Raw genomic sequence first — 72,089 nt, 5'->3', positions numbered from 1 at the left:
ATTTTGTTGTGTTAGTTCGAAGGTGTCATACGGGCGGCAGCTATGGATTTCTTTTAGTAAGCTTTAGCATTCGAGGTGAGTCTCCTCACTGTTTCTATAGGTCAAAGGCACAAATGCCGACCTGTTTGGTTTATGTTTTGTAGGAAGACCTAGGGGTTAGCCATTGGCATTATGTATGAAAGACCAGGAGTTAGCTCCTCATATATTGTATGCAAGACCAGGGTCTAAGCCTTGCAGTTACTTCGTTTAGTAGTGTAGATTGTATGCTAGTTGTCTTTATGATGCTTTCATGGAAGACCTAGAGGTGGCTCCTGGAACTTGTCTGTAAGACCCAGGATGGTGGCCCCGGTCCTGGCAAGGAAGACCACGAGGTGGCTCATGGCATAATGGCAAGACTAAGTGCGGCACATAGCACCTTTAAGGATTATGATATATGAATGTTATGTATGGTTCGGGATTTTGTATGACATGTGTGGATCAGTTGTTATGTATGGTATGTGGTATTTTGGGAATTCACTAAGCTTTGTGCTTACGGTTTTCAGTTTTGTTTCAGGTACTCCAGTTTTCAAATGATAGAGCTCGGGACGATCGCAACACATACACCCGTGTTTTCCGTAATATGTGATCTTTAGGATTGAACTTTGATAGTTGTATTACTTGAAATGATTTTCAATGTTTTGAAAAAAGTTACAATAGTATTTTGATTATAATAAAAATAAAATTTTTACCCCGTGTTTTTGGGACGTTACAGTCAATGCCTAAGATTTGAATAGCACCTCTTTGTTGTAAAGACTCTCTTAAGACTTCGTAGAAAAGGATTTCTCTAGACGCTTTAAATTCAGCAAGCTACTTCTACGCTTCACCCTAGGCTGAAGTTGTTATAGAAACTTTGCCTTCACCATTTAGGTTAGACTCCTGTAATGACCCGAATTATGAAGACATGTGCGGAATTGTAAAGATCTTGTAACATCCCAAAATTCAAGCCCAAAAATTTCATTTTTGATTAATTAATTCATAAAACATTCATTAGAAAGTATTGTATAAACACGACCTCTCAACACCAAGTATCATATTTGAAACCCAGAACCATGAACAATTGTCATATCAGAGTACAATCCCAGAAAACACCATGCGGAAAAATCATATGTGTGTGTGATGCCATGCTACGCCGCCGACTCCTTCCCCTTAGACGAAGAGGTACCTGAAACCGAAAACTGAAACCGTAAGCACAAAGCTTAGTGAGTTCCCCCATCAAACCACATACCATACAATACCATCAGTATCTTACAACCGGTAATCATCATCGGTATCTTTCAACCGGTAATCATCATCGGTATCATTCAACCGGTAACCGTCATCGGTATCTTTCAACCGGTAACTGGGGACTATTCCACCCCTTACCACTAGCATACAATAGCAAGATAAAAACACACATTCAGACATGTCCGGGTACTGACCTGCCCCTTGGTCCTAAGGACCACTATCGGGGATACTATCCCTATCAAGTAACATATCATGTAGATATAACTCATAACCAAATGCATACCAGACCAAGATAAATTATCACAAAGACAATTATCTCCTAAATACTCCTCAATGGTGGGCCGACATTGTGGCCTTAGACCCACCCCTACTGGAAGGTAATTCGCCTCGTATCTGCTGAACTGTGCGGGAATCCTCTGACTGCTACCACTGCTGCTCCGGAAATCCACCGGCTAAAATTCTCACAAAACACTTAGTCAGAAACTGACATCTACCCTTAGGGTAAAATGACCATTTTTATCCCTTGACCAAATCAAAGTCAAAGTCAAAGTCAACTTCCAGTTTACCCTACTCGCCGAGTTGACTCGTCAACTCACCGAGTCCCTATCCTTCCATCAGACCTCATACGCGTCTCTACTCATCGAGTTAGGCAATGACTCGACGAGTTTTCCTTCTAAATGAACACCGACTGAATCCACATCCGACTCGCCGAGTTGTATGAACAACTCGTCGAGTTCATCATCAACTAATACTCATGTCCTGACTTGACTCACCGAGTTGTATGAACAACTCGTCGAGTTACTCTTCATCCTATGAACACGTTCTGTCCTCAACTCGCCAAGTTGATGAACAACTCGTCGAGTTCCATGAAGATTGTCTTGGACTCGCCGAGTCCGTTCATGCACTCGCCGAGTACCATGAATTCCCATAACACTTTGCTTAGTCCAGAACGTTGGGTCACTCCCCAGGACTCCTAAAACCCTTCCACACTAAACTGGTCCTTATGACCCTCACTGATATGGGACCAAAACCCTTGGACTCGCCGAGTCCAGGAATGGACTCGCCGTGTCTATCACATTCCTTACTAAGAACTTCGATTTCTGATGTACAACACTTAACCAAATGATAGATCCAGGCCCCCAAACTCGATCTAGCACGTAAAGTTACAAACTTTACGTGCATGCATGGGACATTAGAGCTTAAAAGGCCCTAAAATGGTTCTTTTGTTGCATGGGGCCTCCCTTGGTGCAAAAAGCAACCTAGATCTCACTTGTGGCTCATAAAATGACATGATACAGAAGGCCAAACCCCCAACCATGTTTGCAAACATGGTTGGCCACCAAAAATGGCTTATAAAAGCCCTAAATCACCCCAAAGAGGGATCTAACAAAAGAATGAGCAAGGTTCAGACTTTATAACTTCCAAAGACTGCAAATGATGAACCAAACTCGAATCCTTCAGTCCCTTCTTGATCCTTCTATGCTCTTCCTTCTTCCTTGAGATCAAAACTCACAAAAATCACTCAAAAAGCCTTAGATCTTCACAAAAACGGCTAGGGTTTGCTATGAGGAGTGTTTGGGAGCATAAAGGGGGAAAGGAGGCTGCATAAGGTCGTTTAAATAGGGTGCAAACCCCTGGATTAGGGTTTTTGCCCAAACATCGGCTACTCGCCATGTTCGGGACTCGACTCGCCGAGTCCGCAACTTAATCCCCGCGCCTCATCCCGCTTCTACTCGGCGAGTCAGTCCTTCGACTTGCCAAGTCTAAGGCCAAAAATACATGAAGATTTAATAACAGAATACATACCAAGAAGCAGGTGCTACAAATCTCCCCCACTTATTTTAGACTTCGTCCTCGAAGTCTGCCGCTCGATCCTGAAACAGCTCGGGGTAGTGCTCCATCATCTCACTAACCGGTTCCCAAGTCCACTCCGACCCCTTCCAGTGCTGCCACTGCACCTTCACGAGTTCTACTCTTTTGTTCCTCAGATCCTTCGACTTCCGGTCAAGGATCGCCACAGGCCGCTCGATGTAATTCAGGTTGCCATCAACCTGAATGTCCTCCAAGGGTACCACCGTCGTATCGTCCCTTAGGCAATTCCGCAACTGAGAGACGTGGAAAGTGCTGTGGATCTGACTGAGCTCGGCTGGCAGATCCATTCGGTACGCCACCTTGCCCACCCGGGCTACAACCCTGAACGGTCCGATATACCTTGGGCCTAACTTCCCCGCTTCCTGAGTCGGATGACGCCCTTCCATGGTGACACCTTCAGGAGAACCATATCCCCGACGTGTTGAATCTTCTTTGTCATCTTGAGCACTACTTCGGTGCTCCCCATGAATCTCTGGCCAACATCGCCCCAACATATCGGGGTCCTGCACCTCCTCTCATACAACACCTCGAAGGGAGGACGGTCGATACTCGCATGATGGTTGTTATTATACGAGAACTCCGCCAACGGGAGGTAGGTATCCCAACTACCTCCAAAATCTAAAACGCATGCCCACAGCATATCCTCCAGAGTCTGGATGGTCCGCTCGCTCTGGCCATCCGTCTGCGGATGAAAAGCGGTGCTAAAATGCAGACGAGTACCCAGCTCGTCATGAAACCTCTTCCAAAACCTGGAAGTAAACCGCACGTCTCTGTCTGAAATCACCGAAACTGGCACTCCGTACCGCGCCACCACCTCCCTGATATAGACATCGGCCAATTTCTCGGCCGAGATGCTCTCCTGTATCGGGATAAAGTGGGCGCTCTAGGTCAATCGATCCACGATGACCCATATCGAATCCACCCCTCGCGTAGTCCTGGGAAGTTTCGTGATAAAATCCATCGTAATATCCTCCCATTTCCACAGCGGGATATCCAACAGCTGCATCTTTCCGTGTGGTCTCTGATGCTCGGCCTTGACCTTCCTGCAGTTCAAGCACCGCTCCACGTACCATGCCACATCCCGCTTCATGCAGGGCCACCAATAGTCCAGACAAAGATCCCTATACATCTTCGTCGCCCCGGGATGAATGGAGAATCGGGATTTGTGTGCCTCGTCCATCAGGACCTAGCGCACTCCTCCATGATAAGGGACCCACACCCTACGGTGAAGAGTCAATAAACCCCGGCTATCATAGTCGAAAGAGGAAACCTGCCCCACAATCCGCTCACTCTTCCGATGTTCCTCTTTCATGGCCTCCTGCTGAGCCTCCCAGATCCGCTCCAGAAGCGGAGTCATCACTATCATCCTTTGACAGATATCCCTGATCGACGTTGCCTTGCGGCTAAGCGCATCGGCCACGACATTGGCCTTCCCCGGATGGTAGAGGATCTCACAATCATAATCCTTCACCACATCAAGCCACCGACGCTGCCTCATATTTAGATTTGGTTGGTCCATGAGATACCTCAAACTCTTGTGGTCCGTGTAAATCGTACAACGAACCCCACAGAGGTAATGACGCCAAATCAATCTTGGAGAACCAAGATGCTCCCTGAAGCTGGTCAAAGAGATCATCAATCCTCGGGAGTGGGTAGCGGTTCTTCACCGTTTCCTTGTAGCTCCCGATAATCTATACACATCCGATGCGACCCGCCCTTCTTCCTCACAAACAGAATCGGGGCTCCCCAAGGTGAACTGCTCGGTCTAATGAGATCCTTGTCTAACTGCTCCTGCAACTATGTAGACAACTCCTGCATCTCAGAGGAGCCAACCGATACGGTGCCTTGGCTATCGGAGCCGCACCAGGAACTAGGTCGATCCTGAATTCCACCCGTCGTTCTAGGAGGTATCGCAGGAAACTCCTCGGGGAATACGTCCACAAACTCCCGTACCACAGGTACATCGTCCACCGTCGCCCTACCCGTTTCCCAGGTATCCATAACATACGTGACATAACCTGCGCAACCCTGCTGGAGGTAGCGCCTAGCTCTCGCTGTTGAACATAAAGCTGGTCCTCGTTGTGGCCTCTCGCCCTGGATCACCAGCTCTCCCCCACTTGGGGTCCTGACCCGCACCAACTACTGCGCACAGTCGATCACTGCCCCATTAGGGCTGAGCCAATCCATGCCTATAATCACCTTGTTCCCACGCAATGGAATGGGAACCAAGTCTACCAAGTAGCGCTCCTCAAATAACCTCAGCACACAATCTCGAAATACCGTCGATGCCCGCACCAAACGGTCGTCTGCAATCTCTACCTCTAGAGGGCAATCCAACATGCCTGAAGACTCGGAAAATCTCTTGCTAAGAGCAAGAGACACAAATGATTGGGTAGCGCCCGAGTCAAACAACACCAGAACAGGGATGCCGTTCACATGGAACGATCCTAAACAGAGCACATATCAATAACACAATCACAACAAAAGAAGATCAGAGGGAAAGAATCATACCCGTCACCACATCGGGTGCAGCGCGTGCCTCCTCGGCTCTCAGCTGAAATGCTCGGCTCCGCACCACTGGAACCTCTGTCTTGACCTTCCGGCCATCTATAACCCGCGCCATCGCTAAGACCGGCGCTGCCGTTGGCACTGCTGCTGACGCTGCTGTCAATCTCGGGCAGTTGGCCCTTTTGTGGCCCCTTGGATTGCAATGGAAGCAAATCAAGTCTGTCATCTGTACCGCAGGGGAGGGGGGCAGTACAATCCCTGTCAAAATGCCCCACCTTTCCACACTTATACAGGCCATCCTACTGCTGACTAAATAGCCCTAGCATATAGCTAATACAATAGGTATATAAGGCATCCCCTTAGACCCTTAGCCCTAACTAGCATGCGATTATCAGAATCATATATCAGGCACACAAGGCATCTTCCTAGATCCTTAGTCCTATTCTAGCATGCAATTCTGAATCAAGTCATATTGTAACGACCCGTCCCCGGTATGATGTTTCCATAGTATTTAATTAGAAGTTTGCAAGAGGGACTCGGCGAGTTCATAGCCTGACTCGCCGAGTAGGGACGGGATTTCGAGCACGTGTTAGTCGGCGACTCGGCGAGTCCATATTCGGGACTCGGCGAGTCCGCCTGCCTGGAAGAAACCCTAAATCCCTGGGTTGCTCACTATTTAATCCACCTTATAGCCCCCAATCTCGCCTCCTTCACCCTCAGAAAGCTGTGAGAAAACCCTAATCCATCCTTGAGTGATCTAAGTGTTCTTGTGTTAATTTTTGAAGGCTTGAAGAAGGAGAAGAAGAAAGGAGCAAGGAGAAGAGGTGTAGAGCAAAGATCCAAGGGCAAATCAGAGTTCTTTGAGGTATTCTTCGGATTCCCTCCTGTTTTATGCTTTTAACCTTCATTAGAACTCTTCTAGATCTAGTTTGATGCTTCTCTCAAGCCTTATGATTGTATGGATGCCCTATTATGTCGAGATATCCTTAGATCTGTTCATTTAGGAGTTGTAGAGCCCAGATCTATTGCCTTTTTGAAGTTACCTTGCATGAAAACCCTAGATCTAGCCTTTATTATGCTTTTTGAGCCATTTTAGCTTCGAGGATGCTTATGGGCACGTAAAGATAGAATCTTTACGTGCTAATCGAGTTAAGGGAGTTCAGATCTATTAGTTTTATACACTGGATTCAAGCAGAATCGAGTTTTGAGTTGTTGCATGCAAGCGGCTCGGCGAGTCGAGTCGCGAGTTCCCGTTTTTCCCCTTTTGAGTGATGACGAGTGGAAGCCTGTGAGTAGTAGAGTGGGCTCAGTGAGTCGGAGAGCAGACTCAGTAATGGAGGGACCCGGCGAGTTGTTCATACAACTCGGCGAGTCCAAGGCAATCTTCTTAAGCTCAAGAACAACTCATCGAGTTGTTCATATGACTCGGCGAGTCGGATGAAGATTGTCTGAGTTCTTGGATCGAGAGAGTACTCGTCGAGTCGATGCCATACTCGATGAGTAGCCACGAGTGGGGTTGTGAAATGAGATTAGAGACTCGGCGAGTTGGCGGCCCAACTCGGCGAGTCATGTCAACTGTGGGTTGACTTTGACCGGGAGAGTTGACTTTGACCAAGGGTAAAAGAGTCATTTTACCCCAGTGCAATGTTTAGTATTTGATTGAGTGTGTTTATGGCCTTGTAGCCGGGGAGATACCGGAGCAGCAGCAGTTAGCTTCCAGAGCCATTCACACAGCAGCCAGTTCACGAGGTGAGTTTCCTTCCAGTAGTAACGGGTCTAAGGCCACAATGCCGGCCCGTTTAGCTAGCAGTCAGCTTCGGACCTCGGTCCGATGTAGTAGTTAGTATGTTTGATGCCTTCGTGGTTCAGACAGAGTTATGTGTTTATGCTAGATGATATGTTTATGCTATGTTCAGTCAGCTTCGGACTTCGATCCGATGTAGGGGACAAGGTCCCAGTCAGCTTCGGACTTCGGTCCGATGTCAGCTTTGGACTCCGGTCCGATGTAGGGGACATAGGTCCCAGTCAGCTTCGGACTTCGGCCCGATGTCTCAGTCAGCTTCGGACTTCGGTCCGATGTCCTAGTCAGCTTCGGACTCGGTTCGATGTAGGGGACAAAGGTCCCAGTCAGCTTCGGACTTCGGTCCGATGTTTCAGCCAGCTTCGGACTTCGGTCCGATGTAGGGGGCAAGGCCCCGGTTAGCCGGACTTTGGTCCGATGCAGTGGGCAAGGCCCAGTATGTGCTTTATATGTTATTGTGTGGTATGTGGTAGTTTGGGGGAGCTCACTAAGCTTCGTGCTTACAGTTTCAGTTTTGGTTTCAGGTACTTCCGCAAGCAAAGGGAAGGGCTCGGGATGATGGCATCGCACACACCACAGCCACAGTTTTTATCCTGGGAGTTGATCAGTTATCTTATTTATGATTTGATACAGTCATGACACCATTTTCTCATTTGTATTTTAGTATGGTTTTGAGATTTGCAACGCATGGATTTATTATGATATACTCCGTTTTATGATTTTGGTTATATTAAAAATGAAATTTTCGGGTCGTATTTTTGGGTCGTTTCAAGTTGGTATCAGAGCCCTGGTTTGAGGGATTCGGATACACCTCCGGGTGCATCTGAACTCAAACTAAGGGAAAGATAAAAAGATTTTCAAAAAGAAAAATGTTTTCGAAGGAGATTTTGAAAAGCACTTAGAAAGAAAAGAATTTTTTTAAACAAGATAAGGGTGTGGTGCATGCGATCAGCCGAGCTCAAGTAAGTACTCCCAAATTACCAATACAAGTTTTATTATTATGATTAATTGTTCCAGCTTCAGTAGAATAGCATGCTAGTATAGGACTAAGGATCTAGGAGGATGCCTTATGTGCCTGCTTTATGTGTTACAGCTTTATGAGAATTGCATGCTAGTATTGAGTAGACAACAGTAGGATAGCCTGTTTAGGTTATGCCTGGTAGCACGAGCTTAGCATTGTATGCTAGAGTAGCTTCTCGTTATGAGAATAGTTTTGCCTGAGTATGTTTCCCTTATCCGAATGTTGCTTGCTTTGTGCTTTGTGGGACTCTGAGTGGTGGGGGTTAGCCATTAGGTGAATACGCCACATCACATGTGATCAGGGTTGAATAATCTCAGAGTGCTGGATTTGGCCCTATTGCGCAGCTCTTGTCTGAGTCCAACCGTTGTAGGGACGAGTCTTTTACTCGAAGGATTATCCGAGCCTCATTGCATGTGATGGTATTAAGGTGGTGGCTAATCAGCATTACAAGGAGGCCTTCGGCAGCTGAGGACTGGTATGAGTGGAGTCAGTGATTTCCCTAGGGCAAGCCTAGGATGAGAGTAGCAGAGATCAATAGTAGTAGAAGTGACTTGGTGGAGTCAAGGCGGTTCTTGAGGAAAGTACGGATAGATGTGGAAGGTAGTATGGGCCCGTACTACTGAAAGCAGAGGATCCGTACTCGAATCAAGGAAGGCCGAGACAAGACCAGGAAGCTAGTAGTAGTATCAATGATCCCTTGAGATATTTCAGTTTTCTGATATTGCTATGATGTGTTTCAGTATGGTGGTTTTGCGTCCGAGGACAGCAGCCGGCAGTGGAGGTGCCGGGGAGGGATCAGGATCAGGCTCGGGGAACGAGCACATGGATGACCAGACCAGAGAGTTTCTTTCTTCAGAGATTACTCGTATCATTTTAGAGCAGACTCCTGTGATCTTCGGTTCGATCAAGGAGGGTATCCTAGAGCTGATGGATGAGAGATTGGGCACCTTCCGTGCCGAGGTGGCGGCCATGATGGGGTCGCGCACACTTACTTTCAGGGAGTTCAGGGCATGTGGAGCTCCAGACTATCATGGGGCGCGGGACCCCAAAGCGAGTACTAGATGGTTGGCGGATGTGGCCAATGCATTCCGCACTAGCAGGTGTCCTGAGGGGGACAAGGTCAGATTGGCGTCCTGTCTTCTGAAGGACAGGGCACAGGATTGGTGGGAGGAAGTTGGACATACTATGGGAGATGATGCAGCATTGGATGCCATGACCTGGGCTGATTTCTCTACCAGGTTCAGGGCTGATTTTGCACCAGTTATTGAGGTGCAGCAGTTAGCCAGAGAGTTTCAGGACCTCACCCAGACTACGGAGACCGTGGCGGAGATCACCGCCAAGTTCAGGGAGAGGGCTCTTCTTGTTCCTCAGTATGCAGCTAATGAGGAGATGAAGAAGGCCCGTTATCATGAGATGTTGCGGAGCGATATCCACCAGTTTGTGAGCCGGTCCAGCTGTAAAACGCTGGACGACATGATTGCTAGGGCTCGAGAGAGGGAGATTGATCTCGAGATGGAGAAGAAGAGGAAATCGGAGGCGGTTTCGGGTTCAGGCAGTTCGGGCAAAAAGCCCAAGGTTTCTGATCACAGATCCAGGAGTCAGCAGAGCCACGGTCGATGTGGCAGGTGTGGGAAGATGTACGATGGGGTGTGCAAGGCAGGGAGTTCCGGCTGTTTCAAGTGCGGTCGGACTGGGCATTTGAGCAGGGATTGTACGGCCCCTGCTACTGCTGTTGCAGCATCAGATCTGATTTGCTTTCAGTGCAATCAAAGGGGACATAAAAAGTCCCAGTGTCCGAGTTTAGCTGCAGTAGGGAAGGTGGTTGCACCTGCCCTTGCTACCTTGAGGATTACAGATGGCCGGCAGGGCCGAGCTGAGGCGCCAGTGGTGAAGAGTAGAGCGTTTCAGATGACAGCAGAGGAGGCGCGAGCGACTCCTGATGTGGTGACGGGTATGTATCTTCCCTTCATCTCTTTATTTTATTGATTGATTATTGCTTATGATTGTATGTTTTATATAGGGTCGTTCTCTGTGAACGACATTTCTGCTATGGTATTATTCGATTCGGGGGCTACCCGATCATTCGTATCGCTTGCGCTTAGCAAGAGATTTAGCAGAGCTCCAGGGGAGCTGGATTGTCCATTAGAGGTTGAGATAGCAAATGACAGGACCATGAGGGTCGGCAGAGTGCATAGAGGGTGTTCTCTTCAGTTGTTTGATGAGCAGTTTTCAGTGGACCTGGTTCCTATTCCCCTGTGAGGGAATAAGGTTATTGTGGGCATGGATTGGCTAAGCCCCAATGGGGCGGTGATTGATTGTGAGCTTCAGCTAGTGAGGGTTCGCACTCCCAGTGGGGGAGAGTTAGTGATTCAGGGCGAGAGGCCACAGCGCGGACCGACCTTTTGTTCTGCCGCAAGGTCGAGGCGCTATTTTCAGCAGGGTTGCGCTAGTTATGTAGCTTATGTCTTGGATGCCCGGAAGAAGGGCAAGACGACAGTTGATGATGTTCCGATAGTGCGAGACTTCCCGGATGTATTTCCCGAGGATTTACCGGGGATACCTCCTGAGAGGCAGGTTGAGTTTGGGATCGACCTGATTCTTGGTGCGGCTCCGATAGCCAAGGCACCATATCGCCTAGCTCCCCCTGAGATGCAGGAGTAGTCTACGCAGCTGCAGGAGCTGCTAGACAAGGGTTTCATCCGGCCGAGCAGTTCGCCTTGGGGGGCGCCTATCCTGTTTGTGAGGAAGAAGGATGGGTCGCATCGTATGTGTATAGATTACCGGGAGTTGAATAAGGTGATGGTGAAGAACCGTTACCCACTTCCGAGGATAGATGATTTGTTTGACCAGGTTCAGGGAGCGTCTTGGTTTTCCAAGATCGATCTACGCTCCAGGTATCATCAGATGCGGGTTAGGGATGAGGATGTGCAGAAGACTGCTTTCAGGACCAGGTATGGTCATTATGAGTTTGTGGTGATGCCATTTGGGCTCACCAATGCCCCAGCCGCGTTCATGGATCTCATGAACTGCGTGTGCAGGCCGATGCTGGATCGGTCAGTGATAGTATTCATAGATGATATCTTGGTATATTCCAAGACGCAGGAGCAACACGAGGACCACCTGAGGGAGGTGTTGGAAGTTTTGAGGAGGGAGAGACTTTTCGCAAAGTTCTCCAAGTGTGAGTTCTGGTTGCGCGAGGTGCAGTTCCTTGGTCACCTCGTCAACCAGAAGGGTATTTTGGTGGATCCGGCCAAGATAGAGGCCGTGATGCAGTGGGAGGTCCCGAAGTCTCCATCTGAGATTCAGAGCTTCCTAGGGTTGGCAGGGTATTACCGGAGATTCATTCAGGATTTCTCCAAGATTGCAGTGTCGCTCACCCGACTGACCAAGAAGTCGGTGGTATTTCATTGGGGGCCTGAGCAGCAGGCAGCGTTCGAGACCCTCAGACAGAGGTTGTGCGAGGCTCCGATCCTTACCTTTCCAGAGGGAGTAGAGGACTTCGTAGTCTACTGTGATGCCTCAATCACAGGTATGGGAGCAATGTTGATGCAACGAGGCCATGTGATAGCTTACGCCTCGAGACAGTTGAAGCCTCACGAGGCTAACTATCCTACCCATGATTTAGAGTTGGGCGCGGTTGTGTTTGCCCTCAAGATTTAGAGGCATTATCTTTATGGGGTCCGTTGTACTGTCTACACGGATCACAAGAGTTTGAGGTACCTTATGGATCAGCCGAGTCTGAACATGAGGCAGAGGAGGTAGTTAGATGTGCTGAAGGATTATGATTGTGATATCCTTTACCATCCAGGGAAGGCCAACGTGGTGGCCGACGCCCTAAGCCGCAAAGTGTCGGCAGCCCCTATCACAGATTTGTGTTTGAGAATGACAGTGATTACTCCGTTGTTGGAACGGATTAGGGAGGCTCAGGTCGAGGGCCTTAAGGAGGAGAGGCAGAAGTGTGAGAGGATAGTGGGTCGAGCATCTTCATTTGATTATGACAGTCGGGGATTGCTGACACTTCATGGGAGAGTGTGGGTACCGTACTGGGGAGGAGTACGGCAGGTGTTGATGGATGAGGCTCATAAGTCTCGATTTTCTATCCACCCAGGGGCGACGAAGATGTATAGAGATCTTCGACCCGATTATTGGTGGCCCTGCATGAAGCGGGATGTCGCTTGGTATGTTGAGAGGTGCCTGACCTGCAGGAAGGTCAAGGCGGAGCACCAGAGGCCTCACGGCAAGATGCAGCCATTAGACATTCCCGTGTGGAAATGGGAGGACATCGCCATGGATTTTGTCACCAAGCTTCCCAGGACCGCACGAGGAGTGGATTCGATATGGGTAGTAGTGGATCGGTTGACGAAGAGTGCTCATTTTATCCCGATCCAGGATTGTATATCGGCAGAAAAGTTAGCCGATAGCTATGTGCGCGAGATCGTGGCACGTCATGGAGTGTCGGTATCGGTGGTGTCAGACCGAGATGTCCGTTTTACATCCAGATTCTGGAAGCGGTTTCACGACGAGATGGGTACTCGTCTTCATTTCAGCACCGCTTTCCACCCTCAGACGGACGGGCAGAGTGAGAGGACGATTCAGACTCTCGAGGACATGCTCAGGGCATGTGTTCTAGACTTCGGTGGCAGTTGGGATACGTACCTTCCATTAGCGGAATTTTCGTATAACAACAGTTATCATGCGAGCATTGATCCCTTTGAGATGCTTTATGGGAGGAAGTGCAGGACCCCGATTTGTTGGGGTGAGGTAGGTCAGCGAGTCATTGGAAGCACAGAGGTGGTGCTCAAGACGACCGAGTTGATCCAGCAGGTTCGTAGTAGACTGCAGACTGCGCAGAGTCGGCAGAAGAGTTACGCCGATAGGAGGCATTCAGACTTGGAGTTCCGGGTGGGTGATATGGTCCTTCTGAAGGTCTCACCTTGGAAGGTTGTTATCAGGTTCCGGAAGAGGGGCAAGTTGGGTCCCAGGTTTATTGGTCCTTTCAGGGTTTTGGCCCGGGTGGGTCGGGTTGCTTATCGGTTGGATCTTCCTGAGGAGCTTAGTCAGATCCACAAAACTTTCCATGTATCTCAGTTGAGGACGTGTTTGGTGGATGAGTCAGCAGTCGTTCCCCTAAAGGATATTCAGGTTGATAGTAGCCTGAATTATATTGAGAGACCGGACGCGATTCTGGACCGGAAGACAAAGACCTTGAGGAACAAGGAAATTCAGTTAGTGAAAGTGCAGTGGTAGCACCGGAAGGGGTCTGAGTGGACGTGGGAGGCTGAGGAGGAGATGAGAGAGCACTACCCGGAGATATTTGCAGATTCAGCCGTAGCAGACTTCGAGGACGAAGTCTGAGCCAAGTGGGGGAGAATTGTAACGACCCGTCCCCGGTATGATGTTTCCATAGTATTTAATTAGAAGTTTGCAAGAGGGACTCGGCAAGTTCATAGCCTGACTCGCCGAGTAGGGACGGGATTTCGAGCACGTGTTAGTCGGCGACTCGGCGAGTCCATATTCGGGATTCGGCGAGTCCGCCTGCCTGGAAGAAACCCTAAATCCCCGGGTTGCTCACTATTTAATCCACCTTATAGCCCCTAATCTCGCCTCCTTCACCCTCAGAAAGCTGTGAGAAAACCCTAATCCATCCTTGAGTGATCTAAGTGTTCTTGTGTTAATTTTTGAAGGCTTGAAGAAGGAGAAGAAGAAAGGAGCAAGGAGAAGAGGTGTAGAGCAAAGATCCAAGGGCAAATCAGAGTTCTTTGAGGTATTCTTCGGATTCCCTCCTGTTTTATGATTTTAACCTCCATTAGAACTCTTCTAGATCTAGTTTGATGCTTCTCTCAAGCCTTATGATTGTATGGATGCCCTATTATGTCGAGATATCCTTAGATCTGTTCATTTAGGAGTTGTAGAGCCCAGATCTATTGCCTTTTTGAAGTTACCTTGCATGAAAACCCTAGATCTAGCCTTTATTATGCTTTTTGAGCCATTTTAGCTTCATGGATGCTTATGGGCACGTAAAGATAGAATCTTTACATGCTAATCGAGTTAAGGGAGTTCAGATCTATTAGTTTTATACACTGGATTCAAGTGCATGCAAGCGGCTCGGCGAGTCGAGTCGCGAGTCCCTGTTTTTCCCCTTTTGAGTGATGACGAGTGGAAGCCTGTGAGTAGTAGAGTGGGCTTAGTGAGTCGGAGAGCAGACTCAGTAATGGAGGGACTCGGCGAGTTGTTCATACAACTCGGCGAGTCCAAGGCAATCTTCTTAAGCTCAAGAACAACTCGTCGAGTTGTTCATATGACTCGGCGAGTCGGATGAAGATTGTCTGACTTCTTGGATCGAGAGAGTACTCGTCGAGTCGATGCCATACTCGATGAGTAGCCACGAGTGGGGTTGTGAAATGAGATTAGAGACTCGGCGAGTTGGCGGCCCAACTCGGCGAGTCATGTCAACTGTGGGTTGACTTTGACCGGGAGAGTTGACTTTGACCAAGGGTAAAAGAGTCATTTTACCCCAATGCAGTGTTTAGTATTTGATTGAGTGTGTTTATGGCCTTGTAGCCGGGGAGATACCGGAGCAGCAGCAGTTAGCTTCCAGAGCCATTCACACAGCAGCCAGTTCACGAGGTGAGTTTCCTTCCAGTAGTAATGGGTCTAAGGCCACAATGCCGGCCCGTTTAGCTAGCAGTCAGCTTCGGACCTCGGTCCGATGTAGTAGTTAGTATGTTTGATGCCTTCGTGGTTCAGACAGGGTTATGTGTTTATGCTAGATGATATGTTTATGCTATGTTCAGTCAGCTTCGGACTTCGATCCGATGTAGGGGACAAGGTCCCAGTCAGCTTCGGACTTCGGTCCGATGTCAGCTTTGGACTCCGGTCCGATGTAGGGGACGTAGGTCCCAGTCAGCTTCGGACTTCGGCCCGATGTCTCAGTCAGCTTCGGACTTCGGTCTGATGTCCTAGTCAGCTTCGGACTCGGTTCGATGTAGGGGACGAAGGTCCCAGTCAGCTTCGGACTTCGGTCCGATGTTTCAGCCAGCTTCGGACTTCGGTCCGATGTAGGGGGCAAGGCCCCGGTTAGCCGGACTTTGGTCCGATGCAGTGGGCAAGGCCCAGTATGTGCTTTATATGTTATTGTGTGGTATGTGGTAGTTTGGGGGAGCTCACTAAGCTTCGTGCTTACAGTTTCAGTTTTGGTTTCAGGTACTTCCGCAAGCAAAGGGAAGGGCTCGGGATGATGGCATCGCACACACCACAGCCACAGTTTTTATCCTGGGAGTTGATCAGTTATCTTATTTATGATTTGATACAGTCATGACACCGTTTTCTCATTTGTATTTTAGTATGGTTTTGAGATTTGCAACACATGGATTTATTATGATATACTCCGTTTTATGATTTTGGTTATATTAAAAATGAAATTTTCGGGTCGTATTTTTGGGTCGTTTCACATATAGTATAGCATAACATGTATGGGTATCTTGGGGAAAACTTACTTGAGCCCGGTCGGTCGCATGCATCACACACCTTGTCTTTCGTAAAATCCTTTCGCTTAGATTCTTAGAAAACCATTTTATTGTAAAAATCTTTTAGCCCCTTAGTTTGAGTCCAGACACCCCCAAGGGCGTGTCCGAATCCCTCAAACCAGGACTCTGATACCAACTTGTAACATCCCAAAATTCAAGCCCAAAAATTTCATTTTTGATTAATTAATTCATAAAACATTCATTAGAAAGTATTGTATAAACACGATGTCTCAACACCAAGTATCATATTTGAAACCCACAACCATGAACAATTGTCATATCAGAGTACAATCCCAGAAAACCCCATGCGGAAAAATCATATGTGTGTGTGATGCCATGCTACACCGCTGGCTCCTTCCCCTTAGACGAAGAGGTACCTGAAACCGAAAACTGAAACCGTAAGCACAAAGCTTAGTGAGTTCCCCCATCATACCACATACCATACAATACCATCGGTATCTTTCAACCGGTAATCGTCATCGGTATCTTTCAACCGGTAATCATCATCGGTATCATTCAACCGGTAACCGTCATCGGTATCTTTCAACCGGTAACTGGGGACTATTCCACCCCTTACCACTAGCATACGATAGCGAGATAAAAACACACATTCAGACATGTCCGGGTACTGACTTGCCCCTTGGTCCTAAGGACCACTATTGGGGAAACTATCCCTATCATGTAACATATCTTGCAGATATAACTCATAACCAAACGCATACCAGACCAAGATAAATTATCACAAAGACAATTATCTCCTAAATACTCCTCAATGGTGGGCCGGCATTGTGGCCTTAGACCCACCCCTACTGGAAGGTAACTCACCTCGTATCTGCTGAACTGTGCGGGAATCCTCTGACTACTGCCACTGCTACTCCGGAAATCCACCGGCTAAAATTCCCACAAAACACTTAGTCAGAAACTGACATCTACCCTTAGGGTAAAATGACCATTTTTACCCCTTGACCAAATCAAAGTCAAAGTCAAAGTCAACTTCCAGTTGATCTTACTCGCCGAGTTGATTCGTCAACTCGCGGAGTCCCTATCCTTCTATCAAACCTCATACCCGTCTCTACTTGTCGAGTTAGGCGATGAATCGACGAGTTTTCCTTCTAAATGAACACCGACTGAATCCACATTCGACTCGCCGAGTTGTATGAACAACTCGTCGAGTTCATCATCAACTAATACTCATGTCCTGACTTGACTCGCCGAGTTGTATGAACAACTCGTCGAGTTACTCTTCATCCTATGAACACGTTCTGTCCTCGACTCGCCGAGTTAATGAACAACTCACCGAGTTCCATGAAGATTGTCTTGGACTCACTGAGTCCGTTCATGCACTCGCCGAGTACCATGAATTCCCATAACACTTTGCTTAGTCCAGAACGTTGGGTCACTCCCCAGGACTCCTAAAACCCTTCCACACTAAACTGGTCCTTATGACCCTCACTGATATGGGACCAAAACTCTTGGACTCGCCGAGTCCAGGAATGGACTCGCCGTGTCTATCACATTCCTTACTAAGAACTTCGATTTCTGATGTACAACACTTAACCAAATGATAGATCCAGGCCCCCAAACTCGATCTAGCACGTAAAGTTACAAACTTTGCGTGCATGCACGGGACATTAGAGCTTAAAAGGCTATAAAATGGCTCTTTTGTTGCATGGGGCCTCCCTTGGTGCAAAAAGCAACCTAGATCTGACTTGTGGCTCATAAAATGACCTGATACAGAAGCCCAAACCCCCAACCATGTTTGCAAATATGGTTGGCCACCAAAAATGGCTTATAAAAGCCCTAAATCACCCCAAAGAGGGATCTAACAAAATAATGAGCAAGGTTCAGACTTTATACCTTCCAAAGACTGCAAATTATGACCCAAACTCGAATCCTTCAGTCACCTCTTGATCCTTCTATGCTCTTCCTTCTTCCTTGAGATCAAAACTCATAAGAATCACTCAAAAAGCCTTAGATCTTCACAAAAACGGATAGGGTTTGCTATGAGGAGTGTTTGGGAGCATAAAGGGGGAAAGGAGGCTGCATAAGGTCGTTTAAATAGGGTGCAAACCCCTGGATTAGGGTTTTTGCCCAAACAGCGGCTACTCGCCGAGTCCGGGACTCGACTCACCGAGTCCGCAACTTAATCCCCGCGCCTCATCCCGCTTCTACTCGGCGAGTCAGTCCTTCGACTCGCCGAGTCCAAGGCCAAAAATGCAAAAATACATGAAGATTTAATAACAGAATACATACCAAGAACCAGGTGCTACAGATCTAGTGAATCAATCAATCATCAAGAACACCAAGAGTAAATAAACATATTTAAGCTCCATTAGAATAGTAAGAGTACAAGTGGGCATTGTTATTTCTCTCACTAAACTAAACTCTCCAAAATGGGTCTTACATAAAATGGGAGTCACTCACTTCCTATTTATAGGAAAGGCTAAACTCAGTACATCACAAGAGGGTAAGCCACATCCAAGGAGAACTTTGCACCCTAACATTCTCCCCTCAAATTTAGGATTGAATGTCCCGACTTCAATTTCCAAACGAGCTCGCGCGATTAAGACTAACTCCTCCTCGAAGTAACACTGGTCTTCAAATCCACAAAATGAATACCCGAAATGCTTTGAATATTCATTTCTACATTCTCCCCCTTTTTATAATCAACAAATGATTATAAAACCCACAAAGGATGAGAAGAGATCGAGGAATAAACTTGACGAAAATCCCCCTCGATGTGTGACAAAAATACAACCACCAAAATATTGCACGAAAAACAATCACGAAAAGTCGAGAAAATTTTCCAAATTTTGTGAAAAATTTTGACTTTTGAGTGAGAGTTGCAAGAAATTCGAAAATTGGGTATAAACTGTCAATTTCACAAATTCTACAGCCCGTTGTGCCAATTTAGCTTCAAATGTGAAACTTTACCCCCAAATCCAAAACTAGGCATAAAGTGACAATTCGCATAAGCTTCAAGGACCATATTCGAAAAAATTTCCCATGTCATATAATTTTATCCCAATATCGAAACTGGGTAATTTCTACCAACTTTCTTAAACTGCAGGGATTCGAAATGAAAATTTTGCATTCTTCACAGAAAAGTATCCTCATATCAAAAGTGGGTAGAATTTGCCAATTCGTTGAAAGTGTGAGGACTCGAATCGAAATACTTGTTCTTCCCCAATTCGCTTGCAGATACGAACGAAGAATGCCATTATGAGTCGAATTCGACGTCTACTCCAAACAACACCCCAATACGTGATTCACATTCTTCCTACAAACAAACCCATCGAACTCCAAGCAATACTAGTTCGACTTAACTTCCTATTCGATTTCGATTTCCAAGCAATACGCGATTTGTATTCTTCTTACAAACAAACACATCGAACTCCAAGCAATACTAGTTCGACTTAATACATCGAAATGGTATCAAAGCCGAATCAAATGCTCATAATTCACTACAATTGGTATCAGAGCGGGTGTTCTTGAAGTTTTCAAGAATTCGATCCATGATGACAACATGATTTGGTGAACCTTAAATGGGTGTAAGTTATTCATCTTTGAGAGAGTTTTTGTTCTAGAAATTGAACTTATTCCTTGATTTGATTCAAAATTTGATTTTCCCTCTCTAGAATACTTGTTATTTTCACTTTCTCTCTCTAGAAGTTGGTTCATATTCACTTTCTCTCTCTAGAGAATTCTTTCAAAATACTTTCTCTCTAGAAATATCCAAGTTCTTGTGATCATGGTGCATTTAGCTTATGATTCTTGGATCGTGATGATTAAAGATGTCAAATACAAAGTCAATGAGAAACAATTTTATGGGTTATTGTTGAAAGGCAGGTTGATTACATGGGAAAATTTGATTTCTTATGGAGACAAGAAAGATGATCATGGAAAATTGATATTTCAACCTCTTTCGAAGATTGGAAGTTTGATTGAAATTACCATGAATATGTTATCTTGGTGTGAAACTCAAAAGGAAGGAAAAGAAAGAGAATTATTCAAAAAGGAATATGTTTCTCTTTTTGAAGACCCAGATGATCTTCATGTTCTTAAATTTGTTGAAGTTCAAGAAATGGGAATTCAATGTGATTACCATGAAGATGTGAAAGTTTTTTGTTCAATTGGAGTTCAAACCGATGAATGCTTGAGTTCTTGTGATTCGTATCAAGGCATGGAGCCATATAGAAAGCCTTCAATCCAAGAAGTTCAAGTGTATCAAACTCCAAAAGATTTGATTCAAAGTTGCAAAGTTGAAGTTGTCAAGAATGATGTTGTTCTTATATTAAAAACTTCAGGATCCAAAAAGAAGAAAATGAAGAAAAGAAGAAGAAGATCAAAAGCAAGAACAACTGGGTTTCTAAACAAAAATCTTCAAAAGTTATCTTGAAGCCGAAATCAATGAAGCAAATTTGGGTTCCAAAGCAACAATCATCAAGTGTTGCAATGAATTCGAATTCCAAACCCAAGGTTGTTGAAGATTCTCAAAATCATCATGAAGATGAAATTAGATCTTTGAAAAATGAGAAGAACGGATTGTACAACATGCATTGGGTGGTATAATGTGAAGATTGAAGATTTTCTTGTTCCAAAAAAAGAACTAAGATCTTCAATAATCGATTCGAGTATTGCAAATGGAAAAAGAGTTATCAAGAAGGTTTCTCAAATTCTCAAATGGATTCTGAAAAATTCTTATTGAGATCGAAGATGAATGATTAAGATTTTTCTCGAAATTCGAATTCAATCATTTTTTTAATTTGTGCTTTTTGTTTTTGACGATTTGATCGTTTTGACTCATTGAATCAAAATTGTTTCAATCCCTTTGATGATCCAATAAAATTTTTTAAAGATCAAGCTCAAAATTTTATTGTTGATAACTGTTCATCGATACATACATTTTTTAGCCAAATCTCGATTTCTTACTATTCATTTGATCCAAAATAAAGCCCAATAAAAATCAATTCTCGTTACTGTTCATCTAATTTGGAGCCCAACCCATTTTTTTTTCTTTTACTGGTCGTCTACTCGATACACGTTCACAAGCACATTTAATTTTTTATTCATCGATTCGAATGAGTTCATGATCGAAATTAGTGAAGTGAAATTGATGTCCGTTCGATTTTAACTAGTTTTGAATCGAATCAAAATAAAATCGATGGAAATTGTTTGATAATTGATTGTGATACAGAAGTCGTACTTGGTTTGAGTCGATATTGCTGATTTTTTAAGTCGAACTCGATTTTGACTAATGTTCTTGATTCATGTTCGAACTCAATTTCAACCGTTGTTCTTGTTCAAATTCAACTATTGTTGTGATACATCAACTTGTTGTGGGCACTGGCAATCAAGTTGTGCTTGATGAAGAAGGAATCATCATCTCTAACAAGGAAACAAAGGAGATTCTTCTTAAGTCGAAAAAAAATGAGAACTTTGCACCCTAACATTCTCCCCCTCAAAGTTAGGATTGGATGTCCCGACTTCAATTTCCAAACGAGCTTGCACGATCAAGACCAACTCCCCCTCGAAGTAACACTGGTCTTCAAATCCGCAAAATGAATACCCGAGAAGCTTCAAATACCCTTTTCTACAACTCCTTATCTCAACGATGGGATAAGACTAGATCGGGGGTTGGGCTGGAGTGGCCAAGACCATAGGTGGAGTGGGTGAATCGAGCTTTGGGATAAGGCGGCCACTAGGAAAACTTGGGTTCTTCACGTCCCATCAGGCCTTCAGTATGCAGACATCATCATGAAGGGATTACCATCATCATTTTTCATAGATTTTTGATCCAGTTTGAGTGTTCGTCTGAGAGAAGTTATCTCGGTCCGACTGTGGGGGCGTATTAGGCTACTTTTAGCCCATCATATTGCTTATTGTTGTATAACCGGCTTGAATAGGCCCAATATTTTGTGTATTTATGTACGTTGTATTATTGATGAAATGATATAGAAAATATGTTACCCTAATACGGATTAGTTTATATTTGATGATTTCAAAGAGAGAACGTAACTACAATATATATATATATGAGGAAAAAAAGGATATAATTATCTAAAAATATATATGGAGCCTAAGATTATCTCTCCAAAAGAGCCATTGTGGAGAGAATGGGGAGTCCAACATATATAGTCACTTATATTATTGTCATACCGATGTGGGATACACTAACACTCCCCCTCAGAGTTGGAGGCTCGATGAGGGTAAACTAGGATGTGTTGAGTCATGGGGGTACAGGATGTCGGCTCTAACACCATGAAAGTATATGTGGAGACCAAGATTGGCTCTCCAAAAAATGTATAGAGAAAGGGGATTTCAACATATATAGCCACTTATATTACCATGTTGTACCGATGTGAGATACACTAACACTGTCATTAGAAATGTTCTCAGTAAGCTCCTTTTTTACGTGACAATCACAATACGATCCACATTGACGTTTTTCACAATGTATGAAACATATTGACATTAATAGTCACTTCGTTCATCAACATGTGTTTGCTAAGACCTTTGTCCACCATGAATAGAGGCTCATGTCTTCACTAATAGGCATCCACAAAGTTGTGTCAAGTTTTGATTTCCAAACTCAATTTGGTTCGTTTAGTGACTAGTGATTTCAAATTCATAATGGTTCAAAGAAATTAGGATTACTCAATAGTTTTCATTAAGAAGTTGAATCAAACACATTGAATACTTACAAATTCAAAGGTTATCAATAGCCTATAGATAGTATAAATATCTCTTTTGTCATTTTATCATTTTGGGATGGTGTTAGTGTATCCTACATGGATACGACATGGTATTATAAATTGCTACATATATTGGAATTCCCTTTCTCTCAACAATGGCTATTTTGGAGAGACAATCTTGATGGGGAATGTTAGTGTATCCCACATCGGTATGACACAGGAATATTAGTGGCTATATAAGTTGGAATCCCCCTTTTCTCCAATATCGGTGTGGGATACACTAACATGTAGTTTATTGTTAAGTTTTTTACTATTTTAATAACCTTCAACATAGTTCTTCTACATTGGAGCTGATAACTTTTATTGAAATATATAACTGTAAGTTCATTCTTGGTGTACGATGATGAATACAAATGTTGAAGACTTTGAGATAAATAAGATGTTTGCTTATTGAGATATGTCAAATATTTCAGCGTCTTATATGAAAAAAGAAAGGTTGATGCTATTGTTCTTAAAGGATGGGCGAAAGAAGCTCAAGGTTGTTTAGAGTGGAAAGAATATACGGGAACAATGACACATATATAGCAAAGTTAAGATTCAATTAGAAGAGTTGGTAGATATTATAATAAATCATATGTATAAATTAAATGGCAATGACACATTTTTTTTTTATTTTGATAAGTTTTACTATTAAAAGTTATGAGAGAGAAAAGGAAAAAAGCCATGCACACGATCTTCATCTTTCCCTCTTCTCGCAAAGATAAGTTGTTTTGCTTCCAATTAAATTTGTACTTATGTAGTATTTATACTTATCTTGCTTCCAATTTTGTATTTATGACGTATTTGTTTTCTTTCATCTGATCTTGTTTAAGGGCATCTCCAAGACTCTCCAACCCAATTTTATTTATTTATTTATTCGTTTTTTTGAAGAACTTTATCTTTCGTGTAAAAAAAGTTAACCATCTTCAACCCATTGACATATAATCCTATTATATTTTTGGGAAATGGACTTAATAATGTAATTAACTTTTCAGTTTGTTCACGCCTAGGTAATTATCTTTTTTTTTTTTTGTATACATCTAGGTAACAAACTTTTTGGAAGTGTTCACATATGACCATTATGACCGGCTGTAGCAGATTATATCTGGTCATAACCTGTCATAATGGTCATATGTGAACACTTCTAAAAAGTTCGTTACCTAGATGTGTACAAAAAAATATAGTTACCCAGATGTGAACACACCGAAAATATAAGAGTAAATTACACGAATGGTCCATGTAGTTTGGGTAATTTGTGCGTTTGGTTCCCGACTTATTTTTTTAACTTGGATGATCCCTACCGTTTATTTTTGTTGTGTGTTTGATCCTTGTCTTACCTCAAAAGACTATTGTGCCATTTTTTAATTTATTTTTTAATTAATTTTCTTATTTATGTATTTATTTTTTATATATTTTAAAAAATTAATAGACCCTACGTATTTGTATCTCTTTACGCTAAACCAGAAACTACATTCGAGAAATTTAAGCTTGACCAACCAGTCACCATTCTATTTGTCATCCTCCTCAACTTCTCTTTCCTTTCTATCTTTAATGATATCAACGTCTTCATTATCCCTTCTTTTTTCGGTCCTTCAACTCCGACAAAACAACACCATCACCCTTCTATTGGGTTGTGGTGGTGGAAAATTCAACGAAGAGACAGTGGGTTGTGGGTTCGTTCGTCAAAGTTGAAGGATTGAAAAAATAAGGGATGATGAAGACGTCAATATCACTAAAGATGGAAACGAAATAAAAATTGAGGATGATGAGAGATGAGATGGTGAGTAGTGGGACCCAACTTAAATTTCTCAAATGTGGTTTCAGGTTTAGGATGAGGAGATGTAGATATGTGAGGTCTATTGATTTTTTTAATATATAAAAAATAAATACATAAATAAGAAAAAAAAATTAAAAATTAAAAATTAAAAATTGCAAAATAGTCTTTTGAGGTAGGACAGGGACCAAATGCACAACAAAAATAAATAGTATGGATCATCCAAGCTAAAAAAATAAGTTATGGACCGAACACACAAATTACCCAAACTACAGAGACCATACGTGTATTTTACTCTTACATTTTCGGTGTGTTCACATCTAGGTAACTATCTTTTTTGTACACATCTAGGTAACGAACTTTTTAGAAGTGTTCACATATGACCATTATGACTGGTTATCACCGGATGTAACATGCTACAGCCGGTCATAATGGTCATATGTGAACACTTCTAAAAAGTTTGTTACCTAGATGTGTACAAAAAAAAGATAGTTACACAGATGTGAACAAACTGAAAAGTTAATTATCTTATTAAGTCCATTTCCCTATATTTTTACATTCCAAAGGTAAGTGATTCGTATATAATATTTTTTTTCCGTACACAACAAATTATGCTTTACAAGATTGTATTGTATAACATTTTAAAACATGAATTGTTGTGTATGAAAAAATATTATTATGTACGGATCAGCTCCTCATTCGAAAACATATTAGGAAAAAGAAGGTGTGGGAAAAAGCACCAATTATATCCATTAATGTTGCACAGTTACTCTAAATATTTGTACTTTAATATTTTATTTATTTAGCTTTTAGTTCGAAGTAATTTTTGAAAAATATGACATTTAAAACAACAAATTGTATGGGAATGTTTCTCAAAACTCATAGGTAATTTTTTATTTGTAAATAACAAACCACTCATTTCATCGTTTCAAAAATCATTAAAGTGTCAAAAGTGGTTCCAAATAACATCAGAGTATCATAAATTAAAAGTACGGAATCTCCAGTGGATGTAATGCAATGGACCCTTCCATTTGCAACAAGATGTACCCGAAACATTTAAACTTATCACCGTAAGCACGAAACTAAGTGAGTTCCTCAAAATATCACATACCATACAGATAACGACATATTTCAGCCAACAGGCCCTGCCCGACAGTTTATTTCAACCAACAACCTACTTCAGCCATATGAATGTTATGATCCAGCCATAGTCTTACAATCACTTCCGTTGCTAAACCCCCCGTTTCAGTCTTTCCTGACATGATCTGTTGCTGAGTTGTCTGATTCAGGAGCGAGTCTTTAGAATCGGGCGAGTGAATCTCACGACATGACTACATATATGGTCACGATGTGAGACGCGATGTTTGATTTTTGGGCCTTGTTGGGCCATTAGTTTTGGACTTTGGGCCATTGATAGACTTTGGGGCCTTTTTGTATTTGGGCCCCTATGGGACTTTTAAGTATGGATTGATTTTTACTTTGATCATTGACCAAGTTTGACCTAAGGGTACTTTAGGTAATTTGAGTGGTATTTGAAATCGGTCATTGTTTGGTGTTTAGGTAACCAGTTGAGCTGCCATTCGGAACTTTGTTCTGCCAGATATCTTTTCAGACTGAGAGGTGAGTTTCCCTCACTGTACTTGTGGGTCGAAGTCACCAATTTCGGCTCACTAGGTTATGTATACTGGTTATAGGATAGTATTATGCTAGTATATGATTGATTAGTACAGTTGCATGATTATCTGTATTTGTTGGTTCTGTGTTTATGTTTATCTGTTACTTATGTTGACATTTTGTGGTTGGATTGAGGCGGTCATGCTTTGTGTTGAAGTCCAAGACACCTGGGGTAGTGCGGATAGGTTGTAGGCCATGTGAGGTGGTCCAATCATGCCGAAGGCCCGTAGAGTAGTCCAGATAGGTTATAGGTCCTACGAGGCGGTCTAGTCATGTCGAAGGCTCGTAGAGCGGTCTAGATAGGTTGTAGGCCCTACGAGGCAGTCCAGTCATGCTGAAGGCTCATATTTGCATGCTTTTTTTGTTATGTAGTATGTTGGTACTTTAGGGGAACCTACTAAGCTTTGGCTTATAGTTTTAGTTTATTGTTTCAGGTACTTCAGAGGATCGTAGGAAACCGAAGGCCTAATCGTGCACATCCTCCTATTTTTCATGATATTGACTTTTGGGACATTCTGACATGACTTTTACTTTTGAAACAATGGTCTTTTGTAAACAATGATGCTTAATGGTTGTTTTTGAAAAGTTTTAAATTTTTATGATTTTTGGAGTGTTTCACTTGTGGAAAAGTTTTAATGGGGCTAAGGATCCCATCGTTAGCCGCCGTTGGATCGCTGACATGGAGAATGCTCAATGAACGAGCCAAGCCCTTCCTTTGAAACCAGAAGTACCTGAAAACATTTTAAACATAAATTTCAAGCATAATGCTTAGTGAGTTTCCCAAAATACCCCATCCATACATACATAACAGTCAAAATATAATTGGGTTATTTCACCTCCCTTCGGTCTCTTGCAACCGTTACTGGGTCTATTTCACCCCCCTTCGGTCTCTTTCAACCGGTATTGGGTCTATTTCACCCCCTTCGGTCTCTTTCAACCGGTAGTGGGTCTATTTTACCCCATTCGGTCTCTTTCAACCGGTATCGGGTCAATTTCACCCCTACAGCTAAGCATATAATCATATTAGCAAGAGTATAAAGACAACAAGCATACACAGGCATAACAATAAGTGTCACAAAGACAATTATCATCCTACAAACATAATCCAGTGGGATGGCATTGGTGCCTTCGACCCACGCATACAGTGAAGGAACTCACCTCGCAGACGAAACACAACTAACATCACCCACAATCGAAGAATGGTTCTAACACCTCTTATCAATCCGTATAAGGTAAACCCTTACTCTACCTTCTAAAACTAACAATTGGTTAAAATTCAACCAAGCCAAAAGTCAACCCTCTAGTTCATCAGTCAAATCCATCATTAGATCATCTCTACGTCGTGGCTAGCCCATGGCCACATCGTTGCTAACAAACAAAGCCCCAATCCAAGTTTCAAACACCTTCCACGTCGTGGATAGACCATCGTCACATCGTGCCTATCTGACAAAGTCACGAAAACCAGACAGATAGATCATGGGTAATGCAATCGCCACACCATGGCACCATCCTGCCACATCGTGGTCGCTGCCTTTGGGACAGTTTAACCAATAAATCCTTAATCGTTTGAATCACTCATCCAAACCTTCTAGAAGCCATTCATACACCTAAAATATCCTAAAAATCGTTCCTTTTTAGACATGCATGACCTATGAAAGTATCGGGCTTAAGTTAGGTCAAGAATATGAAAAAGAGGTCAAAACCTCAAGCATGGAAACAAGACCTTACCAATTCATAGATCCAGAATATATGTTGACCAAAGGACCAAAGTGAGCTATAAAGTTGCAAACTTTATCTTTTTCAACCATCCAAAACTTAACTATATACCAAAATATAACAAATAACCTTGATCTATATGGCAAAACATCGTCAAGATGATAACTTGAGAGCTCACAAATGATCCGGATGATGCACACAAGGAGCGGAGATGAGTAGCCTGCTTGATCTATGTACAAAAGCTCCTTCTTCTTCCTTCCAAGGCCACAAAAACACACCAAATGATTCAAGAGCTTCAAAAAGGGCTAGGGTTTAGGTTTCTGGGTGTTGGAGGTTGTTAAGAGGTGAGACCCTAGCTACTACTTCCTTTAAATATGGTGCAAAATCCAGAATTTAGGGTTTAGACCTCCAAACGACTGTTATGATGTGGTCACAAGAATGTCACGTCATGGTGGCTTAAATGAAGTTTATGATCAATTTGCCTTTCCACATCGTGGTGGTTCCTCCACCACATCGTGGCAACCCACAAAACTCACAATTCAGCAAATAAAATATATCTTAAGAATATGGGTGTTACAGTCAAAGTGGTACGTTGTATGGGATACGCATGGCGTACTCCCAGGAAATCCACTTGGGCTATTTTTGGGCCCTAGGTCATTAGGGGTTTTGGGCCTTGTATTTTGGGTCATGCATGACAAGGGAAAATGGTCTTTTTCCCTTGGTATAATGAAGATGATCTGGACCTTTGACATTGGGTTAAATCCCTAATTATTAATTATGGTTGTCTTTGGGTTATGATTAGTGTGAGGAGTCATGATGATAACAACAACTCGAGTGTGCAATTCAGTTATCTTCAATTAGAGGTGAGTCTTCTCATTGTTCTTATGGGTCGAAGGCACCAATGTCGGCCCACCAAATTGTTTATCTGGAATGTTAACTGTTATATGACTCTTACATGTTTGTATGATTGGATTGAAATATACCCGATGGTGGGGCTCATTATTGTAGGATTAAGTTGAAATACACCCCAGGGTTGGGCCTACGAGTATTTTATGGGTTGAAAGAAACCCTAGGGCTACCCCCATGATTATATATTGGGTTGGAATATACCCCTGGGCTAGACTCAGTTGTATATTTGGTATGTAGTACTTTGGAAAACTCACTAATCTTTATGCTTATAGTTTATGTTTATGGTTTTAGGTACTTCTGGTACGGAAAGGAAGGGCCCGACATGATAACACAACATCCCCCCCCCCCCCCCTTCATGATTTTCCACACTATTTGGACATTTGTACTCTGATGCTTTTGATGTTGTATTTTGTGATCGACTTGGAGACATTTGATGAATCAAAACTAACAGTTTAAAACCCAAAATTTATCTGTGATTTTTGGATCGTTATACTCTCTCTCTCTCTCTCTCTCTATATATATATATATATATATATATATATATATATATATATATATATATATATATATATATATGTGTATGTGTGTGTGTGTGTGTGTGGACAAGGTCACATTGATCGAACCACGTTAAATATTGTGTTCAGTTTTGATTTAAGTTTTTCAGAAGTTTTATTTCGTAAGTTTCACCAAAGTTTGTTTGACATTTGTCTGAAGTGCTTAACTTGTTTTGTTGTTATCCCAACAAATTAGTGAAAATGTATGAGCCGATGAGTTTCTACGACCTCGAAGGAATTCTAAATTGATATAAACTTTTAAAGAAGAATTTGAGACTAGAAGTGAGTAAGTTGTTGAAGTTGAATATGGACTTTGTATCATAGAATTATAGGGAGAAGACGAGAAACCACATATTACATGTTTTAAATTTTGGTATTAAGCCTTGATTCAGTTGTTGAAGACTCAAAACATATTCTATTTTGATCTTGTAATCTACTTATTTTGCTACGACACATATTTGATTTTCTAAAAATAAATCGTTTTACAATTTACGCCATCATGGTCTTACTGGTCCATAGGACCGACTGACTGGCGCCAACCGACTTTGTAACATTGTGTAATATTAACAATTATTATACTTTTGGGTGAAATACTCATTGGTTTTATATCTATACGGTTATAAGGTTTAAGTTGGTCACGTTTTCCATAGCTAATTTCTATTTATAGATATATTTGTATTGGAAATTGGTGTGTTTGATAGCATTCCACACGCCAAGGGAAGCATGAATCTTGTGTCATCGTAATCATTTAAAGAAACAAATACCATGGATTCTATTTCTCGACCATAGTATCCATAGCTACTTTATGTATATCAATGATACCCTTAAACCACATTTATTGAGCTACTTACTTATCATTCAAACATTACAATTCTTGTGAGAAGCCTAGCAACCTTCATATAAAACCCCTTACCTCTCTCACTTCACAGCTTGGTATTCCATCATGGCAGAGCCTAACGCTGGCGGCAGTTCATCGGACAGCCGCCAGAAAGCCACCAGAAAGCGGACCGGAAGACCATTCAAATCAGCACCACCACACCAAACTCCCGCCGCCACTCCTTGTGGAGCCTGCAAGTTCTTGAGAAGAAAGTGCATCCCAGGGTGCATCTTTGCACCCCACTTCACCACAGACCAGGGTGCCGCCTTGTTTGCCGCCGTGCACAAGGTGTTTGGAGCCAGCAACGTGTCAAAGCTCCTGATGCACCTCCCGGTGCACCGGCGACCTCACGCGGTTGCAACCATCTCATATGAAGCTCAAGCCAGGTTGTTTGACCCTGTTTATGGTTGTATTTCAACGGTTATTGGTTTGCAATTACAAGTAGCCGCTTTGCAGACCGAGTTAGCCATGGTTCAGAACCAGCTCATAAACAATAGAGTTTCGGTTGCAACTGCGATCCAAGGCTCACTTCAACAGCCAACCCCGGTGCACCACCTTGTGGGGTATACAAATGGTTCATCTGCTTCGAATAATAACGTGCTTAACATGAACAACTTTGATCCTTTTGTGTTTGCCGATGAAATGCTTTAGTTGTTGTTTCGTTATGAGGGAATGGAATCACATATAGTATGTAGTTTGCTATAATCCTTAATTTTATTCATTCTACTATCCGATTATATACGAACGCTACCCAAATTATTACCAATACAATGTTTGAAACCAAATAATGTTGTTTTGCCTTTTGTTGAACAAGTGTAATAAAGTATCGATGAAATAAATAATTAAACATAGTGGATTAAATTTAAATTTTGGATTTGTAATTTGTGTTATTATGATTTGTGATTATATATGTTTTATTGTTCAAAAAGTGGTTACAAGACCAATGCCCAACTCTTCTGCTAACTCATCCCATACGGGCAGAAGTATCAAAACAACTAGAAATATGGCCACTGTCACCACCGTTCTCCTCCATGTCCCCACCTCCGTTACATCATTCAGGCAAGGTTTTTCCGGCGACCTCTGTCAAAATATTCCAAAATTAACCTCATATTAAATATATTTAATATTACCAATATTTAAACGCCTTGAAAATAACATGAACTTATTATTATACCTGGCAAATTAGTACATATAATCCCCATGGAAGCGATAAGGGTCCACCAAGCTACAGATTCAAAAAAAAAAAAAAAAAACTTATTTAATTTTTGTATTAATAAAAAGGGTTAATTACATCAAAGACCCTAAACTTTATTTTATTTTTCCCGATTTGGCCCTTACATTTTTCAATTTTTTCGGATTACACCTCAACTTTATTTATTTATTTTTCTAAAAAAGCCGTTAAGTGTTTGTGTAAAACCCGGAAGATTACTAGTAAACCTGCTAAAAGGACCAAAATGGAAAAATGTAAGGGCTCTTTTAGAAAAAAAAAATCAATATATAGGGTGTTTTATGTAATTAAACCTAACAAAAAAAATATGAATTATGAAAGAATTGGATAAATATAATATATACCACTCCAAACCCGAGTAATGAGTAAGTTGTTAAACCGAATCCAACAAGTGCTTCTTTCCCAAAAGCACCCTGTATTAGATGCATTATAGTAAAATATAGTATTAGTAAATTTAAAGGTTATAAATGTAAATAAACAAAAGAAATGGATACCTGAACCATTCTTCCGCCATCAAGGCATCCAACTGGAAGCAAATTCAAAGCGGAAGTAGTCAAACCACACCTGAAAAGAATCCACAATATTTCATATTTTTTATATTAAAAAAAAAAATTTTAAAAAATAAACATCAAAGAGTACATTACCAGCCAGCAATTACAAGTGGATGGATTGACACTGTGGCCCCATGCATCGCACTGCATAATAGATATAACAATAAATTATGAAGTAAAATTATAATTCCGTTCCTTTGTGATTCCATTCCGTTGAACTAAACATGACAACGGAATGGAATCATCCAATGATGTTGAAAGAGAAAAAACATACGCATAACCTAATGTGGCTCTACTTATAAGCCCAAGAAGCAAAGAGCCTTGAAAAAGCATGCTAGGAACTTGAACCATATCAGCTGCAGCATCTGGTTTTAATGAAAGCAAAAGCCCAACACCAAACATTGAAAGTGATAATGCAGCACCTGCAAATGGGCCCGCTAAAGATATGTCCACTTTCGTCTTTTTATCAGGGAGTATCGATTTAAACTAAAAAAAAATTACATTGTTTTATTAATGCCTCAATATAAGAAAATGAATATAGACGTTGAAACCCTTATACCTGAGTGATTGCTCCAAAGCTTCCAAGGGTGATATTTGGAATGAAAAATGGAATGCTTAATTTCACTTTCTTTGGGAATGCTGCAAGAAAATGTCCAACTTCCTGTATGTAAAGGTTAAAGAATCATTGTTAAGGGTATGTTTGGGAATGCAGCAAGAAAAAGGGTAAGATAAAAGAAGTTTGAAAAATGGATTTTTCTTACATGAAATAACTGAACACCCAAAACACCATATGCAAGTGGCAAAGCGGCTTCCACAAAAGGGTAAAGAAGTTGCATATCTGGTGGCTCAATGGCATCTGGATCTGTAAAGTACTTAACCACTTCAGGAGGAAGTCGATTTATCTGTTCAACAACATAATATTATTATGATTATTATTATCAATTAACAATTAACAATTTGATTTAGTAATTATTACGAAATATTGGTATTTTGATACCTGAGAGGCGATTCCTAGCTCAACAGAAGAACCAATGGTGAGAACAAACAGCAAGAGAGCAATAACATATTGCCAAAGGGTTGTGGGCCCGGGTTCCGAGACTTCTTTTCTTAGCATACCAAAGCTAACGCGGGGCCCACCGCGTGGGTCGGGGTCTTCTGAGTTGGGTTCTTCTACCATGAATAGGTTGTATTTATCTCCCATGATTTCGGATAATTGAGTTTGGAGTTTGGTGAAAACTTCTTCTCTATTGCCCCTAAGATTTCCAAGAAAGAGAATACCTTCACCTAAGTCTCCAAATGGCTCCTCTTTTGTTACCCAAAAGGTTGAATACCCAAAAAGTGTGTCCTTTATGAGCTTTACATCAGAAGGATCGACTTTTTCGGGTCCAAGAAGTTCCATCAGCTTAAAAGAGTCGACTTGAAAGTTGGTATATGATGATGAAATTGGAGAAATTGTTGGTGGCTACAAAAGAAGATGATGATGATGCATCAAAATTCAAAATCTATAGAGCAGATTTTATATTCCCATATTGTTGAAATTCACTCTTTCAGAAAAGAATCACACTCACATCTTTTCAATCAAAGAACAATTAATAAGAAAAGGAGTGATTTTTACAATAGTGTGGGCAAATTGACAAGTGTAAATGCGAAAAATAACTAATTCATCCAGCACCTGCTGTTATTTTTCCATTTTTAGCAGAGGAAGAATGGTCCTTTACAATAGTTTGAAAAAATTAATCACTCAACAAGGAATTAAGCTGAAGCATAAACAAAACTATGTGGTAGTGAAATGAATGTCAATCAGAGAAACTCACCCTGGACGAAATAGATGTAGGCGGAGGAGGCACGGGCTTCTTATCGGAATCAGCCTCACCACCGACAGTAGTCTCCTCCGGCGAAATCGTTGCCAAATTTGAATCCTTAGACATATCGTCGTCATCTCCTCCATTGCCACTGTTGCCATTATTATTATCACGACCACTAGCTGAGCACTCAAATCCTCCAATAAACCTCTTGTTATCACTATCTAAACCTATAATTCGCCGCCTCTTTTTCGATAATAGCTCTCTACTAGACAAAATATAGCTGTTCTTGATGGTCCCATCATTCCTCCTGTTGTAAAGTCGATATCGCTCCGCTAAATCGATACGATTAGGTCTTAAACGGAACCCTAAATTCAGTGTGCTCGTAAAACTACAGCTCGTGAGTGTACTCATTAGGAACTGAATCAATTCAATACCGCTTCTAAAGCAAAAAAAAATGAAATTAAACACTTTACCCTGATGCAATATGATTTCGTATGACTTATAAGATATGGGTATGAACACTACGAACCAAAATCATATAGAATTGGTGAAATTCTGAGAGAGGGAAGAAGAGGTAATAGTACCATTTTTTGGCAACGGGAAGAAGAAGCAAAGGGATAAATCTTTATTTGGGGAATTTTCGAATAAAGATTCTTTATCTGAAACGATGGGCAGAAATTGGTGATAATTTTTAGATTGAACAAAAAAAGGTCTCGCGCTCCCGGCAAACGAAAGTTTTATGTTTTTCCTCAAAACTTTTTATCTTTAAATTTATTTTGTATTTGATTTTTATCTTTAAATACAATGCTTTAAACCAATATAGTAAAGATCGAGATCTTTTCCTTTTTATACGTAATGCAATCCTATGTTTGGCTGAACGGATTAAGGTAGTACTACAACGATGGTGGTGGCGTTCTCCGAGAGTTTTGATTGCAAAAGAAAGGTCAATCGTACTCCATGAGGATGTATGTTATCGTTGCTAACTGGGCTTGGTTGTATTTATAATGAGAGTGAACATTTATCATTCATTCGATGTATGATGTTAGACTTATATTAGAAAAATGATGGAATGAAATATCCAGTTGTTTGTTGTTTGTCTTTTTTTTAGAACAGTTGTTCTTTTGACAAAAGAGATTGTGGGTTATTTTGATGCTTTTTATACTGCACGACTGAGCAAACAGTGTTATTGTTTTTTATGTTTGACACAACTACTTAGGAGTCTAGCCAAGCAAAGATATTTGGGGAGTTGCCTCATTGCCCAAGAGGGCCCGATTGAGTCGTGACGTCATACTACACGGACACATCATCAAGTCCCCTACTCTTACTCTTGAGCATGATGGTGTTCTCAAATGTCAGTATGATTTGGCCTTAGCGAGTGACAATTGTCTATATTAGTCATCATTTGAGATCTCATTGAATTGCTAAGGGTAGTTACTTGTGTGTGTTTAGGGTAACTTGTGTTAAACTCGTTGAGTGATTTAATGATGATTTCGAATTTCCTGTCATGTGGTTCCCCTTTTAATTCAATACGGTTTATCATTTTTGTTGACCCTTTTTATTCTCTTTCTTCCTTAATTTCTCCTTTCTTTCTTCTCATCTTCTTCTGATAATTATTAAATGATTTTGCTCTAGGATTGTCACCTATTCTGACCCTGTTCAAGGTGTTAAATGATAAGTATGGTCTCTGTCCCGAAGATAAAGTTGTTATTCTTGTGTTTAGATTCTTTGATTAGCCTTCATCCAAAAAAGTTGGTGTTTACCTCAAAACTATTTGATGTTGGTTTTCACTTACCAATCTTTTACAAAATTAAGAGGAAGAGACGACTCATACTTCCGAACCACCATCTATCGAAACAATTTCAAAGGTATCTTTTGACATCCCCATTTTCACGGCCATAAAAGACCGAATTGTTTATGCTTTATTTGAAAATCATAGTATATTTTTAAATAAATATGTGCAAAATTTGTTCCTAAAAATATGATAAAAATTTTATCAAAACATTTTCGAATAAATGTATTTTCATTATATTAAAAACCCCGGGTTGTCATTGTCAATACAGATCAAAAACATAAACAGAAACAACATAGGCCTTACAACATGTATTTATTCTAATGACCTATAATCCATTGATCTCTCATCAGATCATCACTCATGTGCTCTCTTGTCACTACTTGTATACAAGAAACTGAGTGGGTCAGGCTTGGGAGTCTGGTGAGCAAATATGGTTTTCAACCTACAATAATTAAGTTTATTATTTTCATCAAATCAAACAACCCGATTACCTATGCCCGTTACCCTCACTTTTTGTTCCTAAAGCATCTAAAGTAAGGGACCTAGCCTAAGGATTTTCATCGGGATAACAACACTACTTAGGGAATTCTTCAGCAATACATGTCAAATAAGGCAAACATTAAGGGGATGGAGTGCATCTGGTGAACACATAGTTCAAATAAACACCTACAGGTTGTGAGCCTGCCAGCGTTCCACTAGACTGTCTAGAATAGTCTGTGGTCGTCATCTATACTCCGCTGGATGACTGAATCATAGTAAACATCGAGGTCTTTCATCATTTTATTTCATCACACATCGACTATTTCATCTACCCATGTTTTACTCAACATATTCGTAGACATAAAATACATATACAGTTTAAATCATTTAAAATATGTATGAATCGTTCATCCAACATAGATATCAAGAACACATATAATATGCACACATAGCTCATAATTTATATTAAATACTTCATATATGTGTCTAAGATTAAAGTAACTATGCACTCACTTGTTAAAGTGACGATTTCCAACTCGGGCAGCGCTTCACTTCTAACAATTTTATTTTCCTTGACGAAACCTAGTATTATTACCACTAGATTTTACTCTAATATTTATTGCGACTATTTATGAGCGATGTTGTTTTATAAGTGTTAAACAATACTTTTCAAGCACTATGTACAGACAGGGGACAAACATGAAACACCGGAGGGCAGGACTATTTTGGCATCTGTGACATCCCCAAAATCTCGGCCAGAAAAGACCGATTTTCATTTATGCTTTTAAATATTTTCAGAGTAAATCCTTTTGATTTGAAAGAGTTGCGGAATTTGTTCCCAAAACAAAACATGATAAAATAATATTTATCAAAGCATTTCATCAAGAGATGCATTTCATTATATAATCAAAACTCGGGATGTCATGTTCCGATACAGACCATAAAGCATAAACGATAAACATTACAAGTCATTCAACAAATATATACATATACAGACTTGTAAACAAAACAACAAGATGATCCATCCATCTTACGCCCTTGTGCCACTTCCTGTAATACAAATAAAACTGAGTGGGTCAGGCTTGGGAGCCTGGTGAGCATATAGGGTTTTCAACCCACAATAAATAAGTTATATTTAATTTCACCAACCAATCACTATCCCGATTACCCATTCCCGTTATCCTCACTTTACGTCCCTAAAACAACTATCTCAAGGGACCTAATCTAGGATTTTCATCGGGACGGACATCACTGCGAAGGGGTTTCCTCAACAATAGATATCCTAAAGGCAACCATGAGGGGGATAGAGTACACCGGTGAACACATCGTTCACAACACCTACAGGTTATGAACCTGCTAGTGTTCCACTGGACTGTCTAGAAAGAGTCCGTGGTCGTTATCCATACTCCGCTGAATAACTAGATCAACAACAACAACAACATCGAGGCCTCTCATCTGTTTATTACACACCAACTATCTACCCATGTTCTACCCAACATATTAGTAGATAAAAATATATATTTTCATACGTAGTTTAAAGAAAACCTGTATAGCATGCTTTTAATCAACACATATGTCACATAACAGATGAGGCACACCCACATAACACATATCTCATAAAGAAATAAGCAAATCTATAAGATAGAAGAGAGTGAATACTCATTCACACATAACACAACCAAATATATACACATAGCACGTATTTTTATATAAAATACTTCGTATTATTGTATTAGAAGAAATAACTACACACTCACTTGATCAGAAGACGATCCGACAGCACTACGGCTTATAGAAGTAGTAATCCACAGCAGATCTGGAAGATCTCCTCGAAAATCGAACTTCTCGCGGGCAGAGCTTCGACTCGGGAACCGCGCTTCTCGGGATCTTCGGGGTCTCGGGACTTGCCTCGGGGCTAGAGTATGATACCGGGGCTTCGGGGTAGCTTCGGCACGAAAAACGATGCAAAAGACTAGAGAGAAGAGAAGAAATTGAACAACAAATGAGGCTGCCTTCGGATCCTTTATATAGAGGCTGGAACCTCGGAGTACGCGGGGCGTACAGGCGTACGCAGCGCGTACGCGTCCGAAATCGTCATTGCATGCGTCATCCGAAGTGTCGACACTATCGGAGTTACGCGATAGCGTAACCTCGTACGCGGGGCGTACTCCGGATTACACCGGTGACACGGCTTCGGATAATACCTTCGATTTATAATTAAATTTAATTATTAAATGATTAATAAACTTCGGAAATTCATAACTTCTTCATACGAACTCCGTTTTCGACGTTCTTTATATCCACGCGAAGGTGAGACCATGCTCTACGACTTTCGTTTAGACTCCGTCGGCTAATTTTGACTTTATTTTTATTAATTATTTTTAATAGGCCGCGACAGAAACTTTCGTTATTAATTCATAACTTCTTCGTTTGCCGTCCGTTCTCGCCTAACTTTTTATCGCTTCGATACCAACAACGAGATCTTCGATTCTCATTTAGATTGCTTCGGCTAAAAACTGCTCGATCTCAAATCGAGTATTTCGGGCTGTATACCGCTAAGCCGGAACTTCGATAAATCATAACTTCCTCATACGAAGTCAGATTTGGGCGTTCTATATATATTCGGAAACCTCGTTTCAACTACTACAACATAGATCAAAGATATTAAGTTTATTTTACACTTAAATTTTGACGCTTATTTTTATTCTTAATTAATCAAACCACATAATTAAGCAATTAAGCACAAAACACATAATACTCAAATAATACAATCTTATTATTTCAAAACGGGTTACAAAGGTTAACCTAGACTATTATATTGCTAATAACGGCAAGCCCGGAAACACAGGCGTTACAATTCTCTCCACCTAAGAATGATTCCGTCCCCGGAATCACACATCAAAAAACAAATGCGGATAGCGACTCAACATGTCACTCTCCGTCTCCCAGGTGAGATTCGGCCCATTCGTGTGTTTCCATCGGACAAGCACTAACCCAACCATCTTGCGTCGCAATTTCTTAGTCTTTCGGTCAACAATTGCCTCTGGTTCTTCAATCAACCTTTTGTTCTCATCAATTCTCAATTCAGAAATTGGAATTATGTCGGGAACTTCTCCCGTGAACTTCCTCAAATAACACACATGAAAAGTGTTATGAATTCCATTCAGTTCTTCTGGTAGTTCGAGCTTGTAAGCTTGGTTCCCAATCCTCTGAAGAACTTTAAACGGTCCAATAAACCTTGGACTTAACTTTCCCCTTTTACCAAATCTTATAAGTCCCTTCCACGGCGAGACTTTAAGCAAAACCGAATCCCCAACCTCAAAAGTTATCGGTCTCCGCTTCTTGTCAGCATAGCTCTTTTGACGATCCTGAGCTGCTAACATTCTTTCCCTAATTATTTTCAACTTTTCAGCAGTTTGATGAACCAACTCCGGTCCCATAAACTGCTTTTCCCCAGCCTCAAGCCAACAAGACGGCGTACGACACTTCTGTCCATACAAAGCTTGGTAAGGTGCCATCTTAATGCTCGAGTGGAAACTATTATTATAGGAAAATTCTACCAACGGTAAATGTTCATCCCAATTACCTAGGAATTCCAGAGTACATGCTCTCAGCATATCTTCAAGTGTTTGTATCGTTCGTTCGCTCTGACCATCAGTCTGCGGATGGTAAGCTGTACTTAAACACAACTTGGTACCCAATTCCTCTTGTAGACCTTTCCAAAACCTCGATGTGAAACGGCTATCACGATCTGACACAATCGTTAACGGAACACCGTGAAGCCTCACAATTTCCTTTACGTAAGAATTCGCAAGCTTCTCCATAGACCATTTCTCCCTGGCCGCTATGAAATGCGCACTCTTAGTGAATCGATCAACGACCACCCAAATCATGTCGTGACCATTCTTTGTTCTGGGCAGTTTAGTGACAAAATCCATAGCAATGTCTTCCCACTTACCCATAGGCACAGGCAAAGGTTCTAAACTCCCGTACGGTTTCTGATGTTGTGTCTTGACTCTCGCACAAGTCACACACTCGGCCACATACTTTGCAACATCAAGCTTCATCGTCGGCCACCAGTAGTAGGGTTTCAGGTCCCTATACATTTTAGTGCTACCCGGATGAATCGAGTACATGGTCTTGTGAGCTTCTTCCATCAGAAGATCTCTAACTCCTCCTGTCTTAGGTATCCAAATCCGATCTTGGAACACCTTCAGTCCATGACTGTTTACACCGAACACCAACGTTTTGCCCAAACGTTCCTCCTTTCTGTCATTCTTCTCAGAAGCTTCGCTCTGAGCTTTCTTTATACTTTCCAAAATAGTTGAGACAACTTCAATTCTCAACGCTCTTGGCCTTTTCCTTTCGGGATTGACTTTCCGACTGAGAGCATCAGCAACAACATTAGCTTTACCGGGGTGGTAAAGTATCTCGCAGTCATAGTCTTTAAGTAATTCTAGCCAGCGTCGTTGCCTCATATTCAATTCTTTCTGATTAAAGAGGTATTGGAGACTCTTATGATCAGTGAAAAGTTTGCACTTCGTGCCATAGAGGTAATGCCTCCATATTTTCAGAGCGAAAACTACCGCTGCCAACTCCAAATCATGAGTCGGGTAGTTCTTTTCATGCTCTTTCAGCTGTCGAGACGCATATGCTATCACCTTTTCTCTTTGGGTCAAAACACAACCCAAACCAACACCAGACGCATCGCTATAGACAGCGAAGTCTTCAACTCCATCGGGTAGAGAAAGTATCGGTGCCTCGCATAGCTTCTTCTTTAGCTTCTCAAATGCTTCCTGATGCTTCTCACCCCAAGCATAAGTAGCTCCTTTGTGGGTCAAAGCTGACAATGGACTAGCGATCGAAGAAAAGCCTTGGATAAACCTTCGGTAATATCCGGCTAATCCTAAAAAGCTTCGAATCTCCGTGGGACTTTTCGGTTGTTCCCACTTCGTCACAGCTTCGATCTTCGCTGGATCAACCATTATCCCTTCTTGGTTGACCACGTGACCCAAGAATTGGACTTCACGAATCCAAAAATCACATTTGGAGAACTTAGCATACAGCTTCTCCTTCTTCAAGACTTCTAACACTTCTCGCAAGTGTCTGCCATGCTCCTCCTGGCTTTTCGAGTAAATCAGAATGTCGTCTATGAACACTATCACGGATTTATCAAGGAACGGGTTACAAACCCTATTCATCAAATCCATGAACGCTGCTGGAGCATTGGTTAGTCCAAACGACATAACCAAGAACTCGTAGTGTCCATATCTAGTTCTGAATGCAGTCTTCTCGATATCTTGCTCTCTTACTTTTAGCTGATGATATCCTGACCTAAGATCGATCTTCGAGAAATAGCTCGAACCTTGCAATTGATCAAACAGGTCATCAATCCTCGGCAACGGATATCTATTCTTTATTGTTGCCTTGTTCAGCTCTCTGTAATCGATGCACATTCTCATACTTCCATCTTTCTTCTTTACAAATAACACCGGAGCTCCCCAGGGCGATGAACTAGGTCTAATGAAACCGTTGTCCAATAACTCCTGAAGTTGCATCATTAGCTCCTTCATCTCCGTCGGTGCTAATCGATAAGGTGCTTTCGCAATTGGCGTTGTTCCTGGCAACAAGTCAATACGGAATTCCACTTGTCGATCAGGCGGTAATCCAGGAAGATCTTCGGGAAATACTTCCGGATAATCACACACAACTGGAATATTCTGCATCACCTTCTTTTCCTTCTTAGCATCAATCACGAATGCTAAAAACGATGTACACCCCTTGGTCAAACATTTTCTGGCTTTCATCAATGAAATGATTCCAGAATTCACTCTGCGTTTATCTCCATACACCATAAACGAATCTTTCCCAGGCGGGTTTACTTTGACTATTTTCTTCTTGCATAAAATTTCGGCGTCGTTGGCGCTAAGCCAATCCATTCCCAATACGATGTCGAAACCATTAAGTTCGATAGGCAATAATTCCTCGTGGAACTTATTCCCATTCAGATCAATTAAGATGTTTTTTCATGCGATAGCTAACAGGTACAAACTTGCCACTAGCAACTTCGACTAATAAGGCATTATCTAGTCTAACAACAGGCAAAGCTAGCTTTCTACCAAATTCATGCGATATAAAGGAGTAGTTGGCTCCAGAATCAAATAAAATTTGGGCAGGCAATTCGTTAACGAGAAAGGTACCTGAAGCGACATCAGCTTCATCTTTAGCAGCTTCCAGTGTCATCTGGAATGCTCTCGCCTTTGGCTTTGGCGGAATGTTAGGTCTAGCTGCCTCCTTCTTTTTCGGGCAGTCTCTCGACATATGACCCTCCTCACCACAACCATAGCAAACTTTCTTTGTGAGGGTACACTCATTGGCATAGTGCCCTGGCTTTCCACACTTGTAGCACGTGTTCGCCACCTCACATCTTCCATGATGCTTCTTCTTACATTTGTCGCACCATTTCGCTTCACCTCCACCTCCCCTCGAACTAGACTTCGAGAACTTGTTTTTCTTGTTGGACCCTGAAGTTCCATCGAACTTCCTCTTTTCTCCAACATCTATTCTTTCCAGACCCTTTTCCTTCTGCTGGGCCTCCACATTCTTAGCTGCACGAACAGCCGTTTTCAGAGTGGTTGCCATTTTGACTGTCGGACCAAAGTCAGCAGGCAGTCCATTAGCAAACCTCTCAATCTTGGAGAGTTCCGTCGGCACTAGGTACGGAAACAACTTCATCTTCTCAGTAAATGCAGTAGCATAGTCATCTATGCTCATCTTCCCTTTCTTCAAGTTTTGGAACTCATTGTTCAGATCAATCAGATCTATCTCTGAACAATACTGCACCCTCAACTGTTCCAAGAACTCCTCCCATGACATTTTCAGGGCTTCTCCTCGTGGCATAGTATCTGCCAACAACTTCCACCAACTCAAGACTCCAGTCTTCAGTTGTCTAACCGCAAAGACGGTTTTCTGTTTGTTGCTACAGTCGCAACTTTCAAATACCATCTCCATTTCGGAGATCCAATCCATTATCTCAACAGGCTTTGGGCTCCCAGAAAGACTTGGCGGTTTGGCGCCCAAGAAATTCTTGTACATACGCCCATCCTTGTTGTTTCTCCTTTCTGGATCGTTCCTTCGTTCCTCTTGAGTCCCAACTTGACTCACCATGCGACTATTGTTCCCTTCCTCCGATTGCTCGGGAATCAATTCCGGTTCCTCAATAGGTATGATAGGTTCATCCCTATTATTATGCAACATTTGTCGCATCTCCTCCCTTTGTTCGGCTAGCATAGCCCGAATCATGGCTTGCACCGCAGCCATTGTTATTGGTTCTGGCGCTGCTGCTACAACAGGTATTTGCTCAATCACTGGCGGTTGATTCCTGTTTTCATCTGCGTTTCCAACGCCACTCCTCGTTCTCACCATTTTGATCTACACACCGAATAATTTCACCTTATTACTCCAAACGATTACATGCTAGTTCTAATATCGTATACATACGCTTAGAATCCTAAACACAAAAACCTTCAGATCCGGTTGGCAACAAACCGTAGATCCGAACAAATAATATCATATATGGCAACATATAACATTTAGCACATAAAAGCATTTTAGGCAACTTTCCTAAAATAAACTAGTGCTCGTGTCTAAAATCCAACAGACACACATCTCAAAATTCCACTTAGCATTCTAAGTTTAAGTCTAGAAATCCTACAAATTCCTAGTTCGCTTAAACTAATGCTCTGATACCAACTACGACATCCCCAAAATCTCGGCCAGAAAAGACCGATTTTCATTTATGCTTTTAAATATTTTCAGAGTAAATCCTTTTGATTTGAAAGAGTTGCGGAATTTGTTCCCAAAACAAAACATGATAAAATAATATTTATCAAAGCATTTCATCAAGAGATGCATTTCATTATATAATCAAAACTCGGGATGTCATGTTCCGATACAGACCATAAAGCATAAACGATAAACATTACAAGTCATTCAACAAATATATACATATACAGACTTGTAAACAAAACAACAAGATGATCCATCCATCTTACGCCCTTGTGCCACTTCCTGTAATACAAATAAAACTGAGTGGGTCAGGCTTGGGAGCCTGGTGAGCATATAGGGTTTTCAACCCACAATAAATAAGTTATATTTAATTTCACCAACCAATCACTATCCCGATTACCCATTCCCGTTATCCTCACTTTACGTCCCTAAAACAACTATCTCAAGGGACCTAATCTAGGATTTTCATCGGGACGGACATCACTGCGAAGGGGTTTCCTCAACAATAGATATCCTAAAGGCAACCATGAGGGGGATAGAGTACACCGGTGAACACATCGTTCACAACACCTACAGGTTATGAACCTGCTAGTGTTCCACTGGACTGTCTAGAAAGAGTCCGTGGTCGTTATCCATACTCCGCTGAATAACTAGATCAACAACAACAACAACATCGAGGCCTCTCATCTGTTTATTACACACCAACTATCTACCCATGTTCTACCCAACATATTAGTAGATAAAAATATATATTTTCATACGTAGTTTAAAGAAAACCTGTATAGCATGCTTTTAATCAACACATATGTCACATAACAGATGAGGCACACCCACATAACACATATCTCATAAAGAAATAAGCAGATCTATAAGATAGAAGAGAGTGAATACTCATTCACACATAACACAACCAAATATATACACATAGCACGTATTTTTATATAAAATACTTCGTATTATTGTATTAGAAGAAATAACTACACACTCACTTGATCAGAAGACGATCCGACAGCACTACGGCTTATAGAAGTAGTAATCCACAGCAGATCTGGAAGATCTCCTCGAAAATCGAACTTCTCGCGGGCAGAGCTTCGACTCGGGAACCGCGCTTCTCGGGATCTTCGGGGTCTCGGGACTTGCCTCGGGGCTAGAGTATGATACCGGGGCTTCGGGGTAGCTTCGGCACGAAAAACGATGCAAAAGACTAGAGAGAAGAGAAGAAATTGAACAACAAATGAGGCTGCCTTCGGATCCTTTATATAGAGGCTGGAACCTCGGAGTACGCGGGGCGTACAGGCGTACGCAGCGCGTACGCGTCCGAAATCGTCATTGCATGCGTCATCCGAAGTGTCGACACTATCGGAGTTACGCGATAGCGTAACCTCGTACGCGGGGCGTACTCCGGATTACACCGGTGACACGGCTTCGGATAATACCTTCGATTTATAATTAAATTTAATTATTAAATGATTAATAAACTTCGGAAATTCATAACTTCTTCATACGAACTCCGTTTTCGACGTTCTTTATATCCACGCGAAGGTGAGACCATGCTCTACGACTTTCGTTTAGACTCCGTCGGCTAATTTTGACTTTATTTTTATTAATTATTTTTAATAGGCCGCGACAGAAACTTTCGTTATTAATTCATAACTTCTTCGTTTGCCGTCCGTTCTCGCCTAACTTTTTATCGCTTCGATACAAACAACGAGATCTTCGATTCTCATTTAGATTGCTTCGGCTAAAAACTGCTCGATCTCAAATCGAGTATTTCGGGCTGTATACCGCTAAGCCGGAACTTCGATAAATCATAACTTCCTCATACGAAGTCAGATTTGGGCGTTCTATATATATTCGGAAACCTCGTTTCAACTACTACAACATAGATCAAAGATATTAAGTTTATTTTACACTTAAATTTTGACGCTTATTTTTATTCTTAATTAATCAAACCACATAATTAAGCAATTAAGCACAAAACACATAATACTCAAATAATACAATCTTATTATTTCAAAACGGGTTACAAAGGTTAACCTAGACTATTATATTGCTAATAACGGCAAGCCCGGAAACACAGGCGTTACAATTCTCTCCACCTTAGAATGATTCCGTCCCCGGAATCACACATCAAAAAACAAATGCGGATAGCGACTCAACATGTCACTCTCCGTCTCCCAGGTGAGATTCGGCCCATTCGTGTGTTTCCATCGGACAAGCACTAACCCAACCATCTTGCGTCGCAATTTCTTAGTCTTTCGGTCAACAATTGCCTCTGGTTCTTCAATCAACCTTTTGTTCTCATCAATTCTCAATTCAGAAATTGGAATTATGTCGGGAACTTCTCCCGTGAACTTCCTCAAATAACACACATGAAAAGTGTTATGAATTCCATTCAGTTCTTCTGGTAGTTCGAGCTTGTAAGCTTGGTTCCCAATCCTCTGAAGAACTTTAAACGGTCCAATAAACCTTGGACTTAACTTTCCCCTTTTACCAAATCTTATAAGTCCCTTCCACGGCGAGACTTTAAGCAAAACCGAATCCCCAACCTCAAAAGTTATCGGTCTCCGCTTCTTGTCAGCATAGCTCTTTTGACGATCCTGAGCTGCTAACATTCTTTCCCTAATTATTTTCAACTTTTCAGCAGTTTGATGAACCAACTCCGGTCCCATAAACTGCTTTTCCCCAGCCTCAAGCCAACAAGACGGCGTACGACACTTCTGTCCATACAAAGCTTGGTAAGGTGTCATCTTAATGCTCGAGTGGAAACTATTATTATAGGAAAATTCTACCAACGGTAAATGTTCATCCCAATTACCTAGGAATTCCAGAGTACATGCTCTCAGCATATCTTCAAGTGTTTGTATCGTTCGTTCGCTCTGACCATCAGTCTGCGGATGGTAAGCTGTACTTAAACACAACTTGGTACCCAATTCCTCTTGTAGACCTTTCCAAAACCTCGATGTGAAACGGCTATCACGATCTGACACAATCGTTAACGGAACACCGTGAAGCCTCACAATTTCCTTTACGTAAGAATTCGCAAGCTTCTCCATAGACCATTTCTCCCTGGCCGCTATGAAATGCGCACTCTTAGTGAATCGATCAACGACCACCCAAATCATGTCGTGACCATTCTTTGTTCTGGGCAGTTTAGTGACAAAATCCATAGCAATGTCTTCCCACTTACCCATAGGCACAGGCAAAGGTTCTAAACTCCCGTACGGTTTCTGATGTTGTGTCTTGACTCTCGCACAAGTCACACACTCGGCCACATACTTTGCAACATCAAGCTTCATCGTCGGCCACCAGTAGTAGGGTTTCAGGTCCCTATACATTTTAGTGCTACCCGGATGAATCGAGTACATGGTCTTGTGAGCTTCTTCCATCAGAAGATCTCTAACTCCTCCTGTCTTAGGTATCCAAATCCGATCTTGGAACACCTTCAGTCCATGACTGTTTACACCGAACACCAACGTTTTGCCCAAACGTTCCTCCTTTCTGTCATTCTTCTCAGAAGCTTCGCTCTGAGCTTTCTTTATACTTTCCAAAATAGTTGAGACAACTTCAATTCTCAACGCTCTTGGCCTTTTCCTTTCGGGATTGACTTTCCGACTGAGAGCATCAGCAACAACATTAGCTTTACCGGGGTGGTAAAGTATCTCGCAGTCATAGTCTTTAAGTAATTCTAGCCAGCGTCGTTGCCTCATATTCAATTCTTTCTGATTAAAGAGGTATTGGAGACTCTTATGATCAGTGAAAAGTTTGCACTTCGTGCCATAGAGGTAATGCCTCCATATTTTCAGAGCGAAAACTACCGCTGCCAACTCCAAATCATGAGTCGGGTAGTTCTTTTCATGCTCTTTCAGCTGTCGAGACGCATATGCTATCACCTTTTCTCTTTGGGTCAAAACACAACCCAAACCAACACCAGACGCATCGCTATAGACAGCGAAGTCTTCAACTCCATCGGGTAGAGAAAGTATCGGTGCCTCGCATAGCTTCTTCTTTAGCTTCTCAAATGCTTCCTGATGCTTCTCACCCCAAGCATAAGTAGCTCCTTTGTGGGTCAAAGCTGACAATGGACTAGCGATCGAAGAAAAGCCTTGGATAAACCTTCGGTAATATCCGGCTAATCCTAAAAAGCTTCGAATCTCCGTGGGACTTTTCGGTTGTTCCCACTTCGTCACAGCTTCGATCTTCGCTGGATCAACCATTATCCCTTCTTGGTTGACCACGTGACCCAAGAATTGGACTTCACGAATCCAAAAATCACATTTGGAGAACTTAGCATACAGCTTCTCCTTCTTCAAGACTTCTAACACTTCTCGCAAGTGTCTGCCATGCTCCTCCTGGCTTTTCGAGTAAATCAGAATGTCGTCTATGAACACTATCACGGATTTATCAAGGAACGGGTTACAAACCCTATTCATCAAATCCATGAACGCTGCTGGAGCATTGGTTAGTCCAAACGACATAACCAAGAACTCGTAGTGTCCATATCTAGTTCTGAATGCAGTCTTCTCGATATCTTGCTCTCTTACTTTTAGCTGATGATATCCTGACCTAAGATCGATCTTCGAGAAATAGCTCGAACCTTGCAATTGATCAAACAGGTCATCAATCCTCGGCAACGGATATCTATTCTTTATTGTTGCCTTGTTCAGCTCTCTGTAATCGATGCACATTCTCATACTTCCATCTTTCTTCTTTACAAATAACACCGGAGCTCCCCAGGGCGATGAACTAGGTCTAATGAAACCGTTGTCCAATAACTCCTGAAGTTGCATCATTAGCTCCTTCATCTCCGTCGGTGCTAATCGATAAGGTGCTTTCGCAATTGGCGTTGTTCCTGGCAACAAGTCAATACGGAATTCCACTTGTCGATCAGGCGGTAATCCAGGAAGATCTTCGGGAAATACTTCCGGATAATCACACACAACTGGAATATTCTGCATCACCTTCTTTTCCTTCTTAGCATCAATCACGAATGCTAAAAACGATGTACACCCCTTGGTCAAACATTTTCTGGCTTTCATCAATGAAATGATTCCAGAATTCACTCTGCGTTTATCTCCATACACCATAAACGAATCTTTCCCAGGCGGGTTTACTTTGACTATTTTCTTCTTGCATAAAATTTCGGCGTCGTTGGCGCTAAGCCAATCCATTCCCAATACGATGTCGAAACCATTAAGTTCGATAGGCAATAATTCCTCGTGGAACTTATTCCCATTCAGATCAATTAAGATGTTTTTTCATGCGATAGCTAACAGGTACAAACTTGCCACTAGCAACTTCGACTAATAAGGCATTATCTAGTCTAACAACAGGCAAAGCTAGCTTTCTACCAAATTCATGCGATATAAAGGAGTAGTTGGCTCCAGAATCAAATAAAATTTGGGCAGGCAATTCGTTAACGAGAAAGGTACCTGAAGCGACATCAGCTTCATCTTTAGCAGCTTCCAGTGTCATCTGGAATGCTCTCGCCTTTGGCTTTGGCGGAATGTTAGGTCTAACTGACTATGGTGTGTGCACTGCAATCTCTCCGAGCTCCTCTTTTGAAAACTAAGTACCTGAAACCAAAATTAAAAACCGTAAGCATGAAGCTTAGTGAGCTCCCCCAAACTACCACATACCATACAATAACATATAAAACACATACTAGGCCTTGCCCACTGCATCGGACCGAGGTCCGGACTAACTGGGGCCTTGCCCCCTGCATCGGACCGAAGTCCGGAAATTGACTGGGACCTTGTCCCCTGCATCGGACCGAAGTCCGGACTAACTGACTGAGACCTTGTCCCCTGCATCGGACCAAAGTCCGGACTAACTGGGGCCTTGCCCCCTGCATCGAACCGAAGTCCGGAAACTCACTGGGACCTTGTCCCCTGCATCGGACCGAAGTCCAGACTAACTGCGTCGGACCGAAGTCCAAAACTAACTGAACAGAACATAACATAAACATATGAACTAGCATGAACACATATATACTACATACTGCATCGGGCCGTAGCCCGGAACACATAACACATAAATCCTGTCTGAGCCACGAAGGCATCAAACATACTAACTACTGCATCGGACCGAAGTCCGGAAACTACTGCTAGCTATACGGGCCGGCATTGTAGCCTTAGACTCGTTCCTACTGGAAGGAAACTCACCTCGTGATGCTGACTGCTGAACTCCTGAATGAGAAATCCCCGACTACTGCTCCGGCTGCTTCCCAGCTATCATGGGAAAATAAAATACTAATTCAGAATAGGGATTCTCCTATGGGTAAAATAACCATTTTACCCCTACTATGGCATGGGTCACAACATGGCCCAAAAACCCTCAATTCCTTCTAAACCCATCCATGGCCCCACTAAAGGCCCACTAATGGCCCAATTTGCTCCTTTGGGCCCAAAGCCTTTTATTGGACCTTACTCAAGCCCAATGCTAAATCCTTGGTCCTTAACAACTGAATTCTGATGGCCCAATAAGGCCCAAGGACCCTAAGTCTCAACTCAGCCCACACCGAGGCCCAAAATGCAATAAGCCCAACTGACTGCGCTACGCGGGGCGTACTCTAATGTACGCTTAGCGTACTGGCCTGCTAGAGAGTACGCGGGGCGTACTCATTTTGTTAAGACACTTTTCATTTAAGTGCTTAATACTCCGACTCAAGAGCCATAAACTTAGATCTAGGTCTTATTCCATGCCCTAATCCATAAAGTTGCTTACTTTATGGCTTCCATGACTTACATAAGTCCCAACTTCAAAACCCATGTTCTAATTCCATGAAAGAAGGTCTTAACTCATGCATGAACTCATTTGGACCATAAAGATCGGAACTTTACTGCTTATGGGACTCATATGACTCTAAGGGAGGCAACCCTGGTCCTAGAAACGGGCTTAAGTCATCAAGTCCCAATCTTGGGACCAAAAAGGTCCATAAACTTGTACTAAAGAGATCTAAGAGGTTAATCATCAAGCTCAAGACTTTTTACCTTGCCAAGGTCCGAAATGAAGCACTTATCCCAGATCTACAAGCTCTAGCTTCAAAGGTTCCTCCTTGCCAACCTTCTTCTCTTTGCTTCCAAGCTTTAATCCACCAAAATGGGTTCTCCAAGGTCAAGATCTCATAAAATGAAGGTAGGGACGTTCTAGGGTTTCTTCTGAGATTGGGGAGGCTCATATGGGGGCTAGGGTTGGAACCATAATTTCCTTTATATAGTGCTCAATCCGAAATTAGGGTTTCATAACTTTTAGCGTACGTTGGGCGTACGCCTTGGACACCCGCGACCAAGCTGCCTCATTATGCTGGGCGTAACCCAGCTTACGTTGGGCGTACCCACGCGTGTTCCAAACATGCATCCAGGGCCTTCCATGCAAACTTTTCTCTATAAGGGCCATTCTTGCCAAATCTTCAAAGTGTCATAACTCCTTCATTCTAGATCCGATTCTGATGAACTTTATATCCACGAAAAGGTGACGAGACACCCTACGTTTCTAACAACACAACCAGGCCCGAAAACTTCTCGAATAATAACTCCAAATTTAATAAAGGACTAAAACGCCCCTGGCCTTGGCCTCTGTAATTCCATAAACGAATATTTTAGAACAGGGCGTTACAACTCTCCCCCACTTAAACTATACTTCCTCCTCGAAGTCCGCTACGACCAATTATATCACCACACCTTGCCTGGTGAGTCTAACCCTTTTGTCCATCACCCCAGCCACTCTCAGTGCTGATCACTGCTGTTGGAACATACTAAATGCTTCTTATTTCCATAACTTAGTGCTGAGTACCCGTCCCAGCGAATGGATTAGACAATCCTTCGAGTGAAAGATTCATCCCTGCAGCGGTTAAGACTCATACGAGAGCTGCGCAACAAGGTCAAACCCTCCCCTCTGAGATTATCCAACCCTGCTGCGAGAGGCGTAACACCCTCTGTCAACTTGCTGCCTCTTACCATACCTTCCTTATCGCTACCGCCGCTGACTGAAAATTATGATGCCTCTCATCTGCCAACCGGATGCACTGAGACCACCCTGCTCCACTAATCTGCCGATATCTGGGTTACCGGACTCCCACCGGTCACTACACCCCATCACAATCTCCTAGTCGCTTCCAGCGACTTTTGAAGATACCTTGACTATCTATAACTGTTCTATCCACTCTGCCACTCATACTGAGTCGATGCTGCTGGAACCAACCTACTTATCTCTCATCTAACTACTCGAATTCCAATAACTCGAGTCTTCCATCCTGAAAGAAAGGCTACCTGCCTAATTATCCTTGCAGATCACTTATACTTGGCAGATGATTCAACTGATCCTGCTGTGAGAGACTTGCCATTTCCAAATTAACCAACTATACTATCAGCACTTGCATTCCAACACGAATACTAATACTGTCCATAACACTGAAACTATCCGAAACACTGAGCACTGATCTGCCTGAAACATTGAACTGTCTGAAACACTGATTTGCCTTATGGCCGCTTCCCAAAATATCTCGAGACCTTCCTGGTCTCCAATCATTCATCGGTTATTTGCAACACCGAGTTCCAACTCAATTGTGGAGTCCAAAGACTCCTCACTTAGTCGCTCCCATGACTTCTGAACGAATCTTTCTCTGGAACTAGTTTCCACTAGTTATCTTGTCACTGTGGCTCTATCAACCTCCCGGTCCAACTGACCGAGTCCACGTCGAAACCTGACATCATCAAATCTAAGACTACAAGTGATGGCTCCCAGACTAACGGTAGCTCCTAACATACACGAACCCAAACGATCCACTGCTACCCTGATCTCATAACTGTGGTGACGATCCAACTGACGAATCGCCAACTTAACCTTAACTGAACCATTTGGGAAATCCGAAATCTAACCCGTGGATTCCCATATCCTTACTGCTGCACCCGAAATGGCGGGTACCACTGCTTCCCCCGCGTCCAAACAACGCGCTCATGCTCTCTACTAACGTGACGAGTGCTACGGCCACATCCGTAAACTTACAACTCCCTAATATTATCTGGCTGCTAGTGAATGCTACGGCTACCCCCGCAGACTTACAACACTCTACTACTATCTGACTGCTAGTGAATGCTACGGCTACCCCCACATACTTACAACACTCTACTACTATCTGACTGCTAGTGAATGCTACGGCTACCCCCGCAGACTTACAACACTCTACTACTATCTGACTGCTAGTGAATGCTACGGATACCCCCGCAGACTTACAACACTCTACTACTATCTGACTGCTAGTGAATGCTACGGCTACCCCCGTAGACTTACAACACTCTACTACTATTCCGAGGATATCCTGCCTATTCCTAGTCCTGCTAGTGATTCCTCATTCTGATTTCTCAAAACCAACCCTCAGTCACCGAATACTGCGTCAATCTCGACATCTTATATCCTTGATATACTTAGCGTTTTGTCGAGGAATTCTTCGGCTTGGTTCGCAAACCAACCGTCTACTAATCCGGATACATGAACTATTGTTGGGAAGTTTCCAAACTCCCAACTCCTGAATCTACACAACCCTGCATGTTGTCTCGACCACTGGCTCCTAACAATGAAGCATCTCTTGTTAACCCTTCTCAAGATCCTCATTCCGACTCACTAGAGTCCTACAGGCGATCCTCCAATCCTGGATTCCCAACCAGCTACTAACCATCTCAATTTCATGAACTAACTGTTGGGAAGTTCCTCAACTCCGAATCCTGAACTCCTCAATACATCCATCGTTGTGCTACTATCTTTTATTCTCAGAGGTCTCGTACTCATGCTGGGTCTACGTGTTCTTATCCTTGTATACTCGGAGGGTTCTCCCCCACTTGGATCCGGCTAAATCCTTACTGCTCACTGGTCGAAAGGATTTCCCTATCCTTCCTTCCATGAAAAGGGCGATCTGCTGACCGCCAACGTTTACCCTTGTCGGCGCTCCAACTAACTTTTACCAGATCCGGACCATTCTTGCTGTCTAACTTAGCACCCTTCAATCCTTAACTGTATTTGCTTTAGGGACTACATCCCGAGAACCTGCGTTTGGGGTGCACATCCCCAACCCACTTCCCTACTGTCCGCTGGCTACCTCACTAGAAGCTCTAGATTGTCACTACCGAGAATATCACTGATCAATTCTCGACTAACACCTTCCGCAAGTAGTGAGGCACTACTGAATCTTACACATACATGCTACAATTACTATATCCGGAGTAACCTGCTCTAGAGGGGACGACCTCCAATTCACCATTCTAATCCCAAGGTATGCAAATGGCATATAACTCAATCACAATCAAGTAATATAATGCTCACAGATACATGCTTACTAACATCGATGCAATATCATAACATTAGAGTCACTACAAAAAGGGAGAATTCAAACTACATACCTGCGATCTAGTGCGGCTCGATCTTGCCTTCCTGCAGAATCATGAACGTTGGAACCCGAACTCCCTCCCTCTTTCGTAATATCTGTGACGAAACATGGGTTGCTTTAACCACTCTATGAGGGCAATTTGCCCTGAAATGACCAGGTTGATGACAACGGAGACACAGCTCTTCCCTCGATGTGCATTCTCGGCGGAGGTGACCCTTCCGTCCGCACCTGCCGCACTACGACCTGCTGCGAACATTCCCATGTGCCCCTGCATCTCTTGCACATCCACCACGACCTCTCAAGTCTCTGTCATCAGCTACAGCAATGTCTAACTGTCCAGCTTGCCGAGCTAGATCGGAAGCCCACTTCCTCTTCCTCAGCTGACTATTTGAGCCAATCTCCTTTTCCCGGGGCACCCTGACCATCCCACTCATCGCCTGGGTAGCTGCGGCTCGCCTCTCGATCCCGGCGACGACCCTATTGGTGACACGCCCCATGGTGTCAGATAACTCTTCGCGGAGGGCCCGAGAAACCTCTGCAGCAATCCAATCCTGCCACTGACTCTCCTAAAAACATGGTCCACCATTCACTTTTGATCCCAGACTACAACAACTAAAGGTAGGATCCTCCTTCCAGAAGGATCCTAGGGGTCCACGAACTTCGGGCTCTAGATAAGCCCCCACCTGCTCTGCAAAAATGTCGGCCTGGAAATCCTCAAGACGACTATCCAGAAGCTTCACTACGGCCTCCCTAACCGAACCGAAAATCACTGGAGTCTGATCAATGATGTTGTGCATAATCTCTGCAAAAATGAAATCCCTCATCTGATCATCAAGCTGCCCGACTCTAGAACCTGAGCCAGATCCCTCCCTGGTACCTGAACTGCTAATTGGTATCTCGCGCAACAACACCATACTGAAAACATAAAACATTACTTATAAAAATACCCTCCGCTGCCGAGGGATCTCTCACATACTCTACTAGTTCCCTAGTTTTGCCTCGGCTCCTCTTGAATCGAGTACAGATCCTCTGCTTTCAGTAGTACGGGCCCATACTACCTTCCACATCTATCCGTACTTTCCTCAAGAGTTACTTCGACTCCACCAAGTCACTTCTACTACTACTGATCTCTGCTACTCTCATCCTAGGCTTGCCCTAGGGAACCTCTAACTCCACCTAAACAGTCCCCAGCTGCTGAAGGTATCCTTGTAATGCCAATTAGCCATCACTTGAATACCATCACATGTAACGTGACTCAGATAATCCTTCGAGTAAGTGACTCATCCCTATAACGGTTAGACTCAAACGAGAGCTGCGCAGTAGGGCCAAATCCATCATTCTATGATTATTCAACCCTGATCACATGTGATGTGACGTATTCACCTAATGGCTAACCCCCATCACTCAGAGTCCCACAAAGCACAAAGCAAGCAGCATTCGGATAAAGGAAACATACTCATGCAAAACTATTCTCATAACAAGAAATTGTACTAGCATACAATGCTAAGCTCATACTATCGGGCATAACCTACACAGGCTATCCTACTACTATCTACTCGATATTAGCATGCAATTCTTATCAAGCTGAAACACATGTAGTAGGCACATAAGGCATCCTCCTAGATCCTTAGTCCCATTCTAGCATGCTGTTCTACTGAAACTGAAACTGATAATCATAACATAAACTTGTATGGGTAATTTGGGAGTACTTACTTGAGCTCGGCTGATTGCATGCATCACACCCTTTTTCTCTTTTAAAGTTATTTTCTTTCTAAATATTCTTTTCGCTTTTTCTAAAACTCTTTTCTTTTCTCAAACTCCTTTTTACAAAAAATTCCTTTCGAAAATGTTTTTCTTTTGAAAACCTTTTACCGTTTCCTTAGTTTGAGTCCAGACACACTCTTAAGTATGTCTGAATCCCTCAAACCAAGGCTCTGATACCAACTTGTAACGACCCAAAAATCATGACTAAAAATTTCTTTTTAAAACATTACTAAAACCATATTTATAAAAACGTATCATAAGTCATAACATAACTTTCGAGTATTAAATTCAAAACATAATCTCATTATCAGAGTAAAACATTCCCCAGGCTAACTGACTATGGTGTGTGCACTGCAATCTCTCCGAGCTCCTCTTTTGAAAACTGAGTACCTGAAACCAAAACTAAAAACCGTAAGCACGAAGCTTAGTGAGCTCCCCCAAACTACCACATACCATACAATAACATATAAAACACATACTGGGCCTTGCCCACTGCATCGGACCGAGGTCCGGACTAACTGGGGCCTTACCCCCTGCATCGGACTGAAGTCCGGAAACTGACTGGGACCTTGCCCCCTGCATCGGACCGAAGTCCGGACTAACTGACTGAGACCTTGTCCCCTGCATCGGACCAAAGTCCGGACTAACTGGGGCCTTGCCCCCTGCATCGAACCGAAGTCCGGAAACTGATTTGGACCTTGTCCCCTGCATCGGACCGAAGTCCGGACTAACTGCGTCGGACCGAAGTCCGGAACTAACTGAACAGAACATAACATAAACATATCAACTAGCATCAACACATATATACTGCATACTGCATCGGGCCGTAGCCCGGAACACATAACACATAAATCCTGTCTGAGCCACAAAGGCATCAAACATACTAACTACTGCATCGGACCGAAGTCCGGAAACTACTGCTAACTAAACGGGCCGGCATTGTGGCCTTAGACCCGTTCCTACTGGAAGGAAACTCACCTCGTGATGCTGACTGCTGAACTCCTGAATGAGAAATCCCCGACTATTGCTCCGGCTGCTTCCCAGCTATCATGGGAAAATAAAATACTAATTCATAATAGGGATTCTCCTATGGGTAAAATGACCATTTTACCCCTACTATGGCATGGGTCACAACATGGCCCAAAAACCCTCAATTCCTTCTAAACCCATTCATGGCCCCACTAAAGGCCCACTAATGGCCCAATTTGCTCCTTTGGGCCCAAAGCCTTTTATTGGACCTTACTCAAGCCCAATGCTAAATCCTTGGTCCTTAACAACTGAATTCTGATGGCCCAATAAGGCCCAAGGACCCTAAGTCTCAACTCAGCCCACACCGAGGCCCAAAATGCAATAAGCCCAACTGACTGCGCTACGCGGGGCGTACTCTAATGTACGCTTAGCGTACTGGCCTGCTAGAGAGTACGCGGGGCGTACCTGCAATTACGCTCGGCGTACTCATTCTGTTAAGACACTTTTCATTTAAGTGCTTAATACTCCGACTCAAGAGCCATAAACTTAGATCTAGGTCTTATTCCATGCCCTAATCCATAAAGTTGCTTACTTTATGGCTTCCATGACTTACATAAGTCCCAACTTCAAAACCCATGTTCTAATTCCATGAAAGAAGGTCTTAACTCATGCATGAACTCATTTGGACCATAAAGATCGGAACTTTACTGCTTATGGGACTCATATAACTCTAAGGGAGGCAACCCTGGTCCTAGAAACGGGCTTAAGTCATCAAGTCCCAATCTTGGGACCAAAAAGGTCCATAAACTTGTACTAAAGAGATCTAAGAGGTTAATCATCAAGCTCAAGACTTTTTACCTTGCCAAGGTCCGAAATGGAGCACTTATCCCAGATCTACAAGCTCTAGCTTCAAAGGTTCCTCCTTGCCAAACTTCTCTTTGCTTCCAAGCTTTAATCCACCAAAATGGGTTCTCCAAGGTCAAGATCTCATAAAATGAAGGTAGGGTCGTTCTAGGGTTTCTTCTGAGGTTGGGGAGGCTCATATGGGGGCTAGGGTTGGAACCATAATGTCCTTTATATAGTGCTCAATCCGAAATTAGGGTTTCATAACTTTTAGTGTACGTTGGGCGTACCTCCTGGTACGCTGGGCGTACGCCTTGGACACCCGCGACCAAGCTGCCTCATTACGTTGGGCGTAACCCAACTTACGCTGGGCGTACCCACGCGTGTTCCAAACATGCATCCAGGGCCTTCCATGCAAACTTTTCTCTATAAGGGCCATTCTTGCCAAATCTTCAAAGTTTCATAACTCCTTCATTCTAGATCCGATTCTGATGAACTTTATATCCATGGAAAGGTGACGAGACACCCTACGTTTCTAACAACACAACCCGGCCTGAAAACTTCTCAAATAATAACTCCAAATTTAATAAAGGACTAAAACGCCCCTGGCCTTGGCCTCTGTAATTCCGTAAACGAATATTTTAGAACAGGGCGTTACAGTTGTCATGTATCTTTTTATCGTTGAGCTCCTATTAACGAGATCTTCAATTCTCGTTTAGGTTGTGTCGGCTAAAAATCGGTTGATGTAATATTTGAATTCCGAGGTGCATACTGTTATGCCAAATCTTAGAAAAATCATAACTTCCTCATTCGAAGTCAGATTTGGGTGTTCTTTTTATGCACGATCTTGGTGTAATGTATACTACGACTTTCGTTTAGATCGCTAAGGCTAAAAAGTACTTTATCGTAAACTAACTTTCTATGTCACACAACGTCATGCCGGTTTTTGTCATGAAACTTCGACATGTAATAACTTATTTGTTATAACTCAGATTTTGGCGTTATTTATATCTCCAGAATCCTTGTCACGACCACTACAACTTTCTTCATAAATATTGGATCTATCTATTATTTTATTTTTGACGCTTATTTTAATTCTTAACTTATTATATCTTATAAATGAGTATAATGCACATGAAATCACATAATTCACATAATATTCAAGTAATTCCTCTTTATTACTTCAAAGTAGGTTATAATTGTTGACTCTAACTATTACATCATCATACTAATGCTTAACCTAGAAACACGGGCGTTACATATCATATCTTCCATTTCGGAACCTGATATTTTTGAAACTATCATGCATAATCCATTTCCGAAACTCACTACTCCTCCACCCTACGTCCATTCAATCCACCAACATCACAAATGACAACCTCACCAATCACCTCATCAATTCAAATATCATCCATTCCTCTTCTACCACAAATGAGCTCTGTTGAAACATCTCTTCCTCTAGTCTCAATCCTAATTTCTTCACCAATCTTTACAGACTCAACCATACCTACAACATCAATTGTCTCTACTTCACCAGAAGATCCTATTATTAAATCTATTTCGGAGGAGATTAGGACTTCAGGCATCCCTGGTAACACATCTGATGTGGAGCCAAATGCCACTATTAGTGTATCATCAAAACATCTTCCTCTGTTCATCCTTTCCATGACGATTCTGATATCATGTTCAGAGATGATCAGTAACCAATTGCTGACTTCGTCTTCCAACCATTCATTGTAAATATCAATAGTGATAACGACGAAGCTCTAATGACAAAAGGCCAGTTCAAGCAGCTGAATGAAAAGCTTGATTCCATTATGGAGTATTCAAATGCCTTTTCTTCATCGAAATGGGAATATATGTTGACAAAGCATAAAGCTACTATGGAAATGCTTACCTCCACCAATGCAAAAGTGCTTGAAGAAACAACCAAGGCTAATCAAGTTTCCGAACAGAAAATCTCCGAAGCTACAGAGAAAGTCTAGAAATTGCAGCGGAAGTCAAGGAGTTCATGACCGACTTTCAAACGTCTTTTGAAAAGAATGTAGCTCATATGAACAAAGTCATAGAAGGATTTCAGATTTCTTTACAAGCAGAAAAAGAAGCTCTCTCATCCTTACGATCAAACATTTAAAATGACAATGCTGAACTCAATTCGCCCATTTCTAAAAAGCTCACCAAATTACAAAAAGACTTGGCCATTGAGAATAAGATTATGGATGCTTTGGCCGATTAAACTCAGAAAACGAAGGTTCTTCAAGAAAAATTGAAAAACGCATCGCTTGATATTTCCAAGCTTGAAGAAGAGAAACTTTTAGTTCAAGGTCACAATTTTGAAATAAACCAATGATTGATGTGAATCATTGAGTCTCAAGATGCTCCATTTACGGACTATGCGGGTCAGATTCTTTCTGAAAATTTCCATCCTGTCTTCGCAATGCTTTATGAAATTAAGGGTTGAGAAGCGGAGCCTCTTCAAAACAAGGGGGAGATACGGAGGTGAACTTAAAAAATATATATCAGATGGGCCACATGAAGAAAACAAGCAAAGTTGATGCCATCTCGTTGGAAAAGAAGACTATGGTAGAAAAACTTAAAAACATCAAGAAATTAAGGATCTTCGGAAGGGTCATGTATCTTCCGGCTTTGGAAAATGCAAAGTCAATATAATTTTGGAAGAGGATAATGAGGAAGATTATGTGATGACTGAGTCGGAAAAGAATGTAAGAGAGAAAAGAGACAAAGAGCTTGATGAACTCAATGCTATCAGGCAAAAACTTGATGCTGAAGATTGAAAATCAGAAAACCTTATTTCCAGCTTGGACTCTTGAGCGGATACAAAAGGAAGCAATCGGCGATCCAAATCTCTATTGGTTAAAACCAACAACCTCCTTTGACATAAAAACGATGTAGAATGCCAGTTGGATTTCCCCATCACTCCGAGGGTGTTTCTCTTCAAATGCTTTGAAAAGATAGATAAATCCTTGATCTCCAACACTGTTGCAAACCGAAATCTTTTCTTGTTTTTTTTGAAATATGCGAAACCGCAATACAAATCATGGAGTTTAAAAAGAATACTGGGACTGAAGGTTGGCTTGCCGGTTCAAACCGAAGACTTTCTGAATGTACAATTCAAAGGATTCTGAGGTTCCAATCATGTTCTTCACGAGTTCACTTTGGATGGTCTGCCATTTATAAACCCCTTTGATTGGATCTCGTTATTTAACATTGTTGCGAAGGATGTGAAGAACTATGAGCCCACCTATGATCACTTGAAGATGATAATTAAGTGTTATATCCTGGATATTACAACGATGGATGTTGAAATGGCTTTTGTTTTGAAAAATAGATCAATTTTGAAGCCGTTTGATTAACCATAAGACATCCAACATCTAAAGGGATGAATCATTGGCAAAAAGCACTGGAGCATCGTCTAAAAAATGAAGGATGGTGAAGTAATTAAGAATTGCATGTTCTTTTTGAGGGATAAGCATTTGTACTCTACAAGTGCTCTGAACTCCATGCTTACAAGGGCCGAAGCGAACAAGACCAACTCAGATGCGGATGTCAAATGTGTTTTAGACATGATTCGTTGGTATGTATCTATCCGACCAACCCTTCTGAAGATTATGCCGAAGATTTTTGACGCTTAAAGACAATAAAGAAGGCTTCATTCCGATTTGACACAAAGAGGGAGATTGTTGAGTCATATTTTATGTTATATCAAATGGTAGTTTTCAGAATTTTGTGTTGTTCCAATTCTGAAATTGGCATGTCTGTTTTCGGAATTGCTGTCATGCTTTGTCTATATATAGCGTCTGTATTTGACTTTTATGGAACAACTTTTATAATGTTTTCTTCCAGCATAGAAAGAATAGTTCCGATCACACGAACTGTTCTATTGCTGAGATTAATGGAGTCCAACTTCTTTTCAATCATCATTGTTCCATATCTATATATATACACACACACAGACACCTGAGAATCGTATACATGTTTCTGTGAATTAAAAACAGGGCAGGTGATTGTGTATAATTATGAGTAGAGTATACTCAAGAGAATTGACAGTAGTGTCAATTTACTTGATATACATGTGACATAGGTTTGATAAATGTGTTATATTTTATTGTAGTTGTTATTCACTAAGCCGTAAAGCTAACAATGTTTTGTTTGTTGATGTGTTGCAAGTAGATTATTGTGACTCCCGATTCGATCTTGTACTTGAGGGCAATACGATCCTTGTGATAAATCTTTGTATGTCAGAGTGTCAATGTACACCAATATTATTTTTATAAATTTTTAAATGATAAGCGATAAATTTTGTGGTCCACCTGGTGTGAAAAATTGGACGTCACACTTAGAGCTATGTTTTTTCTATGGGGAGTTGACTTGGGTGAGAGGAAGCTTCATTAGGCCCGTGCGGATAAGTTCATGGCTAGTTACAATGAAGTTGGGTTGGGAGTTTGTAGTCTTTTTCCTTTAATATGACTATGTTGTTCAAACGGTGGTGACTTTTTTACTCCCCCCAAAAAGTTGTTTTTAGCAAAAATAACTATTTGGTTTGAAGATATTCTGGTTCAAGAAAAAAAAATTTCTGACAAAAAAATACATTTCGGCCTAAATTCGGGAACGGTATTTCGCTATTCCGGATTTTAGACTGAAATTTCGGATTTCAGAGAAAATAAAATTCAGAATTTTAAGAACAAGTCCAAATTCGATGACCAATTCCCGGATTTCAAAAAAAAAATAGTTATTTACTTAAATTTAACAAAAAATCAAGCAAACATAGTAAATATGAACTACATATGATATTAGTATATAAAATCAAACATTGTATAGAAAAATAATGACATTAAGCATTTTGAAATTGACATTTTAAATATAAGTGGTGAAAATTTTTTCCGAAAAGAAAACAAACAAAAAATAATTTCGAAATTTGAATATCAAACTCGGAATGAAACATTCTTTAAAAGATAAATTAAAAAAAACTTCTGAATATGAACAATAGTCCGGAATAAAGCATCCGAAAAAAATGATTATTTTTTAAAAACTAAAAAAAATAGTTATAAAAAGCTAATTTATATAGATCACTTCATTTCACTTGATAACATCATGTGATTTAGGTAGATTAGTGGAAAAGGTTAGAGGTGTTCGTTTGGATGGATCGGTTTAATCCGATTCAATCAAGTAAATCCAAATTGATTTCGGTTTTCAAAACATGGATCCAAATTGTCCAAACTAAATTCAAATCCGATCCGATCCGATCCATTTACAATTCGGTTGGATCGGTTTTTATAATTCGGTTTTCAAAAACCGAAACATTTTAAAACGACATATAATTATAATATTAACCAACTTTACACAAGAAGCAAAAACTAATAATTTAGTTGTGAATTTAAATTTATAAACAACTAATAAGAAGATATATATATAGTTAAATATTTTATAGATACAAAACTTTCGAGAGAAAATGCATATTAATGTTTTTTTTATTGGGAGGAACGTTTTGAACCTATTTGAAAAAATAAATTACAAAATTAATAAATAATTATAGATATATATTATAAATAGATAAATAATAAATGTTTATTCGGTTTTTTTGGACTATTCGGTTCTTATTTTATAAACCAAAATCAATCCGAAATCCAAAATAATAATTCGGTTTTGTTCAAAAACCAATCCAAAAATCCGAATATCCGAACCAAATAGTTCAATCTAAATTGTCCAATTGAATAATTCGGTTTTATCCGAATAGTGAACAGCCCTAGAAAAGGTTAACATGTGAGTGTGAAAAAATGAAAAAAAAAAAAAAACTTGTAACGTACAAGGAGTTTATGCAGCAAGGGAGGATAAGATTTGCTTCAATCGATCAAGATGCCATAGCCCATACGTATTATATAATTACAGTATTGTTAGACTACGACAGTGCACGATCTTGAGTGCCCCATAGCAGCAGCTAACATCTTTAACCACCGAAACCCCGCATTCTGTGCCATTTGGGGGTTTAATCAGTTATTTATCCCCAAATTTCTTCCATAAACACTTCGATTTGTGAAACTAAATCGACTTTGATATGCAAAAACTTGGTGGATGCGCTGGAGAATGTTGGGGTGGATTCGTGGGATGTTTAGTGAGGAGAAAACAGGTTGATGCAAGTGTCGCTAGAGCTGAGGGCTTTCAGTTGGCCAAACGTCTCTCTGTTTTTGATCTCATCGCCATTGGTAAACTTTCAATCAACTTACGTATCATCACCTTTCACCTTTCATCGTCTATCTGTTATTAATTACTTCTCGGATTTACGTTAAGTAAAATCGATACATATATATGTTTTGTTGATTAATACACGCTGTTTCTCCTAGTATCGTTATGCAATGAATTTGTTATGTTATATATGTATGTATGTATGTATGATGTTGGGATGCATTGGTTTCAATTAACCTAAAAGTTGAATCCAATTTTATCAGGAGTTGGAGCAACAATTGGAGCTGGAGTTTACATTCTTGTTGGAACAGTTGCTAAAGAGCAAACAGGGCCTGCAATCACAATATCATTCCTCATAGCCGGAATAGCAGCTGGACTTTCAGCATTATGTTATGCAGAACTGGCATGTCGTTGCCCATCTGCAGGGAGTGCATATCACTATTCCTACTTATGTGTTGGAGAAGGGTAATCTCGTAATTTCTCCTAACAATTCTATTATTCATATAATCATATTTTCTTTCTGCAAATCAACATTCTATCCCCTTCAACTTCCAGTGTTGCTTGGTTGATTGGTTGGTCCCTAATTCTTGAATACACTCTTGGTGGAGCAGCAGTCGCCCGTGGCATATCCCCAAATATGGTGCACTTCATCTTCTTCTTCTTTCAACCTAATTTGTAATTTCAATTTTCTTTTTCTTTTTCGAATTATAATTTCAATTTTAAACAGGCTGTGTTTTTTGGAGGTCCAGATAAGCTTCCTGCTTTCTTAACCCGACCCACCATTCTTGGAATTGTAGTTGATCCTTGTGCTGCTGTTTTAGTCTTCATTATAACTGGACTACTCTGCACTGGAATCAAAGAGGTATTTTAGTCCTTTCAATTAATGACTTATTCTTATAGCACTTATTCTTAAATTTTTATTATACTAATAATAAAATGAATACTTTTAGAGTTCATTGGCTCAAGGCATAATTACAACCATAAACGTTATAGCCTTGCTTTTCATCATAGTAGTTGGTGGATACGTAGGTTTCAAGACTCAATGGGTGGGATATAAGGTTCCAGGCGGGTAATATGTTCATTTTTTTCTCAAGTCTTAAATTACCATTTTACCTTTGGCAACATGAAACATGGTTCTGATTTCAGGTATTTTCCATATGGAGCTAATGGAGTACTTGCTGGATCTGCAACCGTTTTTTTCTCATATGTTGGTTTTGATGCAGTAACCAGCACAGCAGAAGAGGTAACACTAGTGATTTTGATTGTTCTTTATGAAGGGTATAATTGTAATTTTCATATCGTTAATATTACAGGTGAAGAATCCTCAGAGAGATTTACCTATTGGGATTGGGGTATCACTGTTTACATGCTGTGTTTTGTATATGCTTGTATCTGCTGTTGTGATTGGTTTGGTGCCATGTTCCCAATTAGACCCTGATACCCCTATCGCCTCTGCTTTTGCTAGTTATGGAATGAATGGAGCAGTGTAAGCATACGCCATTTCTTTCCAAAGGGTATAATTGTAATTTCATCTTTATTTTATTTACATCTAAAACCATCATCATGATTTCAGATACGTTATAACAATCGGATCTGTTACTGCTCTCTGTGCTGCTTTAATCGGTGGAATCCTTCCTCAAGTATATATATGCTTATCACTTTTCAACAAATCTTCTCGACTTTTTTTATTTTTTTATTTTTTAAAAATATATAATCATACTTTTGTTGCTATTTTCAGCCACGAATCCTAATGGCAATGGCAAGAGATGGTTTACTTCCATCTTTCTTTGCAGATATAAATAAACGAACTCATGTTCCAGTGAAAAGTACAATTGCAACTGGAATCTTTATTGCTTCCCTTGCATTTTCCATGAATGTTGACCAATTAGCAGGCATGGTAAGTCGTTGACTTTTTTACTTTCTTGACTATAAAAGTACAAGATTACCCAATAAGTAATAACCACACTTCTCTTTCAGGTTAGTGTAGGGACATTATTGGCATTTACTGCTGTTGCAATTTCAGTCTTGATTCTCCGATATATTCCTCCCGAAACTACCCTCCTCCAATCACCATCCCCAGAATCAGAATTCAATAATGATAATAAAGATTTAACTCAAAAAGGTGCATCCAAAGTATGCGTCAATTCTTGTTATTAAAATGATTCATTATATTTTTCTGTTTATTACATGTATTTTTCAATTATAATAATAACTTTATTACAGATAAAGGAGACGAAGCAAGAAGAAGGAAGATGGCTGCTTGGAGTATATCCATTGTTTGTGCAGGAGTGATTGTGTTTGCATCTGCGGCTTCAGCCAAAGCCATTCCGATGTAAGTCGGAATCATGAATTCCATTCCGTTGTTGTCATTTCATCTCATATTCTCATGTGTTAATAACTTGTATCTTAATCAGTGTTCCTCGGGTCACATTATGTGGGCTGGGATCTGCTGCGCTATTGTCCGGTCTAGCTGTGTTGACCAGCATTGACCAGGATGATGCCAGACTCACCTTTGGAGAAACTGGAGGTATCTTTTTATATTATTAATTTTTTTTTTTTTTAATTTCCAGGATATTTACAAATGTAATGTGCTTCAGGTTTCCTATGCCCATTTGTGCCATTTCTGCCTGTTGCTTGTATTCTTGTGAACACTTACCTTCTTATAAACCTTGGGTGAGTTTGTTGGTTTTATTTATATGGTTAGACATTTTATTTAGAAAAAAAGTATCTTCTTTTTTTTTTTTTTTTTTTTTTGTGTGTGAAATTATTCGATTTTTAATTGGGAGATTTGTTAAATATACAGAATTGGGACATGGATACGGGTTTCAGTGTGGCTGGTGATTGGTGTGTTGGTTTATGTGTTGTATGGAAGGAAACATAGCTTGCTAGTGGATGCTGTATACATGCCAATTATGGATGAAAATGAACATGAAATCGATTACATTTCATAGCATTTTTGATTTTTTTGTACAACTCACATCATATTTATTTGATAGTGGTTATGTTGTAAGCTATGTGAATGTATATATTTGGAAAGAAGTTAAAAAAATCGATGAGACTATTGCCATTGTCCTGTTTTAGTCCATCAATTTTTTTGTGTGTAAAGTTTTTTTTAAAGTATTTTCAGCACTTAGACCCTTTCTTGAATGAAGTGTTAATAGACATAGACTTTGAGGACATAGTAGACAAAGTTCTTACCATTGAAGAAAATACATACAAATGGTAAATTATGGAGTTTTGAATGGTTTCTTGACCTCTATCAGTAGTGGATCCCACAGTCATCCATCTAACCCTGATATTGAGGATGAAATTAGTGATATCATTTGATTTGAGTATAAACTGAAGTGTTATATATCCAATTCATTGATGACACTTCATTCAAATAGTTGATTGTTGAGTTTTGAAGTTTCTGATGTTAAGGTGATGATCATCCATTTAAATAATGGACTAATAAAAAGTAGATAGCACGAAAATATTGACATTGTGAGATCCAAATCATAATTCAATTACATAAATATAAAATGCAGCGGGTTTCCTACACATTAGTCTATCAGGGGGTTTAACGACAATCAATTTTGTTGGATGTTTCACATTCAGAAAGGAGATAGAAGAGGATGCATCATTTCCACATGTGTCATGGTTGATACATCATGACATGAAAAAGATATTAATGAAATAGTGAACATGTGTAAACCCTAGTAATATCACCGTCACTATCAAATAACCATAGAAAATACTAAAGCATTGCCATTTCCAACATGTACAACTCATATCATTTAGATTAATAACACATTTTTTTCTCCATATAATCATATACTTCTAAGATGGTGTTCTTGATAGGGTATACCTTCCAAGGTCCAAACTTGAGCATCGTTCTTCAAAGCACCATTCGTTCATAATTAGTGATTTCCTCATAAAGCCTCAATATAAAATAATACTAGAATTATCGTCGTGTATGCTAAAAAGTAATTATATATCAATGTTCATATATTTTGTTTATCTATCGACTACATTTAGATTACACCGTCATCATAACAAATCATTATATTATGACACATGAATAAAGTCGCTGCCTATATATCTTGACCGATATTGTCCAACCATTCTTGTTGCCTCAAAATTGCATGTTGTAGCCTAGCCAAAATCCATTCTAAAGAAGACGTCCTATACAGTTTGTACGTCTCCCAAATAAAACTTTCCACATTTCAATTATTTTCAGTCCCCCCTCGCAAATTCGTTATAAATATTTGACAAAAAATTTCCATAATATGCATTTGCGAAGATATGTCTAATGACCAAGTGAAATTGGCCATACCAGATACGATTGTTAATTTCCCAACATCCATAATACATTCATTCACCATTTTTTTAAAAATGCACATGATTCCACACTCTACGTATTTCTCACTCCATAGGCTCGGAGTAATATTTGGTGGTTTTCATCCATGATAAATGCTAAGAACATGGTTCCTAAGTAGTTACCTTTAGGGGAAACTATCTATCATGATTAATAACCTCAATTGGTGTAACACCCTATTCTAAATCATTTCCTAATGCAGGGTGGTGACTGAAGATCAGATATCATCATGCTTAGGGCCTTTGTAGAATTGAGATTTAGACTCATTTGGGTGTGGGTAATGTACCTTAGATGATTTGGGATTTTGGTTTGTGTTTCGGAGCCAAGGGGTATATTGGGAAAGTGTCAGTTTAGGCTTTTATGGAAATTAGATTTTAGTTCTAGAAGTTTTAAGGAAAGTATGAGTTAACAGAAGTGTAGAGATTCTCGTTACCTTTTCGTGGATATAAGGATTGTCGGAAACGGACTTATAACGAAGAAGTTATGCCATTCAGAAGTTTGGTGGTTTTAGGGTTAAATCGAGTATGCGAGGCGTACACAAGTGTACGCATGGTGTTCTAGTGATAAGGCCAATACGCAGGGTGTACATTGGGCGCACTAAGCAAATTGATTGTGCATGCCCTATGGAGTACGCCGGGCTTACCAAAAGTACGCATGGCGTACTCTAATCAGATCCAAACCCTAATTTAGGGTCTTGGACCCTATTTAAGCTCCTTAACTCACCACCAAACCCTATTATCTTCAGCCTCCATCCTTTTAAACCCTAGAATTGAAACCCTAGCCCCCATTTGAGTGGTTTTTGAGCTTTTGCTGGTATTTCATGCTTTTTGGTGTTCATAGAGGAGGAAGGAGCTTCTTGGAGAAGTGTGAGATTACTTGAAGCTTTTGGATCCAGGCTTGTTGCATCTTGATCTACATTTTAAAGGTATAAAGTTTCTATCTTGATGACTCTAGGTGTTAGATCTAATTTAAGGAGTATTTTGGGTTCATTTTGGTCCTTAGAGTCATCCTTGTGAGTATGAGCTACTCCAAGAGCATATAATGTTGGATCTTGGCCTTTGGGAGGTCCCTTGTTCATAAAAATGTCATCTTGATGAATTATCTTGGATCATGCATGAGTTTGGATGTTATTAAGGTTTTTGTCCTATTAATCCATGCAAAAGGAGTAAAGTTGCCAACTTTACGTGTTAAGACATCTCATTAGGGTCATATCTAAGTTTGGAAGTCATTGTCTTAACCATTAAGAGCTTAATATGGATTTTTGGTCCTTGATGAGTACACTGGGCGTACTAAGGAAGTACGCTCAGCATAATGGAGGTTTTATGCATTGCCATTTTGGGATTTTTTTTTAAGATTTGGGCCTTGTTGGGCCATTGGACTTCTGACTTTGGGCCATGGATGGACTTAGAGTTTTCTTGGAAGTAGGTCCATGATGGTTTTGGGGCCCAATCGGGTTATTGGGCCATAATGGGCTTTTGTTGCTTTTGATTTGGGCTTTGGTTGCCATTTTGGGCTTTGTGGCTGGACCTTGGTTATGGAACAAGTAAGAAAAGGGTAAAATTCTCTTTTACCCTTTAGGAAGTTAGTTCATGGAGTGGACCTCAGATTTTGGGTTATTGGGTTAATTATTGATTAAGATTGTATTTATTGTTAGTTGGCACGAGGTTATCCAGTTCGGCGGTCCGAGCAATTATTTGTTTATCAACAGATTGAGATGAGTCTCCTCACTAAGTTCAGCGGGTCGAAGGCACCAATGCCGACTCATGGTTTATATGTTAGGATGCTAGATGTTTACGTGTCTCTTTCATGTGTTAGGTGATGGTATGCTTATCGGGTAAGGCCCGATGCCAGGCGGGGCCTAATGAGTATATTGTATGCTAATTATCCGTATGTGTTTTTATGCTTACCGGGCAAGGCTTTATGTCGGGTGGGCGCGATGACTATATGATATGCTATTGTCTTTGTGATTATCGCATGTGCTAGTATGATTATATGTTTATATGATTATCTATGTATCGGGCAGGTCCTGGTGATTGACAGATCTGTAAACCGAGAGGGGTTCGATGTCAGGTGGGACTCGATATCGGGCTGGGCCCGATGCAGGGCGGGGGCCCAATATGTGTTTATTATGTATGATATGTAGTATTTTGGGGGAATTCACTATGCTTTGTGCTTACGGTTTTTATGGTTATGGTTTTAGGAACTTCCGGTTCGAAAGGGAAGAGCTCGACTTGATCGCAGTGCATCCACCCATGTTTCCGCATGATGATGATTTTGATATTGTACTCTGATAAGTGTTTTTTCTTATAAAGTACTTTTGAATATTTAGAAAAAAGATATTGCATGTTGACTTAAAGATGATTAATGTTTTGGTTGAATACAAAATGAAGTTTTTATCTCATAATTTTTCGGTTGTTACAATCGATTTAGACACAATTGAATCTGTAACATATTAGATCAGTCGCAACACTTAATCAAACTGAAAGTGAAAACAAATATCATACTATTAACCATGAATCTCACCATGCAACCAAGGGAAACAAATAAAAACTAAACCGGTCGGTGTTATCTTTTTTTAAGATGAGTAATTGTTTTGAGATTTTCTTTTTCGATGTTGCAACAATATATAGGGATACTGAAAAAAAAAACACTTCATAGATTTGGTTGGATGAACTCATTTCTAACAACATAAGTGTGTTTAAGGTTGACTATCAAAACCTTAACCCACATAAGTCAGAAAAAATTATGTCCTATGGAATAAACCATGTCATACAAAGTAAGCCTGAAATGTAATTTATGGAAAAATTCTTTGGGATGTTAGACTCCAAAACACTTTAAGTCTCATCTCATAAGGAGGCTTGATACTATGAAATTCAGTTTCTTTAGTCCAAAATAAAGACATTTTGAACAAAATCATTAAATCTATAAATACCATGGTTCTAAAAAGCGCGCCTAAAGACGTGCCATGACGCAAGGTGTGGTGTAGCTGTTACGAAAATGTTCAAGGCGAGTTTGTTAAGCGTGACATCCAAATAACGGGTCAAAACGTGCCTTATCGCATTATGGCATGAGATTTTAAAGGCACATTTTTTTAAATGATTAGGCCTAAATTAATTGAGTTTTTGTTAATTTTTTTATATTAAATATTAATATAACACTTCTAAAAACTTGATATATTTGATAAAATTCAATAAATATATGATTTATCTTTTTTAATGTATATAAAATAGTCACGCTTTAAGAAACGTCAAAGCTCGTCATGACTTAACTTTGACCTTGCCGTCAAACCCACGTCTCACGATGTTTAGAACTTTATATATATATATATATATATATATATATATATATATATATATATATATATATATATATATATATATATATATATATATATATATATATATATATATATATATATATATATATATACTAAGAGAACATTTGTTTATATAAAATGTGATGCAATATCTGATGCATATAGTCTACAACTACAAAAATTATGCCTTGTTTATAGTCTCTTATTGGTTATATTCAGAAGGAGGCAGAGGCATATGCAAATTCTCAATGATTCAACCATTAAGAGCTTTTGTTAGTCAAGTTTGAGCCTCTAAATCGGTTAGAGATAGTATAGGTATCTAAACCATTCAACAAAAAAGACGTCTCAACTGTAACATCCTCAATTTGAGCTTAGGAGTTTTGCC

General features: G+C 41.1%; 3 protein-coding genes across 4 annotated transcripts; 2 read left to right on the top strand and 1 right to left on the bottom strand.

Moving 5' to 3' along the window:
* Positions 1-30,085: 30,085 nt before the first annotated feature.
* Positions 30,086-30,895, top strand: LOC111887431 (LOB domain-containing protein 20). Its single transcript, XM_023883598.2, has one exon. It carries the CDS (start codon positions 30,296-30,298, stop codon positions 30,878-30,880), a length of 585 nt encoding a protein of 194 aa, XP_023739366.1. The 5' UTR covers positions 30,086-30,295; the 3' UTR covers positions 30,881-30,895.
* Positions 30,896-31,081: 186 nt separating this feature from the next.
* LOC111887430 (probable zinc metalloprotease EGY1, chloroplastic) lies at positions 31,082-34,523 on the bottom strand. Its single transcript, XM_023883596.3, has 10 exons — positions 33,823-34,523; positions 33,006-33,470; positions 32,770-32,910; positions 32,568-32,669; positions 32,283-32,494; positions 32,102-32,152; positions 31,952-32,021; positions 31,802-31,870; positions 31,404-31,454; positions 31,082-31,309 (listed from the first exon to the last, which is right to left on the bottom strand). Exons 1-10 carry the CDS (start codon positions 34,222-34,224, stop codon positions 31,151-31,153), a joined length of 1,722 nt encoding a protein of 573 aa, XP_023739364.1. The 5' UTR covers positions 34,225-34,523; the 3' UTR covers positions 31,082-31,150.
* A 29,221-nt stretch (positions 34,524-63,744) lies between these two features.
* Positions 63,745-67,104, top strand: LOC111887451 (cationic amino acid transporter 2, vacuolar). Of its 2 annotated transcripts, XM_052764614.1 has the most exons (15): positions 63,745-64,051; positions 64,295-64,496; positions 64,587-64,671; positions 64,759-64,893; positions 64,982-65,100; positions 65,178-65,274; positions 65,345-65,365; positions 65,420-65,517; positions 65,605-65,671; positions 65,770-65,928; positions 66,009-66,153; positions 66,255-66,363; positions 66,446-66,558; positions 66,629-66,704; positions 66,835-67,104. In XM_052764614.1, exons 1-15 carry the CDS (start codon positions 63,904-63,906, stop codon positions 66,980-66,982), a joined length of 1,722 nt encoding a protein of 573 aa, XP_052620574.1. In that variant the 5' UTR covers positions 63,745-63,903; the 3' UTR covers positions 66,983-67,104. The 2 variants fall into 2 exon arrangements, with proteins under 2 accessions (XP_052620574.1, XP_023739393.1); XM_023883625.3 differs by having other exon boundaries at positions 63,746-64,051; positions 65,345-65,517.
* Positions 67,105-72,089: the final 4,985 nt, after the last annotated feature.

The sequence above is a fragment of the Lactuca sativa genome, chromosome 6 (genome assembly GCF_002870075.4).
Source record: "Lactuca sativa cultivar Salinas chromosome 6, Lsat_Salinas_v11, whole genome shotgun sequence".
NCBI classification, from domain to species: domain Eukaryota; kingdom Viridiplantae; phylum Streptophyta; class Magnoliopsida; order Asterales; family Asteraceae; genus Lactuca; species Lactuca sativa.
The sequence above is the reverse complement of the archived record's forward strand: the minus strand, read 5'-3'. Positions and strand labels throughout refer to the sequence as shown.

Excerpts from the sequence above, each read along its gene's own strand:
- LOC111887431 (XM_023883598.2), top strand. The coding sequence starts at position 30,296 with ATGGCAGAGCCTAACGCTGGCGGCAGTTCATCGGACAGCCGCCAGAAA.
- LOC111887430 (XM_023883596.3), bottom strand. The coding sequence starts at position 34,224 with ATGAGTACACTCACGAGCTGTAGTTTTACGAGCACACTGAATTTAGGG. Across the intron at positions 33,471-33,822 it reads CTACATCTATTTCGTCCAGG|CCACCAACAATTTCTCCAAT; the intron begins GTGAGTTTCTCT and ends CTTCTTTTGTAG. Across the intron at positions 32,911-33,005 it reads AGCTAGGAATCGCCTCTCAG|ATAAATCGACTTCCTCCTGA; the intron begins GTATCAAAATAC and ends GTTGTTGAACAG.
- LOC111887451 (XM_023883625.3), top strand. The coding sequence starts at position 63,904 with ATGCAAAAACTTGGTGGATGCGCTGGAGAATGTTGGGGTGGATTCGTG. Across the intron at positions 64,672-64,758 it reads GTGGCATATCCCCAAATATG|GCTGTGTTTTTTGGAGGTCC; the intron begins GTGCACTTCATC and ends AATTTTAAACAG. Across the intron at positions 66,705-66,834 it reads TACCTTCTTATAAACCTTGG|AATTGGGACATGGATACGGG; the intron begins GTGAGTTTGTTG and ends TTAAATATACAG.